General features: G+C 48.0%; 1 protein-coding gene across 1 annotated transcript; it reads left to right on the top strand.

The window, feature by feature from the left end:
* The first annotated feature begins 8,459 nt into the window (after nucleotides 1–8,459).
* On the top strand, nucleotides 8,460–47,024 carry LOC148436273 (uncharacterized). Its single transcript, XM_088465088.1, has 9 exons — nucleotides 8,460–8,644; nucleotides 9,059–9,176; nucleotides 11,449–11,590; nucleotides 16,549–16,740; nucleotides 16,814–16,993; nucleotides 28,151–28,393; nucleotides 28,500–28,691; nucleotides 28,837–28,960; nucleotides 44,541–47,024. The coding sequence occupies exons 3-9, from the start codon at nucleotides 11,498–11,500 to the stop codon at nucleotides 46,259–46,261; spliced, it is 2,745 nt and encodes a 914-aa protein (XP_088321214.1). The 5' UTR covers nucleotides 8,460–8,644; nucleotides 9,059–9,176; nucleotides 11,449–11,497; the 3' UTR covers nucleotides 46,262–47,024.
* The last annotated feature ends 25,065 nt before the right edge of the window (nucleotides 47,025–72,089 follow it).

Below are 72,089 nucleotides of genomic sequence, written 5' to 3' on the forward strand. Positions count from 1 at the left end.
AGTTGAGAACGGATCTAGTTCAGCATATTTTTCTATATTGCACATGGAGCCTTGTTCCCAGTGGGATATTTATAACACACAGTTATCGGTGAAGAAATAACAAGAGATATGGTAAGAACTTACCTTTGTTATCTCTGTTTCTACGAAGTCCATAGGGTCCACAGGGTTGACCTTGGGGTATAGGTTGGGAACCAAATCCGGGCACCACGCAGTTAAAGCTTTTAGCTCCCAGGATGCACTTGGGTCCACTCTCCCTATAACCCCACCCCCAGCCAGAGGCACCTCAGTTTGTAAGTAGCCAAAGGCCGGAGGAGGAGAAAAAAAAAAAAGAGAGAAAACTGGAACACTCGATAACCATACTCACAGAAATGGGAGACGGAAAACCGGTGACCAGTCACACAGCCCATTTGAAGCCAGGTGCGTCAGGGCGGGCGCCCTGTGGACCCTATGGACTTCGTAGAAACAGAGATAACAAAGGTAAGTTCTTACCATATCTCTTGTTTTCTACTTCAGGGTCCATAGGGGGTCCACAGGGTTGACCTTGGGGATGTCCCAAAGCAGTTCAACCAAGGGAGGGGACGCTCCTGTGCTGAGAGGAGAATCCGCCGCCAAAAAGGAAGCATCCTGAGAGGCAAAGGAAAACAATGCCTAGAACCTTAAAAAGGTGTAGACAGAAGACCAGGTGGCCACCTAGCAAGGCAAACCAGCCAAGGTGCCACCGCGAGCCACCCACGAGGGTTACATGGCCCGAGAAAAAAAAACAAGCAGCAACAACAGAAAGGCCTACCCATGGGTAGGCCCCTGAAGAAGACATACGAGGCCGTCCAGCCAACATATGGCCATAGGCCGGCCATCCTTTCCTGTTAAAACCAGAAATCTCAGACCACCAATAAGGAGTCCGATTTCCGTCAGGAACTTGAATGGATCACATAAATCCACAGAGGCCGGACCACAGTCAATGAGGCCACACCAGCCGAGAGGACTGGGGACTGAATGGCCGCACCATAAGTTCCAGAATAATATGGAACCTGAAAATCACTAAGAAGAAACACAGGGTGAGAGCAACTCACACCCTAACAAGATGCCCTCCAGAAGAGGGAGCCACATGAGAACGCTCCCAATTCCGACACTCACCTGGTTGATATAAACTCCCTGATAGAAAGAGAGAAAGCCAAAGCAATAGACCATGTAATGGCTATTACAACCAGCGGTTCCATTAACTTTCCCCGGAGTTAACGAAGAACCACTACTAACTCCCAAGGAGACCCTAGGGAGGACAAATGGAGGCATAATCCAGAGAACACTCCAAAGGATGAACTGGATATCAGAGCGGAGCAATTCCATAACCTAATCATACTGACAGTGTAGAGATCTGCACTGTCAGGAAGGCCAGGCCGAGGGAGAAACCCAAGCCAGCCGGAAGGAATGCCAGAAAATCTGGAAATCCTGGACACCAGAGGATCGTATTGATAGGTATAATACCATAAGAATTATGGCTGCCACAGATTGTGGTAGGTCCCAGCAAAAGCTGATCCATGTGCTCCAATCATTCCAACGATGACAACGCCATGGAAGCCGTAAGACCACTATAGGGACGTAGTCAAAGACAAACGACCCAGGTCCAAGGCAAACCCCAGGACCCTGAGACAACAGGTCTGGGTAGCGAAGCATCAGGAATGGAGTATCGATGGAGAGACTCCGAAAAACCAAGTACCCCTGACATCTGGGGCAATCAGGAGCCACCAGCAGGAAAGCATCTCTGTCTCTATTGAAACACTTCCCTCGAGGAAGAATGGAGACTGGAGAACACAGGTACGCAAATTGGAAGAACCCCTTCACCGACAAAGAGTCACTGAAGGTTGCTTCAGAATCCCCAGAGTTGGACTGTAACACCATAGTGTGATAGAGTCAGAAGGCCATGAGTGTCACCTCAGGAGGGCCCCCCCCCCCTGCTCACCAGGAGATGAAACCTCTCTTGGGGAAGAGACTAGTCCCCGGGATGCACGTCGTAACGGCTGAGGACTCCCGCTTCCCAATGGAGAGCACCCGAAATGAACACTGTCGAGATGGTCGGGAGGAGACCCTCAGACAATTCCCGAATGTATGACATACCTGACATTGCCACCCAACGAACAGTATTGCTAAAAAGGAAGCCACTGTTCTGACCCTGTCGGACTGAACTTTTTCAGGTTCACCTGGAAACAAGGGCTATGCCAGAGTGAAGCCCAAGACAGGCTAAAGTTCCAACAAGTTAATTGACAGGGTGGAATCGACAGACATCCAATTGCACTGAAATGGATGCGAACCAGACACTGTCCTTAGCAAAGAATACCCTGGACGAGATGGCCATAGTCACCCGAAAAGGGACCGACTTGCCTCCTGGGAGAGCATCATCGTTTGAACAGTGATCCGACAGAAAAAACTCGTTCCATCTGTAGATAAGCCAATTATGGAAAGGCCTGGAATGGAACTGAGCCCATTCCACCCTTCCAAAGGCAGACACTGAATAGTGGACCATGCATCCCAGAGTGTAAAGACATATGGCGACTGCGCAGACATCCATGTACTCCTAATGGAAGAGTGGAGATGCCGTCTTAAGCCAGAAGAATTCTCAGATTTTGAGAATCCAGCAGGGCTCCTAGGTGAAGAATACCCAGAGAGGGATGCAGGGAGGACTTTTTTCCCCTTGATTAAACGTCTGCACCCTGAAGAACCCACAGTCAACCAGACCCGGCTGTAAAGTACCCCGGTGATCCTGCTAAGAGCAGGAGGCCATCCAGGTACAGGAGCATTGGGATATACTGAACAGAAGAACTGTCAGAAAATCCCAAATGCTGGTAAACCCCTGTGGGGCTGAGATCAGTCCCAACAGGCAGAGCCCGAAAAATCGTAAGTGCTGTGATACAGCAAACCTCAGTCCATGCTGAGGTAAGGTCTCTGTAAGTACCCGTAGGCACGCGTCCTGTATATCCAGTGATACCATAAAGTCCCCGGGTTCCAAACATAGTATGATGGAGCATAGGGATTGCTTCCTGAACCCAGGTAGCTTTAGGAACTGGTTCGGGGAATTGAGACAGAGAATAGGCCAAAGAGGACCATTCAGCCACCGCACCAGAAAGAAAGCAGAACAACCAGTCCCTCGCTGAGAAAGTGGGGATGGCCCAATTAGCTCCGCTTACCGCAACAACTGTATAGCTTTCTGGATTTGTAAGGCCCTGTTCCGAATAAGGGCCTGCGTACCATCACATGGAAATAGGCCGCCTGAGCAAAGAGAGGGCGTACCCTCCTACCCACGTAGCCGCGGCAACTAGACACTAGTACCGGGCAAACTGAGAAATCGCCATCTCCCAGTGGTAGGCCTGTCTCGTCAGGCTGACGATATATCCGTTGGTTCAGAAGCAGGATCGGCTGGCAGTCCAGGCCTGCTCGGAACTGGATATGTCAGCCCTTGTAAAGGCCGACAGTCTATGAAAAAAAACAGACCTTTAGGCTGACCCAGAGGACAAAAAGACTTAATAGTCTGAGGCCCCGTAGTGAGCATAGCTGACGGCGGGAAATTTGTACTGCCACTGTCAAGGTCAGATATACCCTATAGATGGTATCTGCACCTCTGCATTCCCAGAGCGCAGCCATAGGGTATTACGGAGGATACCGTCGCAACCGGAACTCTGAAAGTTTGGAGCTGGTATCCAATATAGGCATGTCCACCTATGACAACTGCATATATTACGTGAGCGACCAAATACACTTGAACCCCAGACGTGTTGGAGGGGAAAAACATTACAAATACATCAGCTCAGTATGCAATAGTATTACCCATCCTACCATGGCTATAGCATGGTTGGTTAACAACCCCTGAAAGCGAGTATACTGATTTCAGGCAGAGTTACCACCTACGGATCAGAAGAATCCGACCACGCAGGAATGGGATGCGTAGTAACGTCTGTAATCCGACGAGTAACACGCCCATCCACCCCAGGAGGGGCTCATGATGACCCTCAGGGAATTTGGGACAGGAGACCAAACACTGTTGTAATACCTCATATCTGGCAACAGCCAGAGTCCCGCCCTGCGATCCACCCGCTAGTCAGCAACAGGGACCCAGAATGCACGTAATACTGAGGGTGTATGATACAGGTGCAGGTCAACATTCACTCTAACCAGAATGGACCTGCTACCAGCCCGAAAGCAGGGATAATAATACTTGAGATAGGCTTCCCCCCCGTGTAAGAGGGAAAGAGCCCAAAACAGTATCCAGTTCACGGTAGAGCCAAGTGGGAAGTAACCACAGGGCGTCAACCACGCCAATTTGCGTTTCATAGAAAAACGACTTCCACCCAGGGTGGCTGTTGTGGTAATCCCTGCAAGGGGCATGACAGACTATTGTGGCACCAGGGGGAATTCATATACTCGAAAAAACCCCTGTAGGGAGCGGTAGTCTGTGTCACAGGGGAAGAGTGCAAGAAACTGCGAGATACCCTGAGATGAAAAGGGCAGTATGGTGAAGTAACCCCAAGTGAGGTACAACAATGGGGCCCGCCCGGCGATCCGCAATTAAGAGGATCCCGAGAAAACAAACAGCCCAAGGGGGTCGTGAAAGGGATCGGCACCCGATGACGCCACATACAGAACCCTTTAAGAGTTAAATCCTCCGCACTAACACCTGCAGCACATGGCTTGCAGGATAGTAAAAATGGGTGCAGTATAACGCTCTATCTCCTGGTCAGACATATCTGACCAAGCCTTGTGATCAAGCAGCGCTATACTGGTCCTGACTGAAACTAAAAATTAGCTGCAGGGACCCATTTTCAGCGTATGCAACACACAGTTCCACTCAAAATATGGCAACGTGCAGCACGCAACAGTATGTGACAAACCTCACAAATATTAACAAGTATATAAATGTGAGGTCTCAGAACCACCCCAAGTACAGCTGTATTAGGGCAGATAAGGAAAGGGATAGATATACACTGACAGGTGAGAGAATAAAGTACAGTCAGCACTAGCATAAGTCACATACAATGCAGATATACACATATATACATAAACATGTCATATAATATACTGCACTATTACACTGCATGCAACTTACCCAGATTCAGTGTCTGGGAAGGCTACAGCGCTGTGTACACTGACCTAATGGTGAGGTACGCAGGGGGACTGGACTCACTGCCATCTCCAGAGATTTCTGCTGCACCACAGAGAAAATGGCCGCTGGAGACCTCAGAAGAAGCGTGGCCCGCGGAGGAAGCAGCTCAGCGACGCCAGACTATGGATACTGAAAGGCGCGCTGAGCTGAGGGGAGGAGCCGCTATAACAGGGAAGGCTGTCTCCCCTGGCCGGCTATTAACCCCCGGGACGCCGGCTCCCTGCACCGAACACTAAGTCCCTGGTGGTCTAGTGGACACACGGGGTATGGGGGGCCCGCCGCCACTGCCGGCGCCTCCGGTCTGTCCCCAGAGACCGGAGGCACAGGACTGCATTTCAAATGCGCGGATCACCGCAAGCGGTGACCCGCGCCTTACCTGCTCCCCGTGAATCCGGCAGCAGTCCTGGGCGCCCGCAGAGTCCGGCTAGTACAGACTCTGGGGTCCCGCTGAGATCCCCAGATCTGTACTGGCGTCTCAGCGCCAGCGGGGTGACGGAGCGGCAGCTTAGACGTCCTATGGACAGTCTGACGCTGCCGCTCTGAAGAATCCAAAGGAAAAATAAAAAACTCTGTCCTTTAGAAAAAAATAAAGCTTAGGGGCTGCTAATCAGCTCCCCACTGCACTAAACGGTGACCCGACTCCGGCCGGGCACAACTTAAACTGAGGTGCCTCTGGCTGGGGGTGGGGTTATAGGGAGAGTGGACCCAAGTGCATCCTGGGAGCTAAAAGCTTTAACTGCGTGGTGCCCGGATTTGGTTCCCAACCTATACCCCAAGGTCAACCCTGTGGACCCCCTATGGACCCTGAAGTAGAAATCACGTTTAGTAAAGATACACATAACCAGATTTATAAGGTTATATGAACAAAGCAGTTTATTATCAAAGTACAAAACAGAGGTAGAAATACAGTATATTGGTGCAGCAATACTCAACTTATATGTGGTCACACATGTCCTTCATATCTTCATTCATGGGAAGTCTGCTTCATATCTCGACAATGGATGGTCTGGCCACTCTTGCAGGCATCTCTGCACAGGTGGACAAAAAAGAAAAAAAAAAACACCTAAGCGCAAAAAGAGACTCTAAAAAAACCCACACAATATATGTAGTGAAAAGGTATATATACAGTCAGGTGCATAAATATTGGGACATTGACAGAATTTTCATATTTTGGCCTCTATTCACCACCACAATGGCTTTGAAATGAAACAAACAAGATGTGATTTAACTGCAGACTTTCAGATTTAATTTGAGGGTAATTACATCCAAATCAGGTGAACGGTGTAGGAATTATAATGGTTTCTATATGTGCCTCCCACTTTTTAAGGGGCCAAAAGTAATGGGACAATCTAAACAATCCTAAATCTAACTTTCACTTTTTAATACTTTGTTGCAAATCCTTTGCAGGCAATTACAGCCTGAAGTCTGGAACACATAGACATCACCAGACGCTGGGTTTCATCCCTGGTGATGCTCTGCCAGGCCTCTACTGCAAATGTCTTCAGTTCCTGCTTGTTCTTGGGGCATTTTCCCTTCAGTTTTGTCTTCATCAAGTGAAATGCATGCTCAATCGGATTCAGGTCAGCGGACTGACTTGGCCATTGCATAACATTACACTTTTTAGCCTTAAAAAACCCTTTGGTTGCTTTTGCAGTATGCTTCAGGTCATTGTCCATCTTCACTGTGAAGTGCCGTCCAATGAGTTCTGAAGCATTTGACTGAATATGAGCATATAATATTGCCCAAAACACTTCAGAATTCATTCTGCTACTTTTGTCAGCAGTCACATCATCAATAAATACAAGGGAACCAGTTCCATTGGCAGCCATACATGCCCACGCCATGACACTACCACCACCATGCTTCACTGATGAGGTGGTATGTTTTGGATCATGAGCAGTTCCTTGCCTTCTCCGTACTCTTCTCTTCCCATCACTCTGGTACAAGTTGATCTTTGTCTCATCTGTCCATAGGATGTTGTTCCAGAACTGTAATGGCTTTTTTAGATGTTGTTTGGCAAACTTGAATCTGGTCTTCCTGTTTTTGAGGCTCACCAATGGTTTACATCTTGTAGTGAACCCTCTATATTCACTCTTCTCTTGATTGTTGACTTTGACACATATTACACCTACCTCCTGGAGAGTGTACTTGATTTGGCCAACTGTTGTGAAGGGGTTTTTCTTCACCAGGGAAATAATTCTTCTGTCATCCACCACAGTTGTTTTCCGTGGTCCTCCGGGTCTTTTGGTGTTGCTGAGCTCTCCGGTGCGTTCTTTCTTTTTAAGAATGTTCCAAACAGTTGATTTGGCCACACCTAATGTTTTTGCTATCTCTCTGATGGGTTTGTTTTGATTTTTCAGCCTAATGATGGCTTGCTTCACGGATAGTGACAGCTCTTTGGATCTCATATTGAGAGTTGACAGCAACTGATTCCAAATGCAAATGTCACACCTAGAATCAACTCCAGACCTTTTACCTGCTTAATTGATAATGAAATAACGAGGGAATAGCCCACACCTGTCCATGAAATAGCTTTTGAGTTGATAGTCCTATTAATTTTGGCCCCTTAAAAAGTGGGAGGCACATATAGAAACTGTTGTAATTCCTACACCATTCACCCGATTTGGATATAATTACCCTCAAATTAAATCTGAAAGTCTGCAGTTAAAGCACATCTTGTTTGTATCATTTCAAGGCCATTGTGGTGGTGAATAGAGGCCAATATAAGAAAATTCTGTCAATATCCCAATATTTATGCACCTGACTGTATGTCCCTGTAACTGTGCCCAGTGTACTTGTCCCTGAACATACAGTATGTACTTAGTATGTATGTCCCTGTACATACAGTATGTACTAAATATGTATGTCCCTGTAAATGTGTGCCCAGTGTTCCTGGGGCAGGTAAGGAATGTGCTGGGGCAAGAAAAGGTAGATAAGGAGGTGGCTGCTGGGTGAGCAGAGGCAGGTAAGAGAAGCCGCTGGGCAGGAAGTGGCAGAAGCAGTAGGGCGGGAAGGGACAGATGAGGGGAAGAGGATGCTGGGCGGGAAGGCGCTGGTGGGGGGGATGTATGGAGGAAGCTGCCGGGTGAGAGGTGACTGTGTTAGGCTCTGTACTATACGGGCTGGCGGCTGTGACAGATGATGACGTTGCTGGTGGCAAAGTGGGGTATTGGGACCTCCTGTAAATGAAAGCAGATGTTACAATACAATTACGTGGCGTCTTCTGTGCTTGCGCCATTTTATGTGGGACAATCAGTGCGACTTTCACAGGCAACGTTGGTCTTCGGGACAATGGCCGACACCAAAGAATTTTAGTTCAGAGTCACTGCATAACTCTAGTGTTTCTGTAATAGTCTTTCCATTCCCCTCTTACAGTACTGCCGGGCACTAGGGCACGTGTCAGGTTCCCCCATGTAGGCGCCATCTGCTCCTCATTTCTCCCTCACCCCGCGCCGCTGAGGAATAGGAGCATTGAGGCTGCCGAAGAAGAAGAAGGTGGTGACGAGGGGGATGTTCCTTAAGTGTGACACGGTTGGCCGGAATACCATAGCGACGGGAGGCTGGGGTGTCAGGGTGCTTGAATGACAGGAGGCTGGGGTGTCAGGGTGTTTGAATGACAGGAGGCTGGGGTGTCAGGGTGCCTGAATGACAGGAGGCTGCGGTGTCAGGGTGCTTGAATGACAGGAGGCTGGGGTGTCAGGGTGCCTGAATGACAGGAGGCTGGGCTGTCAGGGTGCCTGAATAACAGGAGGCTGGGGTTTCAGGGTGCCTGAGTGACAGGAAGCTGGGGTGACAGGCTGGAGAGACAATGGGCAGGAGGGGACACTGGGTTGGAGGTGACACAGAGGGCACTAGACGTGTTAAACCTCTGTTGTATGATGATGACATTGGTTATATATATTTCTACAGGAATCTTCCAGACCACGTGATCTCCTACATGAAGAGTGAGTACCGACTGAAGACACTGTCTACCCAGGGAGGATCAATTTCTTCAGAGGTTCCTCGTTGCAGGGAACCCACCATATAGGTAAGGTGCATTTTTATTTAGTACACACAAAAAAAACCCAGTATTTTTTATCTTATTTTTTTTTAAGGGAAGGGGAGGGGGTCTTTTTGTTCTGGGCTCTACTTGGTCGTTTCAAGCCCCTGACATCCCTGTGACTAGAGGGCGGGAAGTGGGCATACTGTCGCAACCAAAGTATTGTAAGAGCGTGTTTTAGGGGGTATGTGTCACCAGTTAAGACAAACATAGCTGCCAAAAAGTCTCAAACTCAGCAGCCTTGAGGGATGTGACTAGCATCGGCTCTGATTCTGGTGTAAACATACCACCCCTCTTTAGTGTTCAGTCTAGGTCCGGCGGCAGGCAGGGCGCCAGAGCTAGGGCACTTCTGCGCTTAAACGCCCGAAAAGTGGGTGTGGCGAATGAAAAGGGGGCATGTCTTTATGATGCATCCCCATTTCGTCACTTTTGGGGGCGTGCCCGGCAGCCCCCAAGCGCCGCCGTCACTGTGAATGGAGGCCCGGCGTCAGCTGCTCTGCCGTTTTCCCCACCCGCAGGACACTGTGGCCCACGAGTGGAGGACAAAACCCGCAGTCTGTTCAGCAGGGTGCCGCGCTGGAGGGCAGGGCGCGGCGCCCCGCTGAAACAGCCTAGTGGGAATGCTACCTCTTATCTGGATTCCTTAGCTTCATAAAGAATCCTATCTAATCTGGAGAAAGGTTGGGTGAAATACTCACATTTGCGCTCTATCTAAACCGTGCTGGGGAGAGCCAGGAGGCAGCTCAGTAAGTGATGGAAACGGGGGGGGGGGGGGGGTGCTGCAAGGTTACACACACTTACAGTGAGGTCACGTCTATTTTTTGGGGTCCCTTTTCTGATCTCCCATATTTTGGGAGCTATGTGTAAAGATGATGGCGTCTGGTCGCATATGTGAGAAACGCAGCCATTTCTTCAGGGTCCATAGGCTCCACAGGGAGACCTTTGGGGTGTTGGTGATGGCTTGGACATCCGGGCACAAAGCAGTTAATTTTTATTTTTTTTCCTAGGATGCATCGGGTCACTCTCCCTATACCCGTCCCCAAGCCAGTTGCACCTCAGTTTCGTTTGGTGCCCGGCCTGAGGCGGGTTACTGAAGACGCAGGGGGGCTGTTTACAGCCCCAGAAGATTTCAAGTAATTTCTTTACAGAGCGGACAGCGTTAGACAGTTCAGTGGACGTCCACGCTGCCGCTCCATCACCCCGCTGACGCCGGTACTGAAGGCTGCCACGTGGTCTTCTGTCCAGACCTTTTTAAGGTTCTATGCATTTGATACCTTCGCCTCTCAGGATGCTTCCGTCGGGCATCGGATTCTCCTGTCAGATCAGAAGCATCCCCACCCTTGAAATACTGCTTTGGGACATCCCCAAGCTATCCCAGTGGAGCCTATGGACCCTGTTGAAGAAAATGAGAGAGATGGTAAAAACTTGCCTTAATCTCTTTCTTCGAAGTCCACTGGGCACCCACCCTGACGCTCTTTGCTTCAGATGGGCTTCGCTCTGGTCACCTGTTGTTCCGCCTCCTATGTGAGAATTTGATTCCTGTGTGGTCCAGACTTTCTTCTCTCTTTTTTTATTCTCCTCTGGCCTTTGGCCTATTACCAACTGAGGTGGCTCGGGGGTGGGGTATAGGGAGAGTGGTGCATCCTGGGAGAAAAAATTAACTGCGTGGTGCTCGGATGGCCATGCCATCACCAACACCCCAAGGTCTCCATGTGGACCCTGTGGACTTCGAAGAAAAAGAGATAATAAAGGTAAGTTCTTGCCATATCTCTCATTTTATTCACATGCACAAGAACAGCAGTAGCAGTGTCGCAGCTCCATGTGAGAATGCGGCTGGCTGTGAGTAGGGAGCAGAGATGGTACCTTTTTAGAAGAAAAAAAAATCCCATATTTGGATTAAGTTTCAGACTGAATAATAAATACCAATGGTAGGGCATGCGCTCTCTGCAGACTAACTACAAACTAATCAGATGTACCTCTCTTTTTATTTTCTACCATACTTTAATTGATGGACCATACAATATGTAACCAAATACCTAGTAGTGATAGATTAATAAAATAATCTGACTTTACATAGTACAATTTATTGTATAGTGTACTAAGCGTAAGATCACCTTTTATTTGTCTTCTACTATTGCCTTTCATATTGTTCAGTCTACAACTAGCAGAATTAGTTATATAGCAAATCTCTATTACTGACTTACTAACTATGGAACTTGTAAACTCCTCTCTTTATTTTAATGGTTCTATTTATTCCAAGACCATTTAGCGTGTGAGGAATCGGAGAGTCTTTCCTAGAAGTCACGTAAATGACATCACAGAGGATGAACGAGGACAGGAGTCACATGACTGAAAAAATATTAAACCTCGCTCTGGAGATTATCCAGCTGCTGATAGGAAAGGTGAGAGGTTCTGGGAAAATCACAGGGACCTGACTGGGGAGGTGAGGGAGTCTGGGAGCGTCACAGTGACATTGCTTATCTCTATTACTAACACAGGGACCTGATTGGGGAGGTGAGGGTCTGTCACAGTGGCATCACTATTATTTCTACACTGGGGAGGTGAGGGAGTCTGGGAGTGTCGCAGTGACATCACTATTACTAGCACAGGGACCTGACTGGGGAGGTGAGGGAGTCTGGCAGTGTCACAGTCTGATCACTACTGATCATTGACAACATTTTAAAACCATTTGCAGGGATACTATGATATTGGACACCTGAAGGAGTCATTGTAAATGTTGTGTGTAAGCCACTCTATACAAACAAAGGACACGTCAGCACACTATCATTTCATTTGGTAGTGATGTATATTTGCGTTAGGTTTTCACTTCTCGCTATATATTTCACAATAGATCCCATGTGCTCAGTTCTGTGTCAAACAAAGGTTGTAGACCCCATGTCGTGAGTAGCAGACAGTGTTCCCGAACAGATATCGTCTGTTTCTTCTTCAGTGTCCATAGGGCTTCACAGGGAGACCTTGGGGTGTAGGTGGGACTTGGAGGACCGGACACCACGCAGTTAAAGCTTTTGCCATCCCAGGATGCAATGGTCCTTCTCTTTTCCCCCCCACCCCCTATACCCCGCCCCTGAGCCTGAGGAAAATCTGTTTCATTGGTGTCTGGCAGGAATCGGTTCACCGCTATCACAGTGGGCTGCCTTATGCAGCCCAAAGCTTATTTTATTTTATTTAGTGTTATTACTACTACTAAGAGTGCGCAGCTTGATACTTTCAGCGGGGCTCCCAGGGACCTTGCTAGCCGGCCCCGCGGAAAACCCCAGACTGCAACTCTGAGGCAGGGGACAGGTAAGGTGGGTTTCTGCTTCTCTGTATATTCTCTCTATACTGTCGGCATATATCTTTCCCTTTTTCTCATCTTTGCCCTAACACACATTTTGCATTCAGGGTTGTCTGTACCTCACATATCTTGGATCTGTGAAGGTTGTCACATACTGCTGGTTACTGCACTGTGCTATATTTTGTGTTGTGCTCTCCGGCAGCTTTCCCAAGCATAAGACGGGATCAGTATATTGCATTCCCACTTGTATATCACATACCTAGTGGTTGCATATTACTCAGTGCCATATTCTGTGCTATACTACTCTGCAGCTATCTGCCTAGCAAAGGCAAGAGTAGCAAGCGAGCAGCTGCACCCGTACTGCTCTCATGCAAATTATGTGCTGCAGGCTTAAATGAGGAGGATTTAATACAGGATGGGCTATGTGCCAGGTGTTATACCTTACCAGGCCAATCAGACCCTCCAGCTCAGGAGCCCCCCTGGGCTTCCTTTGCTCAAGAGTTGACTACTATTGCGGACCGCTTTGCAGTCCGGCAGTAATTCCCCCTATGGGTTTGCCTCAACAGGTACAAGCAATACAGGTACCTCCTGTGCCTCCATGGGTAGACATACTCTCTACTTCAGTACAGAGTTTAGCGGCTACCTCTACAGCCTTTCAAAATATGTTGCAAGTTGAGAAGCCCCTACCCAGTAAGACTACTAAGCATTCTGTACTATCTTCACAGTTTATGCAGCTCTCAGATTCTGAGGTATCATCTGAGGATACTTATCTCTCTAACACGGAGTCCCCCTCTGGGGAGAAAGAGATTAATTCCAAACTTAATATATCGGTTTTAGTCTGGGCTGTTAGATCTATTCTTCAAATAGAGGAGGATGAGCCAGCCCCTAAAGCAAAGCATCCACTAAACGACAAAAAGTGGCTTCTGCAGTGTTTCCTCTTTCAGATCAACTAACTGAGCATATATGGCAATGGCTTGGCAGATACCTGGTAAGAGGCTTCAGCTATTGGTCGCCCGAACATGGCTATTGCCTGGGTGGCTAAAGCAATTGAGAGCTGGGCAGACGCTTTGGAAGAGTCTCTTCCCTCAGTGGCTTCTAGCGATAAAATGTCCTATATATCTGACATAAGAGATGCAGCTTCATATATTGGTGAAGCGACTTTGGATGCTAGTCTCCTAGCCTCTAGAGCAGGGGTGGGGAACCATTTTTTCTGCCGAGGGCCATTTTGATATATATAACATTATTTGCGGGCTCGGTGCAGGCCACGCCCCTCCATGTAATGTCACGTGGGTGCGGCCTCAATTGCCAGCGATTACAGCAATGCCTGAGGATATTCCGGGGAGCTTTAAGGGCAGCAGTGTAACAATCTGAAGTATCCTAAGGACGCTCCAGGCGGCACTGCTGCATAGATTCTGGCTGTAGGGTTCATTCTAGGCACCCTGATAGCCAGATGAAAATAGCTCGGAGGGCCAGACCACATCACTCCGAGGGCTTTATACGGCCCCCGGGCCTGAGGTTCCCCATACCTGCTCTAGAGCATCGGCGTCATCAGTGTCCTCCCGCTGTACTCTTTGGCTGCGGTTGTGGAAGGCGGATGCAGACTCGTAAGAAAGCCTTAATGGCATTCTGTTAAAATGGAGAAATCTTGTTTGGCCCCGACTTAGATAAGTTTGTGGCCACACTGGCAGCATCAGAAACTGCTTTTCTACCATCAGCAGCTTCTGCAAAGCCTCGGACAACGTTCTTCAGGACCTTTCGTCCTCCGGGAAAACCTAATTGTCAGTCCTTTCTTAGACAATCTGCTTCCACTAGGGCCACAAAGTGCTAGGACCAAGCAGACCTGGGTCACCAGACGTCCTGCTTCAAAATCTGAGGACCAGCCTTCAGCCTGATGGGATGGGCCTCCCCCTGGGGGATACCAGAGTAGGAGGCAGACTTCTTCAGTTTACCCAGGAATGGCGTCAGACCACCACGGACGCTTGGGTAAGAGAAGTGGTCTCTCACGGGTACGCTCTTATTTCTAAGACTGCCACCCCACCAATTTTTCTACACATGCCCTACTTCACACCAGAACAAGGCCCTGCTGAGCCAGAAATCCATTCAGTCCTTGCTACAAGCAGGGGTAATATTTCCAGTCCCGCTGTCACAATGAGGGAACTGTTATTATTCTACCCTGTTTCTGGTACAGAAGCCAAATTGATCTTATCGGCCTATACTCGACCTCAAATCCCTGAACACATTCATGAGGGTGCCCAGGTTTCGCATGGAAACCCTTCGCTCTATTGTACTGGCTGTGGAGCCTGGGGACTTTATGGTATCGCTTGATATTCAGGACGTGTAACTACATGTACCTATAGCGCCCTCTCATCAGCGATATCTCCGGTTTGCTGTACTATAGCAACATTTTCAATTTTAGGCTCTGCCCTTTGGACTTTCTACAGCTCCACAGGTCTTTACCAAAATATATGGTGGTCATGGCGGCCTACATGCATTGACGGGGAATCTGGCTGCTGCCATACCTAGATGACCTCTTGCTCTTAGCAAGCTCCCCAGAGGTTCTTCAACACCATCTTCAGGTAACCATTGCCTTCCTGCAAAGGCACGGCTGGTTAATCAACTGGAAGAAGTCCTCCCTGAATCCTTCACAGAGGATGGTCCATCTGGGAGCTCGTTTGGATTCTCAGGGTCAGAGCATCTTCCTGACAGCAGACAAGATCTCCACACTGTAAATACGTGTGCGCAGATTCCTACGCAGTTGCCGAGTGTCAGTGCACTCAGCAATGCAAGTTCTAGGATCCATGGGATCAACCTTCAACATGGTGGAGTACACTCAGTTCCACTCTAGGCCCCTGCAACAGCTAATCCTGTCCCGGTGGAACGGGCTGCCCCATCGGATCAAGGCTCAGACGATTGTTCTCTCTCCAGAGGTTCGTCTGTCCCTCTCCTGGTGGTTACAGATGTCCCATTTAACAAAAGGTCGCCCCTTTTGTGTCCCGGATTGGGAACTCCTTACAACGGATTCCAGTCTCCGGGGCTGGGGTGCAGTGACGGGTCAACACTCCTTCCAGGGACGTTGGACATCAGCCGAGTCGACCTTACCGATCAGTGTATTGGAACTCTGAGCCATCTACAAAGCCCTCACTCTCTGGCTCAGGTCATTATTCAGTCCATGCCTGTACAAGTGCAGTCAGCAGTGGCCTACATCAATCACTAGGGAGGCGCTCGAAGTTGGACAGCAATGGCGGAAGTGTTACACGTTCTCACATGGGCCGAAGGTCACCTCCCGGCCATCTCTGCAGTGTTTATTCCGGGAGTTCTAAACTGGGAAGCGGACTTCCTCTGCTGTCCCGACGGGCATGCCAGGGAATGGTCTCTCCACCCAGAAGTCTTTCAACTCCTAGCGGACAAATTCTCCTCTCAGCACAGGAGCGTCCCCACCCTTGAATAACTGCTTTGGGACGTCCCCAAGGTCTCCCTGTGGAGCCCTATGGCCCCTGAAGAAGAAAACGAGAGTTATGGTAAAACTTACCTTTTTGTTAACTTTCTTCGAAGTTCATAGGGTCCACAAGGCACCCGCCCTGACACACCTGGCTTCTGTGGGCTATGTTTCCTGGTCAATCCTGTATCAGCCCAAAAGGATTATTATGCACATGAAGTGTCTATCCTATCTGTAACCATTGGTACAGTCACTGTCTAATAGGGGATATGAAGCAGTTACCACTCCTGCCATCTGTGATTGGCCACCTATACTCTGCCTATGGCTGGACCCTACAGATGCATTGTTAGCTTTGAGCCAAGTAGCGCAAACAGCAAGGGGATGTTGCTGTGGTGGCTGTACATAGACAAATACTCCGAGCTGCTGACCCATTGGTTATAGTCAGAGAGGGAAGTGCTATATACACTGTACTAGAGAGTATATATGATATCATTACGTATAGGAATGAGTTTGTATTTATAAAATATACCATTTGTATCAGTTTTGCATGGTTACTCTCACTAAAAAAAAACTCAGACATAGGTTCAGTGTCCCACCTAGTTTTTATTTATGTCTCTCTCAATATACAGGATTACACAGTAGTGAAGAAGACATCCAGAGAGTGTGAGACATCCAGCAGCCATCCCCGCGTGTCAGGGGGACTGAGCAGGACTGATAGCCCCATCACGGTGCCTCCACCTCACTCTCTGACACATGAGAGACGCAATGGCCAGAAAATCCTGGAACTCTCCAACAAGATCATCCAGCTGCTGACTGGAGAGGTGACTGCTGGGAATGGGACATTATACAGTAACACCAGGGGATGTGTCTGATGACTATCATTGTGTGTGTCAGGTCCCTATGAGGTGTGAGGACGTCACGGTTTATTTCTCCATGGAAGAGTGGGAGTATATAGAAGGACAAAGGGGTCTGTACAAGGACGTGATGCTGGAGAATCACCAGACTGTGAAGATGGATATGACTGACGGGATATTAAATCTCTCCCTGGACATCATCCGTCTGCTGACTGGAGAGGTGAGGGATTCTGGGAATGTCACATTTTCCTTGTCTTATCCATAAGCAGCAGAGTCCTGTAGAATATAGGTACATAATAGATTCTTTATACATATGATGATTTATTTGCATTATTTCTCCTTCACCCACCACTGGAGCTTAAGATACTGGGGGAATAGACGGGTGGATGAGTGGAGCTGGCACTTTAAATTTATAAGTGTGAATGACTCCTCCCCCTCTATCCCCTAGAACACCCAGTTTTAGAATCGTGCCCGAGGGAGCCGGTCACTTAGTATATTTTATTTTATAGCTTCTCACATTGGGGACAGGCTGACAGCTGCATCTGTGAGCGTGCTACAAGGAGGCATCAGGGGACCCGCCACCACTATTATAGAGTGAGTGTCCGGGGCCCAGAAACCCTGACACTAGCTCAGGGAAGAGACATGAAACAGCCTAATATAGAGGCTGTGTCCTTGTCTCCTATGCCCACCGTAGACTTGATGTTGGCAGCTGGTAAGTATAGCCTTTTCACCTGATTAACATGGGACTAGCTGGTCACTCCCACCCATCCTCTCTTTACAGCTGATGCTGAAAGGCTCATGTGCTGCACTTGTTAATAGAGAGTGTTTAAACTGGAGAGGTGGCGTTTGCAGAACGGTTCATTCATAGTGAACGTCGCTTGGAGGCGAGCGGCTGTTACATGGGGGGGTCCCGCGATCACAGCGCTTAATGACCAGTACAGTCACGTCTTCTAGCAGGCGGGAGGCCGCCTTGAAGTAAGCCGGCGGGGGACGCTGCAATGACAGCGGGAAAGGAAGGTGGCGGAACCTCCTCAGTGCGTCTCGTCAGTGTGTCAGACACCAAAGCAACGCATCTATTGGCTCTCTTCAGCGAGAGGGAGGGCTAGGACAGCCCCTCACATCTCTTCGGCGCCATCTTACAGAAAGGCTGCACTGATTGCAGAGAGACTGCAGCCTTTTCAGCAGCATCATCAACTGTTTTAGCACTCCAACACTCTCCCTTGGAGGTCGTGAATACACTGGGGTATTTTCTGGGCTGCTAAGTGAGGCGGAATGGTGACTCCTCTCCCTCTGTACCAAGGGGGTTCCTCTCTTTAACTGTGTGTGAGGTTCCTTTATTCTATCTGTGTGTGTGCTTTCTGCCCAGAAGTTAACCGCATCATGACAGGTAAAGGGGTAGCTGCAAAAACATCCCAGAAGGTGTTTGCTTGTTCCAGATGTAATACAAAGCAATCTCAGACACGCTCTGATGGGGCGGCCCTATGTGATTCTTGTAATTTAGGACCCCATTGTTGCGGGACTCTCTTCAGATACAGTCCTTACGCCACCTTGGATATCTAACTTGGCAGGCATTATGGCTGATCTATCCACAGAATTGGCTGCAGCACGCAGAGACAGTGAATCAGCTAGGAACCAGTCCTTTGTTTCAGGTTCCATGGAGAGTGAGCCTAGTTGGGCGAGAGATCTAGCCGTTCTGTGGAGGGCTTGGCTAATCGCATAGGTTCTTCTACCCCTTCCTCTTCTAGGGTCAGTGCACAACCATCAAAAAAGAGGCCTCTGCCAGCTGTCCTCCAGTCCAACGACTAAACGCAGAGGAAGAAGATGAGTTGGAGACTACCTTCACGAACAGACCTCTGATTTGGGTGTCTAGGGAGTGGAGGTCCTTATCCTGGGGGTCCGACAAGTTTCCGGACGATGAGTCCACGATATCTCCTGATGCATCCTTATTTGGAACCAAACAAAGATCTACCATTTTCTTTCCTTTTTCACAGTAATTAAATGCACAATTGTCTACAGCTTGGTAGCATCCTGACAAGAAATTTCAGATACCCAAGCGGTTTTGATCCATTTACCCGTTTCCTAGATCAGTCACTGAAAAATAGGAAGCTCCTCCTTTAGTAGATTTATCGGTCTCACGGTTCTCCAAAAAGACCATGTTGCCTGTACCTGCAGCCACAGCCCTTAAGGACCGTCCACTGTTCACGCTCCGCCCTCAGGCTGGTCCTTCTTTTCGGGCTCCTCATTCCTTTCAGGGACATTCACTTGGTGCCTCCTCAGCATCCCGTGGAGGTAAGGCCTGTGGTCGACAGTCTGGTTCCACCCGCCGTCCTGATCCAAAGCCTGTTGACAAACCTACCGCGTGACTGGCTCCAGGCCCACCTTGGAAGATCCATGGTGGGGGCTCGCCTCTTGCGATTTAGTGATGTCTGGTTTCAAACTAGTTCATCAGTTTGGATCCACAATCTGGTGCCTCTGGGGTACAAATTAGAATTTGCAGAACACCCTCCGCATCGGTTTTTCACCACAAGTCTTCCCATCTGAGGCAAAAGGTTGTTTTGCAAGCTATCCAAATGCTCATGGCTTCCAAAGTTTTGATACCTTTTCCAGCCCATCAGCGTTGTCTGGGTTTTTTACTCCAATCTCTTTGTAGTTGAAAAACCAGACTGCTCTGTCAAGCCCATTTTGAATCTGAAATCGTTAAATCTTTATCTGGCATTTTACCAATTCAAGATGGAGTCTCTTCACTCTGTGATTGCAGGTCTGGAACAGGGAGAATTCCTAGCGTCCATGGATATCAATGATGCTTATCACCTTGTCCCAATCTGGAAGCCACATCAGGATTTTCTTCAATTTGCTATCAGAGAGGAACATTTTTCAGGTTCTGCCCTTTGGTCTGACGTCGGCACCTCCAGATCTTTACCAAGATATTGTCGGTGGTGATCGCTCATCTCAGATCGTCACTATTGTTCCGTATCTGAAAGCTCCATCTATTCAGATTCTCAATGATCATGTAGCTTTGAGACACCAGGTCCTTATCCATCACGGTTGGATAATCAACTTTCAGAAGTCCAGTCTGATTCCATCTCAACGCCTCCAATTTCTAGGAATGATCTTGGATACGGCTGCTCTACGAATCTTCCTTCCGGGGGACAAAGTTCTCAAGGCGAAGCGGGTATCAATTTAGCTATGCATTAGTCTTCTAGAAAAGATGGTGGCCGATTTAATTCTCATCCTTTCCAGTTGAATTTTGGCCCAGTGGTCCGGATCACATCTCTGTATGCACCGCCTGGCACGACTGTCACCTCAAGCACGAATTTCCCTTGTTTGGTGGATTCAGCTTGACCACCACACTGCAGGTCGCCGGTACAGCATTTGGAATTGGATCATTCTGACAACTGATGCCAGCCTCAGGGGTTAGGGACCATTACTTCCAGAGCCATTGGTCTCGACGGGAGATGAGTCTACCGATCAACGTGCTGGAACTCCAATCGATTTTTAAGGCCCTTCTGGAAGGGGTTTCTCGCTAGATGGTCAACCTGTTCGTGTCCAATCGGACAACGCGACAGCCGTCTCGTACATAAATCGTAAGGGCGAGACTCACAGTCGCAAGGCCATGTGCGAGGTAAGTCGCTTTCTTCGATGGGCAGAGATACACGTGATAGTGATCTCAGCGGTGTTCGTAGTGGACAATTGGGAGGCCGACTATTTGTCGTCACGACATCCATCCCAGAGAATGGGCTCTTCACCCGGACATGTTCCATTGACTAGTACAGAGATTGGGTATGCCAGAAATAGATCTCATGGCTTCCAGACACAAACCATCTGGTACCCAGGTATTGTTTCAGGACTCGAGACGCTCCACACAGTTCCATGGAGTTACAGGCTCATGTACCTCTTTCTCCCCCCACCCCCTTCCCCTTTTCCTCTTCCACGTGTTTTCAAGCGGATGAAGAGAAGCAACAACCGGCATTTTAGTGGCTCTGAACTGGCCTCTAAGAGCGTGGTTCTCTGATCTATAACAGCTCCTTGTAGGGGATCCCTTGACGTTGCCTCTTCGACAAAACACCTTCTGCTTCGAGGCCCTGCCTTTACCCAGATTTACAGCGGCTGCGTTTAACGGCGTGGCTGTTGCGTCTGCTATCTTTAGACGCATTGCAGTTCTAGCCTTGGTAGTCCCTACTAGACTACGTTCACTTCGGCTCAATATTACCGTATCTGGCGCGCTTATATAGCCTAGTGTGAAGACCGGAGGTTTCGTACTTCTGCCTTCCGGATATCCCGCCTGCTCCTTTGCATCCAGTCGGGTTTGAATGCAGGTTTGTGCTTTGGGTCTTTGAATGTCCAGGTTTCTGCATTATGTCTCTTTTCAGCGCCGCCTTGCCTTAATTCTGCAGGTTCAGACCGTTTGACAGGGCGTTCTCCGTATTCCGCCTCCATTTATCCCGCCTACAGATTTGTGGGATCTTAAATTTGTGCTAACCTTTATCTAATCTTCAGTGTATGAAGACGTGGATCTTTGTCTTCTCACTTGCAAGACAGTTCTCCTTTTGGTCTTAGTTTCTGCTATGAGAGTTTCTGAATTAGAAGCTCTTTCATTTTGTCCTGCTTACCTCATGTTTCACGATGATCTTGCGGAGTTCCGCAAGAAGGCATCCTTCTTACCGAAGGTGGTTTCTTCCTTTCACATCAATCAGCCGATTGTGGTTCCGGAGTTGTCAGATACTTCTCAGTCTTCGCTCACCCTGGATGCTGTTCAGGCTCTCAGGATTTATGTAGCCCGTACCGCTGCCCTACGAAAGTCCGATGCCATGTTTGTTCTTTTATGATGCGTCCAAGCAGGGTTGGCCTGCTTCTAAGCAGACATTGGCCAGATGGATCTGTCTAGTCCTTCAACAGGCCTACATTTTAGATGGCCGTCCTCCGCCGGTCTCCATTTCTTCCCAATCCACTCGCTCCATGGGTGCCTCCTGGGCTGCTCGTCGGGGTGTTTCTACTTTTTGTTTTGCTGGTTTCTCTGAGCTCTCCCACAAGGTGGAAAACTTTTGGACGTCCCCAGTGTCTTAAGCTCCAGTGTCCGATGGTGGATGATAGGGATTTTACTGGTAAGTACCAAAATCCGTTCTCCGATTCCACAGGAGACACTGGACGCCCTCCCAGTGCTTCTTTACCTGTCCTTGTGTTATGTTCTTTCTCATGTTGAATATTCGGTTGTTATGTATGTTCTGTTCGACTTTACCGTCTGTTGACTCCTCGTATTCTGTTTCCGTCTCCTCTGGCTCCAATTCTCTGACTGGGGCTTCTGGAGGATATAGGGGGAAGAGTCACTCGCTTATAAATTTAAAGTGCCTGCTCCACTCATCCACCCGTCTATACCCCAGTGTCTTAAGCTCCAGTGTCCCCTGTCGAATCGTAGAAAGGGATTTTACGTGTAAGTACCAAAATCCTATTTTTTTTTTAAATGTATTTCTTCAGTCATACTTTAGATTACTTTTTAATTTCTTAGTATTATCAGTGACCCTGAACTGACCAGAATGTGCAAAATCAATTTACTCTTCACTATCTGATACATCTGCACAATATGTAGATTGTCTTTAAAGAACTGAAACTTAATTTCTCCTTCAAACACTAAGGAGACACTGGAGGCTTCAAGACAGTGGGGTATAGACAGTGCTGAGTGGAGCTGGCACTTCCAAATAATGTAAAGTGTGACTAGATCCTCCCCCTCTATACCCCCTTACAAGCCCAGTCTTAATTTGTGCCTGAGGGGAGCTGGACGTGTTTTACACTCCTCTTCAGGGTTTAGGATATTTTCAAGATTAAAGCATTGAGGACAGACGGGCAGTAGCTGCACTGCCTGTCTGCACCGTGGAAGCTTCTTGGGGGAACCGCTCGCAAGTGCATGCACTTCGCCTGGGGTCCCCGACTTCAGAGTCCTCCATCTCCATATAGCTGCCGCATGCTGCTGCGGACCCCCAACAGTTGCTACCACCGCTGGCAGCAAGCAGTCCTGTAAGTATTACCTGTCTCCTCGACTAACGAGGTAGCCATTACATTACAGGCAGTGCAGCAATCAGCAACAGATTAGCGGGGCAGCCAGGCAGTGTAAACGGCTGTGTCAGCCATGCTGGGGACGCAAATTACAAACAGCGCATATATTTAAGGTAAGGCTCCGAGCGGAGGGGTGGAGCTTAGCTCCGGAGCCCTGCTCCTTCCTCCCAGCGCTTCTCTGAAAGCACGCTGGCGGCCATTACAGGAGGAATCAGCGTCTGCTGCACAGAAGCTGCTGCATAAAACTGAAGCCTGATCCTGGGCTTTAAGTAAACAGTGGGGTTTAGGCTGGTCAAGAGAGCATCTAAGGCAGGTTAGTAACTATTTATTAGTGGTTATTCCTCCTATGCCTAGTGTTTTCTGGCACTGCTAGGAGTGCTATTAGGGCTGGTGTGGCTCTCTCCTGCCTCTCTGTACCCCAGTTTCTTCTTCTGACCTATTTCACTACACTTCTTTGTTGTTTGTGTGAGGTCTGTATGTAGCATGACTGGCAGATCAAAAGCATCTCAAACGTTATTTACCTGCAAAATGTGTGCAGTTTTTTGTTTGTTTTTTTCCTCTGGGGCAGTCATCTACAGTAGCTCCCGATTGTGTGACAATTTTAATACTAAACAACAGTCTGCAGGGATGTCGGAACCAATGTCTTGGACGCAAGTTACATCCGTCATGTCCTCTCTCTCTGCTGAGCTGGAGGCTTCTTGAAAAGAAAGAGAGGCTCACAGGTCAGCGACTCTAGAGGAACCAGCATGGGCGAGGTCCTTAGCTATAGCCATGGAGGGGATTTCAAAAGCCATCTTTCCCGTACCACTATGGGATCCTCTCCTCAGGTCTCAAAAAAGAGACCGTTACCCTCAGTCCTCCAATCGGAGGAGGAGGATATGCCAGCTTATGAAGAAGGTGATTATGCTCCAAATTCGCCTAGCCTGAGTCTGAGCCGGTATCCAAGGGTATAGGGGTTTAATTTCTGCAATCCGACAGGTATTGCAAATACAAGAGGAGCACACAGGTCCTGCTTGACAGTCTTTCTTTCTAAAGAAACAGGCTATTGCTTTTCCAGTCTCGAAAGTGCTAGATTCTCTTCTAACGTCAGCATTGGAACATCCGGATAAAAAATTTCAGAATGTCCCGGCGGTTATTATCTTTTTATCCTTTTCCGGCAGATAACAGAAAATCTTGTGAGACCCCCCCCCCCTTCGCAGTAGATCCATCAGAATTACGGCTGTCTAAGAAGACTAGCTTTCAGTCCTTGGAGCCACATCTTTGAAAGACACATCTGACAGGAGATTGGAAAACACTCTCAAGTCCGTTTACACAGCTGCAGGGGTGACTCTGCATCCTGCGATTGTTAGCTGCTGGACTAATAAAGCGATTGAACTTTGGGCAAAACAATTGGCTGATGTAATGAGAGACCAGCTGCCGGTGGATGAACTTATTCTGTTGGCAGAACATATAGGTGGGGCTGCAGCTTACCTTGAAGAAGCGTCCAAAGACGTTTGCAATAACACCTCCAGAACTTCAGCTCTGGCGATTTCAGCACGAAGGGCGCTGTGGCTTAAACATTGGCAAGCGGACGCAGAATCAAAGAGCTGTGGAAGCACTTCCATTCACGGGAAGTGTATTATTTGGATCGGAACTAGATAAGTGGATTTCTCAGGCTGCAGGAGGTAAATCCACTTATCTTCCTTCTGCGGCTCCTCCACCTAGAAGATCTTACTCGGGACCCTCGTTTCGGTCCTTTCGCTCCCCGGGTCGTTCACGTGGTCGCTTCAGAGGAGGACCATCAACTTCCCGTGGTTCCAGAGGTCGGGGCAGAGCAATAACAACTTCTGCTCAACAGAAGGTTAAGTCCACTACCAAGTCCAGTGCATGACTGGCTTCCCTCTCACCTGGGGGACCCCAGAGTAAGAGCGCATCTTCGGGACTTCAGAGAAGTATGGAAGGAAACTTGTACGGATGCTTTGGTCCGGGATCTCATCACTTGGGGATAAAAGCTTGACTTTCAGTTTCAACCTTCACCTCCAATATTATTTTATTTATTTTTTACCATAGGTTTACCAGTTTCCAACGACAGCAGTGTCGTTCTACAAGAAGCAATAGACAAGCTCCTATCCACGAGAGTTGTGGTCCCAGTTCCAGACCGGAAAGGGTTTTTCCAGTTTCTTCGTGGTTCTGAAGCCGGACAGCTCGGTCAGACCTATTCTGAAATTGAAGGATCTCAATCCATACCTAAAGATGTTCAAGATGGAGTCTATTCAGTAGGTGATTGCGGGATTGGAGGAAGGCGAATTCATGGTATCTCTATATATCAAGGACGCCTACCTTCACATCCCTATCTGGCCACATCAGGCGTTTCTGAGATTTGCAGTTCGGAATTCACATTTCCAGTTTCAGGCCTTACCCTTCGGCTTATTATCAGCCCCCAGGGTATTCACAAAGGTCATGTGATGTGAAACACACACGGAAACAAGGGATCACTATTATCCCTTACCTGGACGATCTACTGCTGAAGGCCCATTCCAGGGACCAATTACTGCAGAACATCACAGTGACGGACAACCTTCTCATTCGTCTTGGATGGATTCTGAATTTCCCCAAGTCTCATCTGCAACCGACGCAGAGTGTACAATTTCTGGGAATGATCATGGACACATTGTCTCGGCGTGTGTTTCTTCCACAGGAAAAGGTAACTTCCATTCAGGAGATGGTGGGGACGGTCCTTAGACGTCGTCAGGTTTCGGTGCATGTGTGCATCCAACTCCTGGGGAAGATGGTGGCTGCCTTCGAGGCCATTCCTTACGGTCGTTTTCACTTCAGGACTTTTTTTTAGCTAGATCTCCTCTCACAATAGACAGGATCCCATCTTTTCCTTCACCAACGGGTAAGGTTAAGTCCCAGAACTCGGATATCCCTTCTCTGGTGGTTGAACTCGTTTCACCTAATGAAGGGAAAGAGATTCGGAGTGTGGGATTGAACTCTTCTCACCACAGACGCGTCTGAGAGGCTGGGGGCTGTGATTCAAGAACATCACTTCCAGAGCCACTGGACATCACAGGAAGCAAGTCTGCCGATAAACATATTGGAACTTAGGGCAATCTTCTACACTATCCAGACAGCAGATCACCTGTTGCCGAACCGAGCAGTTGGGTCCAGTCGGACAACTCCACGAAAGTGGCATACATAAACAGACAAGGCGGTACCAGAAGTCGAGCAGCTATGAAGGAAGTAAGCCCGATTCTAATTTGGGCGGAAAAGTTTGCAAGGGCAATTTCAGCAATTTTCATTTCGGACGTCGGACATTCGGGAGGCAGACTACCTCAGCTGGCAGGATGTGCATCCAGGGGAATGAGCACTACATCCTCAGGTTTTAGATCAGCTGGTCCAACGGTGGGGTCTTCCGCAGGGCGACCTCATGGCATCCACACACAATCCTCAACTGCCTCTTTACTGCTCTCGGATGAGAGACCCGCAGTTGGTGGCAGTGGACGCACTGTCAGCACCGTGGCAGTTACAATTTGTCTATCTGTTCCCTCCGTTCCCCCTTCTCCCTCGAATCCTACAACACATCAAAAGGGAGAAGGCCAAGGTTCTATTGGTAACTCCTGACTGGCCTAGCAGAGCTTGGTATTCCAACATTCAACTTCTGCTGATCGATGATCCGTGGACCCTACCACTGAGAGAAGATCTATTACTTTAGGGTCCTTTCGTCTATACAGACTTAAAGCGGCTAAGTTTGACGGCGTGGCTGTTGAAAGGGTCATAAGATGTAAAGGGATCCCATCCAGGGTAATCCCTACTATGCTCAGAGCCCGAAAGGAAGTTACTTCAAAGCATTACTACCGTATTTGGAAGGCTTATGTTTCATGGTGTGAACGTAGAGGATCTCCGCCTACAGAATTCAAACTAGCCAGATTTCTATTTTTCTACAAGCAGGTTTCTCAGCAGGTCTGCATTTGGGTTCACTGAAAGTCCAAATTTCAGCTCTCACGGTTTTCTTCCAAAAGAAATTGGCCTTGATACCGGATGTGCAGACTTTTCTGCAAGGTGTGATTAGGTTACAGCCACCCTTTGTTCCTCCTTCAGCTCCATGGGACTTGGATCTAGTCCTTTCCTTCTTACAGTCCTCCCTGTTCGAACCTTTGGAGTCTGTGGAGTTAAAATACCTTTCATGGAAGGTTACACTTCTTGCACTGGCATCAGCCAGGAGAGTGTTAGAACTGGGAGCTCTATCCTGTCATCCTGAAATTTCTTCATAAGGTGGTTTCGGCTTTCCACATCAACCAACCTATTGTGCTACCGGTTCTTCCACAGGATTCACCTTCGTCAAAATCCTTAGATGTTGTTAGGGCTCTTCGGATATATGTGGAGATGACTGCAGCCATACGTAAAACGGACACTCTTTGTTTTGTATGATGCTGTTCCAACCAGGACGGTTGGCCAGCTTCCAAACAGTGGCTGGCTCGCTGGATTCGCCTGACCATCAGACAGGCGTATATGGCCTTATCTAGAGAGCCTCCACTTTCTATTCCAGCACATTCCACTCGCTCAGTGGGTGCCTCGTGGGCGGCTGCTCGCAGTGTTTCCTTGGAATCTCTTTGCCGGGTGGCCACTTGGTCTGGCCCGCATACCTTTTTAGTTTCTACAGATTCAACACGTTTGCGGCCACTGCAGCGCAGTATGGCTGGTCCGTTTTGCAGGGTTCTAAGCACTCTCCCGCCCGTGGTGGGAGCTCTGGGACGTCCCCACTGTCTTGAAGCCTCCATGTACCCTAGTGGATGAAGGAGAAAGCACGATTTTGGTACTTAGCGATAAATCCCTTTCTCCAATTCCACAGGGGACACTGGACGCCCACCCTGCGCTGTTCCTACCTGCCACGCTTGTGGTTGTTTTTACATTATGAATGTTAGAGACCTGTTTGCCGTCTCTTGTTGTATTTCTGTTTTTTCCAACCTTTTCAAATATTTGGTGTACTTTCACCTCCTCCTCTTCTGTTCATCTTATTTCTCTACTTCCCTCGGACAGTTTCCTTAGACTGGGCTTGTTAGGGAGTATAGAGGGGGAGGAGCTAGTCACACTTCCAAAAAAAAGTAGTGCCAGCTCCACTCAGCACCGTCTATACCCCACTGTCTTGAAGCCTCCAGTGTCCCCTGTGGAATCAGAAAGGGATTTATCGCTAAGTAGCAAAATCCTGTTTTAAGCAGTAATTAAAGTGGGCTTTTATGATTGTTTTGCATTCTTCTGAATCAGTAGATCTCATAACTCTTAATGATATTCTACATGTATGTAAGCATGTATTGTTCACAAAGTAGAATTTAATAAATCTTATACACAGGATTACACAGTAGTGAAAACCTCCATGGAGCATGTGACATCCAGCGGCCATCCCCGTGTGTCAGGAGGACTGAGCAGGACCCAGATCCCTATCACGGTGCTGCCACCTCACTCACGGATACATGAGAGACACAATGACCAGAAGATCCTGGAACTCACCAACATCCTGGACGACTCCTGCTCCACCTATACACATCGTCTCTACCTGTGCCCCTATGGAGTTCGAAGAAAAGGCCTTAACCAGGTTAAGACATAAGTGTCTTTATCTCTATTTCTAACACAGGGACCTGACTGGGGAAATGGGTAATTCTGGGAAAGTCACAGTCTATATATTGTCTCTCAATATACAGGATTACACAGTAGTGAAGAAGACATCTGGGGAATGTGAGACACCCAGCAGCCGTCCCCGTGTGTCAGGAGGACGGAGGAGGACCCAGAGCCCCATCACGGTGCCTCCATCTCACTCACTGATACATGAGAGACACAATGACCAGAAGATCCTGGAACTCACCAACAAGATCATTCAGCTGCTGACTGGAGAGGTGACTGCTGGGAATGGGACATTATACAGTAACACCAGGGGATGTGTCTGGGTGATGACTGGAGAGGTGACTGCTGGGAATGGGACATTATACAGTAACACCAGGGGATGTGTCTGGGTGATGACTGTATCATTGTGTGTATCAGGTTCCTATAAGGTGTGAGGATGTCACTGTCTATTTCTCCATGGAGGAGTGGGAGTATATAGAAGGACACAGGGGTCTGTACAAAGACATGATGATGGAGAATCACCGGCCCCTCACATCACTGGGTAAGAGGAGACTGTCATTTATTGTAAAGGATAAACCATAGTACTGCTCACCACTAATCCAACAATACCCTGACCTTTTTGCCAAGAGGTGCCCAGGTATATTTCCCATATTACTCTCCCTACTGGCAATATAAATAAGTAGTATTAAAAATGTTTAACCATGATTTAGCTTTTAACTGTACTTATACAAATACATCATTCATAATCATTAATTATCATTCATAATGAAAATAGCCCCAGATCCCTGACACTCAGACAGACATATTATTCAGTTCTCGATTAGACATGAAATTGACTTTTGTATGATCACAATATATTTTACCTAATTGTCGCTGTAATGCATGAAGAGTCCTGTCATTATCTCCCCACTCTGCACTGGTGAAGATTCAGGGCCTGATTCAGACCCGTTCGCTAGCAAGCGATCGCTCGGAGTGCGCAATGTTTTTCAATGTGCGTGCTCAACCTAGTAAGAGCGATGGGGAAACTCTCACCAAGCATAGACAGCCCACCTGAATGAGTGACAGGAGAGGCCGTTTGTGGGAGGTAACAGGGTCAGGCCACTTGAAACGGGGGAGTGGAGGTGCGAACGCAGGCGTGCCTATGAAATTCTACGCCATTTTAGAGGCGTGCATAATGAACAGCCAACGTCATAGGACGCGTCACTTGGTTGAAATATACACTAAAGTCCTGGCAGTGCTTGAGGAAGGGTATAGCGCTGCGATCGTTTCCGAAGGTTCTCGATATACCAATGGTTTCAAGCACTTTCTGGAGATGACGTACGCAAGTGGGCATCTTAAGACCGGCTAGTGGGTGTCTACAATCACAAAGTGATGGGTCGCCAAGACATAGTAGGCGTGCTTATGACTTGTCCTGCGAGCGGATGCCTTGACGTCACTTAGCTGAATTTACATATGCTGGGAGCGAGCGATCGCATCTAGTGAACGTGTCTGAATCAGGCCCTCAATACGAATCCAACAGTCTTCCACCTATAATCATCGAGCAGCTTAATATATGTGAAGGAACGCATTTCTCCATACTCCATGGCTCCCATAGTGTCTGATTTAGTAGGTAGAGAACTAGTATCAAAAGTTCCCAAATCCACATAAGAGACTTCATCCTTCTCAATAGTACAAAATGAAAAAAGAACAACAAGTCTCAATTTCTAATCAAAACAACATAAATTTGCCCTATAGATATAATTGGGATGCGTTCGACATCCCGACCACCGACGTGACGAAGGTAAGTGGCGGGGTTGGGAGGAGGGTAAGGTTTAGGGGTTAGGCACTAGGGAGAGGGTTAGGTTTAGGGGGTGAGGATAGGGTTAGGCACCAAAGAGGTAGGGAGAGGGGGAGGGTTAGCATACCGACTAACAAGTGTCGATATGTTAGTAACCCTGTTGGGATCCTGGCGTCTGGATTCTGACCGGCGGAATCAAGACTATCGGCATTTCATACCAAACCCGATATAATTTCCCACTTAAATTTCTCAATGTGATTTGCCAGCCGGCAAACTCTATGGTATGCAGTCGGGAAGCCGGCGTACCTAATCCCGACAGCCGGCTTCCATATCCCGGCAATTGTCTAATGACAGGCATCGAAATCCCGACGCCTGTCATTAGACATACGCCGGGAGACCGACACCCGGCATCCCGATAGCAAGGACGCAGAGCGCAGGTAGCCGGGGGGGGGGGGGGGGGAGGGTTAGGTTTAGGGTTCCCGGGGGGGACTTAGGGGAAGTTAGGGTTAGGCACCCCCCCCCCCCTCGGGGGACTTAGGTTTAGGCACTGGGGGGGAAGGTTAGGGTTAAGCACCCCTAAAGGAGGGTTAGGGGGTAGAAATAGGTTAGTATATACTTACCTTGGACGATCGGGATTTCCTTCTCTGCTGGGATGCCGCTTTTGGGATTCTAACCGCCAGGCTTGGGCCCGGCGGTAAATCATACCGATTCCAACTCTACACCTTTACCCCTAATAGTTCATAATCCTATTGAATTAAAATATACATTTGCTTTAATCTACTACCACTCTCTAATAAACAGCAAATACAGGCCCTCATTCAGAGCCGCTCGTTAGCGGCAGTACGCTCGTTCCGAGCGATGTTTGCACATCTGCGCATGCGTACGCTTTTTAGTACGCATGCGCGAACCAGTCAGTGCGGCCGAAAATCGTTTGTATGCTATATAGCGAGTGCCTGCTATTTTGAGTGACAGAATGAGGCGTATGTGGGTGGTAACAGGGGAAGGTGCTTGAAAATGGGGAGTGGAGATCCGAACGCAGGCGTGCTTAAAGGTCAAAACGGGCGTTTTATGGGTGTGTATATTTAAAACAGCAGCGTCAATGACCACGTCACTGGGTTATTTTAGAGCCAGAACTGCTCGCAAATTTGTGGTAGCAAACACCAACCACAAGAATAGCGAGCAGTTCATACGCTGGTCGATGTACTCGATTAATCTAATAAATAGCGGACATGACGTATGGTGCGAGCGGCCAGGGGGCGTTTTTAACAAATAAACGAGCGTATGTTTTGCTCGTTCGTTCAGACTTAGAGGTGTGAACAGACTGCAATGTGCGTACGGATCATTTGAATAGCCACCCCTTGTTTTTAAACGAACGACCGCAAATAGCGAACGGCTCTGAATGAGGGCCACAGTCAGGTGCATAAATTTACAGAATTGTCATATTTTGGCCTCTATTCACCACCACAATTGCTTTGAAATGAAACAAACAAGATGTGCTTTAACTGCAGACTTTTCAGATTTAATTTGAGGGTAATTACATCCAAATCAGGTGAACGGTGTAGGAATTACAACGGTTTCTATATGTGCCTCCCACATTTTAAGGGGCCAAAAGTAATGGGACAAACTAAACATATTGAGAGTCAACAGCAACTGATTCCAAATGCAAATGTCACACCTAGAATCAGCTCCAGACCTTTTACCTGCTTAATTGATAATGAAATAACGAGGGAATAGCCCACACCTGTCCATGAAATAGCTTTTGAGTTGATAGTCCCGTTACTTTTGGCCCCTTAAAAAGTGGGAGGCACATATAGAAACCATTGTAATTCCTAGACCGTTCACCTGATTTGGATGTAATTACCCTCAAATTAAATCTGAAAGTCTGCAGTTAAATCACATCTTGTTTGTTTCATTTCAAAGCCATTGTGGTGGTGAATAGAGGCCAAAATATGACAATTCTGTCAATGTCCCAATATTTATGCACCTGACTGTACATCTTACTGTAACATCTAATGTATGTATATATTTGAACTTTTCTACTTCAGGGTCCATAGGGGGTCCACAGGGTTGACCTTGGGGTATAGCTGGATCTGGATCCACGGGCACCACGCAGTTAAAGCTTTGCTGCTCCCAGGATGCACTTGGGTCCGTCCTCCTCTATACCCCGCCCCGGCCACAGGCACCTCAGTTTTAGTTGGTGCCCGGCCGGAGTCGGGTCACCCTGTCGCAGTGGGGCTGCAGGAGCAGCCCCTAAGCTTTATTTTAAAAGAGAAATTTTTTATTTTTTTCTTCTTTTTTTACACTTTTAGAGCGGCAGCATCAGACTGTCCTTTAGGACGTCCACGCTGCCGCTCCTTCTCCCCGCTGGCGCCGCGACGCCAGTACAGCTCTGGGGATCGCGGCGGGACCCCAGAGCCTGTACTAGCCGGGCTCTGGGGACTCCCTTGACTGCTGCCGGACGCGACGGGGATCAGGTAAGCCGCGGGTCGCCGCGTGCGGCGGCCCGCGGATACTTCAATGCAGTCAGGAGCCTCCGGTCTCTGGGGACAGACCGGAGGCGCTAGCGGCGGCGGCGGGCTCCCCCTCAATTGAGGAATACCCCGCGTGTCCGCTAGACCACCAGGGTATCAGGCTGGTAGCGGGACCGGCAACCCGGGGGTTAATTGTTAGCCAGGGGAGGCAGCCTTCCCTGTCTAGCGGCTCCTCCCCTCAGCTCAGCGCGCCTTTCAACTAGGAGTCTGGCGTCGCTGAGCTGCTCTTATCTCTCGGCCACTCCTCCTCTGAGGTCTCCGGCGGCCATCTTTACTGGCACATCGCAGACTCCCAGGCGGTATCAAGTGGACCGGTCCCCCTGTGTACCTCTCCCCTGCTAAAGGACAGTGTACACAGCGCTATAGCCCTCCCAGACACTGAATCTGGGCGGTTGATTGTAGCGGAAGGTGCAGTGAGTATAACTTTTCTGCATTGTATGTGACTATTGCTAGTGCTGCCTGTCTGTGACTTATTCTCCTTACTGTCAGCTTATAACTATCCCTTTCCTTCTCCTACGGCCCGGCAGGTGTGTGGGGGAAGGGCGTTTTTCTGAGACCCTCACATATATAAAACACGTATTTGTGGGGTCAGTCACATACTGTTGTGTGCTACACAGTACCATATCTGGGCTGTTGTTTCGCATACTGGTGAGTGCGCGGGTGTTAAAACCGTAATTCCTCTGGTGATACCTATATCTTGTGTATTTACGGTATCATGTCGGATGAGGAGACTGAGCGCTCTGTGGCTCCTGTGCTATTTTCCTGCAGACGCTGTGCTGCTGGAGTTGATGGGGAGGACTTATCTCAGGATGGTCTGTGCGGGCGGTGCCAGCTGGTACCGGGCCCCTCCAACCCCCCTGTATCACAGGACCCTCCTTGGGCGATGTTTTCACAGGTGCTGGCGTCTATTGCGGACCGGTTATCGGTCCCATCAGCGGTCCCTTCTAGGGCGTTACCGCAGCCCACCATTCCCCGAGGGTTCCACAAATGTTGCGGTCTTCCCCCGGGGCCCAGACTGTGGGTCCTTACTCGGGACTGCCTGTGTATGTGCAGTCTTCCCCAGGGACGTGTCAGTCTGTAGTGCCTTTGCAGAGTGTTGCTCCGACGGCTCCTCCGCCTTGGGTGGATGTTCTATCCAGCTCCGTACAGAGTCTGGCGGCTTCATCCTCGGCGTTTCAGTCTATGTTGCAAGGTGATGTGCCACCAAGGGTGTCTAAACGTCCGGTTGTGAGTTCACTAGCTGCGCAGTTGTCGGACTCGGAAGTGTCCTCAGATGATGGAGAAATCCATGAGGACTCTGACTCTGATGTCATGGGGCAGGAGGTGGAAGCTAAGTCCTCCATTAATGTTCCAGCCTTAGTTAGGGCGGTGCGGGCTATCCTACATGTTGAGGATGATGCGCCGGCTCCTAGGTCGAAGTTTCCTAATTTTAAAAAGCCAAGGTGACCTCAACTGTGTTCCCCCTGTCTGATCAATTATCGGATCATATGGCGGCGGCCTGGCAATTACCTAGTAAGAGGTTCCATCCACAGAAGAGGTTGGCGGCGAACTATCCTTTTCCTGAAGCTCATTGCAGGAAATGGGAAACTCCGCCGGCGGTGGATTCCCACGTTACCCGCTTGATCAAAAGCGCGACGTTGCCATTGCCGTCTATCTCCTCTTTGAAGGATCCCACGGACAGGAAGGTGGAGACTTGTTTAAAGTCCATTTATTCTCTTTCCGGGGCGGTGGCTCGCCCGTCCATGGCTATCTCCTGGGTGGCTAAAGCCATTGAGGCATGGGCCAATGCCTTGGAGGATACCTTTCCTGATGAGGCTCCGGATATCCAGAGAGCGTTAGTGGGACAGATGCGGGATGCAGCTTCCTATATTGGGGAAGCATCTTTGGATGCCAGCCTGCTCACTTCTAGGGTGTCGGCTGCAGCGGTATCTGCTCGGCGCTCCCTGTGGCTGAGGTCCTGGAGGGCTGATGCAGATTCAAAAAAGGGTCTGGAGGCCTTGCCTTTTAATGGTGATTTACTATTTGGTCCGGATTTGGACAGAATAGTGGATACTTTGGCTAAGTCCAAGTCGGCTTTTCTCCCTTCGGCCTCTGAGCCGGCTAAAGTGAGGAGCTCTGCCTTTCGGTCCTTTCGGGTTCAGGGTAAGGCCAAGGGCCAGTCCTTCCCGAGACATTCGGCGACCAAGGCCGCACCCAAGCCCAAGAAGCAGGCATGGAGTGCTCGGCGCCCTTCTTCCAAGCAGGAGGATAAGCCTGCTGCCTGATGGGACGGGCCTCTCTCTGGGGGACCCCAGAGTGGGAGGCCGACTTCTCCAATTCGCCCAGTGTTGGCACAATACCACCACGGATGCCTGGGTTCGAGAAGTAGTCTCTCAGGGGTACGCCCTGTCTTTTCGGTTCAGGCCGCCCCACCAGTTTTTTTGTACGATCCTTCTCTGGACAAGACCAAAGCTGGTCAGATTCAGGTAGCTATAGAATCCTTGCTACAAGCAGGGGTCATTGTTCCCGTTCCGCAGTCTCAGCACGGGACGGGGTACTATTCTACTCTGTTTCTGGTACAGAAACCCAATGGTTCTCATCGCCCTATCCTGAATTTGAAGTCTCTGAACAGATACCTCAGAGTTCCCAGGTTCAGGATGGAAACGTTACGTTCCATCATTCTGGCGATGGAACCCGGGGATTATATGGTCTCCCTCGATATCCAGGACGCCTATCTCCATGTGCCCATAGCACCGGCACATCAGCGGTATCTGAGGTTTGCTATCCTGAACCATCACTACCAATTTCGGGCGTTGCCTTTTGGCCTTTCCACGGCTCCGAGGGTGTTCACCAAGGTGATGGCGGTTATGGCTGCCCACCTTCGGGGTCAGGGTCTACGTCTGTTGCCGTACCTGGACGATCTTCTGCTGCTGGCGAGCTCCCCGGAGGTGCTTCTTCGACATCTCCACCTGACCATTGCTTGTCTTCAAGCACACGGGTGGTTGATAAACTGGAAGAAGTCCTCCCTGATTCCATCACAGCGGATGGTTCATTTGGGAGCCCTGCTGGATTCTCGTCAGCAGCGGATTTTCCTGACTCCAGAGAAGGTCTCCTCCCTGCAGCTGCGGATACACAGTTGCCTGAGCAGTTGCCGCCTGTCGGTCCATTCAGCTATGAGAGTTCTGGGGTCCATGGTGTCGACATTCGACATGGTGGAATTTGCCCAGTTCCATTCCCGGCCCCTGCAGGGGCTGATTCTATCGGAATGGAACGGGTTACCTCACCGGATCCGCTCTCAGATGCTGGTGTTGTCCGCGGAGGTTCGGCAGTCTTTGGCTTGGTGGCTTCAGACGGTGCATCTGGTCGAGGGGCGCCCCTTTTGGATCCCGGACTGGGTCCTGCTCACGACGGATGCCAGTCTTCGGGGTTGGGGGGCAGTGACCGGCTCATTATCGCTTCAGGGTCGTTGGTCCGCGGAAGAAGCACTTCTCCCCATCAACATCCTGGAACTGCGGGCTGTGTACAGGGCCCTGCAGTCGTCCGGCCCCGCTCTTCACGGAAGGGCGGTTCAGGTGCAGTCCGACAACGCCACCACGGTGGCGTACATCAACCACCAAGGGGGAACTCGCAGTCGGGCAGCAATGTCGGAGGTGTCTCGCATTCTTGCTTGGGCGGAGTGTCACGTTCCAGCGATCTCGGCAGTCTTCATTCCCGGAGTCCTCAATTGGGAGGCGGACTTCCTCAGCCGTCACGATGTGCATCCCGGGGAATGGTCGCTTCACCCAGAGGTGTTTCAGCTACTCGTGGACAGGTGGGGGCTGCCGGAGCTGGACTTGATGGCCTCCCGTCACAATCACAAGTTGCCCGTTTACGGGTCAAGGACAAGAGACGCAGGCGCCTGTCTGGTAGACGCTCTGTCGGTGAAATGGACGTTTCACCTGGCGTATCTGTTTCCTCCGATATCCTTACTTCCTCGGGTTCTGCGGAAATTCAAGCAGGACGGCGGCACGCTCGTGCTGGTGGCTCCGGCGTGGCCCAGACGTCCTTGGTACTCCGATCTGAGGTGCCTCTCCATCGACGCTCCGTACCTTCTTCCTCAGCGTCGGGACCTGTTGTCTCAGGGGCCCTGTCTTTACCCGGATCTGGGTCGGCTGTCTTTGACGGCGTGGCTCTTGAGACAGCCGTCTTGAGGTCTAGGGGTTTCTCCAGTTCAGTGATTGGTACCATGCTTAGGGCACGCAAGCCTGCCTCCGCGCGGATTTACCACAGGGTGTGGCGCACTTATTTTCAATGGTGTGAATCCAGAAACTATGATCCGCAGGTGTTCCGGGTTTCCAGAATCTTGGAATTTCTTCAATCGGGTTTGGACCTCGGCTTACGCCTGGCCTCTCTGAAGGTTCATGTGTCTGCTTTGTCCGTGTGGTTTCAGCGACGGATTGCTACACTGCCAGATGTTTACACCTTTTTCCAAGGTGTTCTCAGGATCCAGCCTCCCTTCGTGCCTCCGGTGGCTCCGTGGGACTTGACGGTGGTACTGAGGGTCTTGCAGGGTCCTCCTTTTGAGCCGCTTGAGTCGGTGGAGCTCAAGTGGCTGACGTTTAAGACCATTTTTCTCCTGGCAATTGCTTCGGCCAGGAGGGTTTCAGAATTGGGGGCGCTTTCCTGTCGCCCTCCTTTTCTGATTTTTCACCAGGACAGGGCAGTGCTCCGCACGCGTCCTGAGTTTTTGCCCAAAGTGGTTTCAAAGTTCCACATTAATCAGGAACTTGTTGTGCCAGCTTTTCAGTCACCTGATCTTTCGGCTGGTGAGGCTTCCTTGGATGTGGTCCGGGCACTTAGAATCTATGTGGACCGGACTGCTTCGGTTAGGAAGTCGGATTCTTTGTTTGTCCTCTTTGGTTTTCACAAGAGGGGTTGGCCTGCCAACAAGCAAACGATAGCCCGTTGGCTTCGTTCAGTTATTTGTGAGGCTTATGCGCAGGAGGGTTTACCTGTGCCAGCCTCTGTTAAGGCTCATTCCACTCGTTCTGTGGGTCCCTCTTGGGCTGCTAGACGTGGCGCCTCCGCTGTTCAGCTGTGTAAGGTGGCTACTTGGTCTTCAATTCAGACGTTTTTGAGGTTTTATGCGTTTGACAACTTCGCCTCTCAGGATGCATCCTTTGGGCGCCGGGTACTCCTTTCAGCACAGGAGCGTCCCCGCCCTTAGTTGAACTGCTTTGGGACATCCCCAAGGTCAACCCTGTGGACCCCCTATGGACCCTGAAGTAGAAAACAAGAGATATGGTAAGAACTTACCTTTGTTATCTCTGTTTCTACGAAGTCCATAGGGTCCACAGGCCGCCCGCCCTGACGCACCTGGCTTCAAATGGGCTGTGTGGCTGGTCACCGGTTTTCCGTCTCCCATTTCTGTGAGTATGGTTTCTTGTGTGTTCCAGTCTTCCTTCTCTCTGTTTAGTCTCCTCCTCCGGCCTTAGCTGCTTACCAACTGACGTGCCTGTGGCCGGGGCGGGGTATAGAGGAGGACGGACCCAAGTGCATCCTGGGAGCAGCAAAGCTTTAACTGCGTGGTGCCCGTGGATCCAGATCCAGCTATACCCCAAGGTCAACCCTGTGGACCCTATGGACTTCGTAGAAACAGAGATAACAAAGGTAAGTTCTTACCATATCTCTTGTTTTCAATTCCGTACACAAAACACTCAGTTACACTGGCAGGTTTGTGGATGGTAAGGAATATAAATGACCTGTGCGCTCCATGTTTTCTTCTTATCCATAGAGGAACAGGGACAACGCTGGGGTATACTGCTGTACTGGAGGACTGGGTACCAAACAGTTCATCTTTAACAGATCTCAGAGCAGCCCAGTCTCCTTTTTGCATCTACCCCGCACTCAGCCCCAAGCAAGTCAGTTCAAGTTTGATGCCGGTAGGAGCCGGGTACACAGAGACGGGGCTGCCATTGCAGCCTCTAATATTTTATTTTTACTTTTATTGAGTGGCCAGCGCTGCCCACTCAATTAAAGTAAAAATATTTTCAATGGCAGTCCCCAGGGGCCAGGGAAAGAACTAATGGGGAATTGGGCAGCGCAGAGTCTGCTGTCACCGTAGACCCATGACAGGACCGAGCCGCCAGTTACAGCGCGCTTGGTGCCATGTTCACATGCTGGGCCAGGGGGGGGGCTAGCGGCGTTTCTCTAAACCAGCGGCCAATAAGATTCCTGCTGGGATTGGGGATTGTTCTTGTGAACATCCCATTGGCTCGGGCTCCTTCAGCCCCGGAGGTCCTCCCTCTTTTGTTGGCGCGCTTTATACGCTGGAGGCAGCGCCATATTCATTCTTTTTTGCAGACACAAGCCAGTTACACCAGTGAGACAGTTACTTCCCAGGGACTGTGAGTTACACTGGGGAGAGTGTGTCAGGGAGTGTGCATAGCGGCTCCGCAGTTAGGGACCTCCTCCTCTCTCTATAGCCTGTCTCTACTCGGATAACTCTGTTTATCTCTATATACTGCTAGTGGACAGGTTGTGTGTTTCTGTCTGTGTGTGAGTGTTGTGTTCCACTGCAGCAGTATGGCGGGCAATGCCACTGACAAGGGAAATACATATCAGAAGCTATTTGCTTGTTCAAATTGTAAAAATAAGTTTTCCTATCCACGTTCTGAGGGAGGAAGTTTATGTAATACTTGTGATTCTGAGGGTTTGTCTTCAGTGATTGCTCCACCACATGAAGATTCTCCTCACTCCTCATCGGCTGGGACTATGTCTGAGCTGACATAGGAGCTGTCTGCAGTGCATAAGGAGAGAGCGTTCTCTAGGGGAGAGGGTTCCAATTCCGGGGTCCCTTCCTTTGTCACAATTGTCCGATCCTGCACTAGCTCAGGTTTAGCCTGTTCTGAGGCTTTGGCTTAGGTTTCTTCCACTCTGGAAAGATTGGGAGACAGGATGTTGGAATCTTCCTCCCGGGGTGCGGAGGGTGTAGCTAAGCACCCACCCCTCCCAAAAAGTAATCTTCCGGCTGTACTCCAATGGGTGTATTCCGATGCCGACTGTTCTTCCCAGGGGGAAGAGGGAGAGATTGAGGAGGTTGAGGAGTCCTTGGTCTCAGAGTCAGACCCTGGGGCGCAGGGGTTGAGTCCTTGATTTTAGTTGTCCGGCAGGTTCCTAAGATTATGGATTCTAAGGTGGAGCAGTCTCCGGACGCCACTGTTTTCGGTAAGAAGAGGCGAATGGCAGTTACTTTTCAGTCTACTCCTCAGTTGGATTCGCAGCAAATGGAGGCCTGGAAACGGCCTGACCAGAAATTTCAGGTGTCTAGGTGTTTTCTGTCCCTCTACCCTTTTTCTTCTTCCAACAGGGTTAAGTGGGAAACTCCTCAGGTGAATTCTTCCATAACGCGTGTCCAAGAAAACAGCACTTCCGGTGTTGGGAGTTATTTCTATGAAGGACAGTTCGGACAGGAAACTAGAAAATAAGTCCATGTACGCTGCGGCAAGTATGTCCCCCAGACCAGCTTTGGTTGGTGTTTGGGTGAATAAGGCTGTGAAAAAATAAGCGGAACACATTCTGCGGACTGACCTTATTTCCCTCGCGGAACATATTAGGGAGTCAGCCATTTATCTGGGAGATGCCTCCGTGGATGTGGGGCAAGTTAGTTCCAGAATTTCAGCTTCGGCAGTGGCTGCTCGTTGTGCTCTTTGGCTTAGAACTTGGCAGGCAGATGCTGAGTCGAAAAGAGCTGTTGAATCCTTGCCGCTTGCAGGTGAGATAATGTTTGGCCTGGAGTTGGATAAATGGACTGCCCTAGCCACAGGGGGAAAGAGTCTCCCTTGGTGGCGCCAAGATGGTCCTATATAGGACCGTCATTTCGCTCTTGTCGCACCTCCTCCCAGTTTCGTGAGAGGAGCTGGATCAGCAGATCAAGGTGGTAAGTCAAAAGGACGACAATTTGTCCAGTCCCGTCGCCCAGACCTCAAGGCTGCAGAAAAGCCTACAGCATAACTGTTTTCCCTCCCACCTGGAGGTTCCCACGTTGGGTGCTTGCCTTCTGCGGTTCAAGGAGGTACAACCTCGGACTTTTGGGTCCGCAATCTGGTTTCTCTAGGTTACAAAATAGTTTGTTTTTCCTCCTTTAGTTCGGTTCTTTACCACGTGTCTGCCCGTCTCGGGGCAAAAACAAACAAATTTGCAGCAAGCAATAGACAAGCTCTTGGCTGCAGAGGTAATGATTGCGGTTCCAGTTGCCCAGCGGACGAGGGGTTTTCATGAACTTGTTTGCAGTTCCGGAGCCGGATGGTTCAGTCCAGACTCTTTTAAATCTAAAATCCTTGAATGCTTACGTGGCTTTTCACCGATTCAAGATGGAATCCCTGCATTCGGTGATAGCAGGTCTGGAAGTGGGGGAATTATTGGTGTCCTTAGACATCAAGGATGCCTACCTTCATATTCCGATCTTGGAGCCTCGTCGGGCCTTTCTTCGATTTGCCATTCTGGACTCTCATTACCAGTTACAGGCCTTGCCTTTGAGTCTCACATTGGTGCCCAGGGTGTTAACCAAGATCATGGTGGTGATGGTGGCTCACCTGCGATCAATGGGAGTGACTATTGTCACATATCTGGATGACCTTCTGATCAAGGCTCTGTCAGAGGAGTCTCTTCGAGACCATGTCCAACTGACTTACCAGGTTTTTGTCCCGCATGGCTGGGTGGTCAATTTTCAAAAGTCACACCTCAGTCCCTATCAGTGTCTTCAGTTCTTGGGCATAATCCTAGACACCTCTGTGTTTCTTTCGTTGGACAAGATTCAGGCCATCTAGACCTTGATCAGGATGTTATTAAAACCAAGGAAGGTTTCCATTCATCTCTGCATTCGCTTGCTGGGCAGGATGGTGGCCTCTTTCGAGGCCCTTCACTCCGGGAGATTCTACTCCAGGACTTTCCAACTGGATCTGCTGTCCCAGTGGTCGGGATCAAACCTCCAAATGCACATGTTAGTTCGGTTGTCTTCTTGAACTCTGGTCTCGCTGCTCTGGTGGCTCCAGACGGATCATCTCTCAGCGGTGCGCCATTTCGACATTTGGAATTGGGTTCTCCTGACCATGGATGCGAGCCTTTGGGGTGGGAGAGCAGTGGTCTCGACCTCGTGGTTTCAGGTCCGCTGGTCTCGTGAGGAAGCGCTCCTTCCTATCAATGTCCTGGAGCTCAGGGCAATTTACAATTCCCTTCTCGTGGCTTTTCCTCAGCTTGGAGACCAACTAGTTTTTGTGTGTAGTCTGACAATGCCACAGCTGTGGCGTACATAAATCATCAGGACGGGACACTCAGTCGTATGGTCATGCGAGAGTCCTGTCAGATTCTGCTTTTGGCGGAGCAACACCCAGTTGCCATTTCCACAGTGTTGACTCCTGGTGTTGAGAATTGTGAGGCAGCTGCCAGGTTCTTCATCTGGGAGAGTGGAGTTTTCATCCAGAGGTTTTTCAGTAGCTGGTCCAGCGCTAGGGCAGACTGCATATCGACCTCATGGCCTCTCGGCACAATTGCCAACTTCTCCGGTACGTTTCCAGGTCACTGGATCCGGTTGTGGAGGCAGCGGACAGGCATTCCGCTCAGTGTCGATACATTCTTCTTCAGGGTCCATAGGGATCCACAGGGATACCATGGGGTAATGTGGTTGGAGAGATCTATGCACCCCACAGTTTAAAAGCTTTCAGCTCCCAGGATGCAGTGGGTCCTACTCCATATATACCCCACCACAAGCCATATGCCTTCAGGTGTTTGTTTGGTGCGGCAGGATCAAGACGCACTGTTTTGTAACGGGACTGCTTGTGCAGTCGTTTTTGGCTTTTTATGTTTTAATTTATTTCTTATGTTTGAGTCAGCATCTGTATTAAGACTCGTACAATACAACTCCATCTACCTCCGCTGGGCCAAAACATTAGTAATTGTGCTGGTGATTTCGGCGGGTCTCGGCAGAGCTTGCTAGCAGCGACGCTGCGATCAGGACTGCAACTGGACGCATGGAGATGACAGGTAAGGCGATTCCTCGCTTACAGGGAATCGCACGCAGTAGTCCTTGCTTCTGGTGTTGGACGCACCAGAAGCCGCTAGAGTCAGGGCCCGGGATTGTCCGCGTCCTAACTAGACCACCGGGGCCTTATCGTCAGACACCGGGGATCGGCAGCAGACGCATATCTGCTGCCATGAGGCCAGTGTACCGGGCTGGTTGATGTAGCTTAGAGGAAGATAGGCGCTCCCCTGGCAGCTCCTCCCCGTCCCAGACTTCAATAAGATTTTGCGGCTCTGGGTCGCTCTGCCTACCCTCCATGTGTATATAACACACCCACAGCCCACAATCTGTGCGCTGTTTGTCTCAGAAGGGTTTGGGTCAGTCTCCATGTATACCTCTCCCGTGGTATACAGTGCTCTATATGCTACCATGCCTTGTGTTTGAGCAGTTGATTTAGAGTATATTGTGATTAGATTGCAATTATTTACATATACATTGTATGTGACTGTTTGCTCGATGCTGTATTTATACTGTCCTTTTATTTCTGACTGTCAATTATAACTGTCACTGTGTTTTCTCTCCATCCCTCTGGGTTGGGGGGGGGGGGGCGGTTTCCTCTGGGTACATCACATTTGTGAAGGCTGTTACATTGCATTTATATTTTTCCTTTACTTTGAAAATGTCAAGAGATAAAGGAGAACAGGACGCAGAGGCTCCTGTGCTGATATCATCTAAATCCTGTATGACAAGTTTGTCCTCCAATGGATGTTATTAGAGATGGTTTGTGTGTTGCCTCTTTTAAAGAGCCACATCAGCCCAATATACAAGAACCATCTTGTGTATCCTCTTTGTCTCAGGTAATGAAGCAATATGTGCATCGCATGGCTGCTCATACTATGACTTCTTGTATGGCGTGTCATGTTTGTACCTCCTATGCATCCTTCATGGGGGAATGTTTACAGTCACTCTAGTCAGTGTATGCATCCATCAAATGTTGAAAACAAGAAGGTCATTACTATGGCGCTTAAACGCAAACCATCTGCTCAGAATCCGTCCTAGATATTCAGGATGATGAACCAGACCCCAATAATCTATGCAGCAGTGCCGTCTGGAGCGTCCTTAGGACACTTCAGATGGTCACACCGCATGCCTTACAGGTCCCCGGAGCATCCTCAGGATGCATTGTGCATTGGTCTAATTACTGGCGATTGTGGCTCCGCGTGACGTCATGTGAAGGGATCGTGGCCTGCACCAGGCCCATGAATAATGTAATATATATCAAAATGGCCCTCAGCAGAAAAAAAGGTTCCTCATCCCTGTCATATAAAGTCGCAGTACAGATTCAGATGCACGCGCAAAGTATTGTATGGGGCATTCCTGGGCATTGACTAGGAGGTAACGGGTGACTAAACGGAAGCACACAGAGGTAGCGTCGTATGGGAGTGTTGCTGATAGCGGTTGTGTATAGAGGTGCTCACCTGATCACATAGGAGGCCATACTCAGACAGAGACTCTGCACCTGGCATAGGGCTGGTAAAAGTATGGTTGGTGTGACTAAAGACGCACCAGATAGATGCTGCAAGTGGTGGCAATTACATAAAGTCACTGACTTGAAAGCGGCAGAATACGCAAAGACTGTCGCAGCTGCTCATTTGCTCCCTATAAATATATTTTTCTTTCTCACTTGTTCCCAATAAAATGGAATCAGATCCTGTATATCTTCCCTGGGGGGGTTGTTATTTTTTTCCCGCTTATTGATTGAATGAAGAGTTAATGCTGTGGAGTGAATTATACGATTTACATTTTATGATACCAACCTCTGTATTTTTACCCACAGAATGTTCTAAAGATCCAACTACTTATACCAAGGAGGAATCTACCTCATGTGATGGAGGAAATCTCACTGACAATGACAGTAATACACCCACATATACATCTACTCATGTTAAAAGTAACTGCAATACAAATATGTCTTGCTTTGGAAGTGGACAATGTTTTACTCTCAATTCACAGCTTGTTGTACAGCAGAGAAGTCACACAGGAGAGAGACCATATTCTTGCTCGGAATGTAGGAAATGTTTTAAACAAAAGTCACAGCTTGTGAGACATCAGAGGAGTCACACAGGAGAATACAAATGTTCATGCTCTGAATGTGGGAAAGATTTTACATGTAAGTCAGAACTTGTTATACATCAGAGAAGTCACACAGATGAGAGACCATATTCTTGCTCTGAATGTGGGAAAAGGTTTAAACAAAAATCACACCTTATTCGGCATCAGATGATTCACACAGGAGCATCCAAATATTCCTGCTCTGAATGTGGGAAAGGTTTTACATGGAAATCAGGACTTGTTATACATCAGAGAGTTCATACAGGAGAGAAGCCGTATTCTTGCTCGGAATGTGGGCAAGGGTGTGCAAGTAATGCAGAATTTGTTATACATCAGAGAACACATACAGGAGAAAGGCCATACTCTTGCTCGGAATGTGGGAAAGGGTTTACGAGGAATTCACAACTTGTTGTACATCAGAGAAGTCACACAGGAGAGAGACCGTATTCTTGCTTGAAATGTGGGAAATGTTATAAAGAAAAGTTTCAACTAGTTACTCATCAGATGAGTCATACAGGAGAATACAAATATTCCTGCTCTGAATGTGGAAAAGGGTTTACAACTAATTCAGAACTTGTTAGACATCACAGAAGTCACACAGGAGAGAGACCGTATTCCTGTTCGGAATGTGGGAATTGTTTTAGAGAAAAGTCAAAACTTGTTAGACATCAGATGATTCACACAGGATCCAAATATGCCTGCTCTGAATGTAGGAGATATTTTACATGTAAATCACAACTTTCTCAACATCAGAAAAAACATAGAGGAGAGATGCCGTATTCTTGCTTGGAATGTGGGAAAGGGTTTACAAAGAATTCTAGACTTGTTGTACATCAGAGAAGTCACACAGGTGAGAGGCCGTTTTCCTGCTCAGAATGTGGGAAACGGTTTACGCAAAAGTGTCTACTTGCTCTGCATCAGATGAGTCACACAGGAGCATACAAATATTCCTGCTCTGAATGTGGGAAAGGTTATACATGGAAATCACAACTTTCTCAACATCAGAGAACTCATACAGGAGAAAGACCATATTCTTGCTCTGAATGTGGGAAATGTTTTGCATATAAATCAGAACTTTCTCATCATCAGAGAATACATACAGGTGTTTGGCCGTATTCTTGCTCGGAATGTGGGAAAGGGTGTACAAATAAATCGGGACTTGTTATACATCAGAGAAGTCACACAGATGCAAGGCCATATTCTTGCTCGGAATGTGGGAAAGGGTTTAAAATAAAGTCCCAACTTGATAAACATCAAATGATTCACACAGGAGACTACAAATATTCATGCTCTGAATGTGGGAAAGGATTTCCATGTAAATCACAACTTTCCCGACATCAGAAAATACACACAGGAGAGAAGCCGTATTCTTGCTCAGAATGTGGGAAATGTTTTACATGGAAATCAGAATTTTCTAAACATCAGAGAATACATACAGGTGTTTAGCCGTATTCTTGCTCGGAATGTGGGAAAGGGTTTACGAATAATTCAGTTCTTGTTAAACATCAGAGAAGTCACACAGGAGAGAGGCCATATTCTTGCTCGTGGGAAAGGGTTTAAAAAAAAGTCAACTTGATAATCAGATCATTCACACAGGATCATAACATGCTCTGAATGTGGGAAAGGTGTTACATCTAATGCAGAACTTTCTCAACATTCGAGAACAAACACAGGAGAGAGACAATATTTTTTCTCGGAATATGGGAAAGGGTATGGAAGTAATCTAAAAGCTTATACATCAGAATACATACAGATGAGAGGCCATTTTCTTGCTCGGAATGTGGGAAAGGGGTTTAAAAGTAATTCACAGCTTGTTGTACATCAGAGAAGCCATACAGGTGAAATGCTGCATTGTTTAGAATGTGGGAAAGGGTATGTAAGTAATTCAGAACTTTTTAGACATCAAAGAAGTCACACAGGAGAGAGTCTGTATCTTGCTCTGAATGTGGGAAAAGATTTAAACAAAATGAGTCAGTGTAGCTATGATCTTGCTCTAAATGTGAGGTTAGGACGTTATAGTAATCCAGAACTTGCTGCATATAAGAGACGTCACACAGGAAATGTGGGAAATGTTTTAAAACAATTCAAAAACTTGTTACACATCAGAGAAATCACACACAAGCATACCCATATTCATGTAGGTGTTTATGTTCCATGCTGCAGAATGTGTGTGATATTAATAACTGATAAATAAACTGCATCAAACCTGGAGTGTGGTTATCTGACTTAGAACTTACGCCTTTGACTCAAATCTAAAAGTAAGGTGCTAGTTTTATGCTATCAGCTTCTTTACAGTTTCCCCATGTTTGTGGGGTATCCCTTCTGAAACCTCGTGTGGATAATTGCTTTTCTCCTTCATCCACTGGACACTGGAGCTTGAAGACATTGGGGTATAGTTGGTGGTAGAGTAGAGCCTGGCACTTTAAATAATTTAGAAGTGTGACTGGCTTCTCCCCCTCTATGCCCCAGTTTAGAAATTGTGCCCAAGAAAGCCCGTGCACAGTGGGGCTGTCTCCAGCCCTTTAGGATTTTTTCTTCAGGGTCCACAGGGTTGACCTTTGGGTATAGCTGGATCTGGATCCACGGGCACCACACAGTTAAAGCTTTAGCTCACAGGATGCACTGGGTCCATCCTCTATACCACGCAGCTGAGCCACAGGCACCTCAGTTTAAGTTGGTGCCTGGCCAGATTTGGGTCACTGTTAGTGCAGGGGAGCTGATTAGCAGTCCCTAAGCCTTTTTTTTTTTTTAGTTTTTTTATTTTACATTAAAGACTCCAGAGCGGCAGCGTCAGACTGTCCAAGCTGCCACTCCTCCACCCCGCCGGCGCCGCCAGTACAGATCTGGGGATCGCGGCGGGACCCCAAAGTCTGTGCTAGCCGGACTCTGCGGGCGCCCAAGATTGCTGCCGGATCGACGGGGACAGGTAAGTCGCGGATCTAGCTCGGTCATCAGCACGATGCTGCAGTCGCGCAAACCTGCCTCTGCCAGGATTTACCACAGTGTGGCATACCTATTTTCAGTGGTGTGAGAGGAGAAACTACGATCCTCAAGTGTTTCGTGTTTCTAGTATTTTGGTGTTCCTTCAGTCTGGTTTGGACCTAGGCTTATGGCTAGCTTCTTTGAAAGTTCATGTGTCTGCACTATCTGTGTGGTTCCAGCGAAGGATAGCTTCACTACCAGATATCTGCACCTCTTTCCAGAGTGTTCTCAGGATTCAGCCTCCCTTTGTTCCCCCAGTTTTTACCTGGGATTTGGCGGTAGTGCCCCTCCAGGTTCCTCCATTCGAACTGCTAGAGTCGGAACTCAAGTGGTTGACCGTTAAGACTATTTTTCTCCTGGCGATTGCTTCGGCCAGGAGAGTGTCAGAATTGGGGGCGCTTTCCTGTCCTCCCTTTCTGATATTTCACCAGGTCAGGGCGGTGCTTCGCACTCATCCGGGTTTTCTTCCTAAGGTGGTTTCTAAATTCCACATTAATCAGGAATTTGTTGTGCCGGCCTTTCAGTCACCTGACCTCGGCTGGTGAGGCCTCCTTGAATGTTTTGCGAGCTCTCCAAATTTATGTGGACCGGACTAGCTCCATTCGGAAGTCGGATTCTTTAGTCATCCTTTGTTGGCAGGTTAACCCCTCTTGTGAAATCCAAACAAACTTTGGCTAGATGGCTTCGTTTGACTTTTTCTGAGGCTTATACACAGGAGGGCTTGCCTGTTCCAGCCTCTGTTAAGGCTCATTCTACTCGGTCTGAGGGGCTCTCGTGGGCAGCTAGCCGTGGTGCCTCAGCTGTGTAAGGTGGCCATGTGGTCTTCCATCCAGACCTTTCTGAAGTTCTATGCTTTGACACCTTTGTCTCAGGATGCTTCCTTTGGGCTGCAGATTCTCCTCTCTGCACAGGAGCGTCCCCACCCATAAAGGGACGGCTTTGGGACATCCCCAAGGTAACCCTAGGGATCCCGAAGAAGAAAATGAGAGGGTAAGAACTTACCCTTGTTATCTCCTTCTTCGAAGTCCATAGGGTCCACAGGGCCCCACCCTGATGCACCTGGCTTCATATGGGTTGTATTGCTGGTCACCGGTTTTCCGTCTGTCTTTCTGTGAGTATGTGTGTTCCAGTCTTCCTTCTCTCTGTTGTTCCTCCTCCGGCCTTGGCTACTCATCAACTGAGGTGCCTGTGGCTCGGGGGTGGGGTATAGAGGAGGATGGACCCAGTGCATCCTGGGAGCTAAAGCTTTAACTGCGTGGTGCCCGTGGATCTAGATCTAGCTATACCCCAAGGTCCACGCTGTGGACCCTATGGACTTTGAAGAAAGAGAGATAACAAAGGTAAGTTCTTACCATATCTCTCATTTATTTTAACATTTTTTATTATATTTCCTGTGAGGACAGGCAGATTGTGGCAGTCTTCCTGCTACGTGGGAGCTGCAGGGAATAGTCCACCATGGCTGCTGCTGCCTGCATCTGGTGCCCTGAAAGGGGGGGGGTCCTGCATTTAGACACCAGCCTTTATGAGGCCCACTACAGCTGGAAACGGCTTGTGTCCGGGTTCCTCACTGCGCCCTGAGCCCAGCATCCCAGCCAGCAGATGTATTACCAGCGCTCCTGATTAGCAGAAGTGGTGGAGAAAGACTGGGTTTAGTGGCATTCCTTCAGTGTACAATGATTATTGGGGCAGTGTTGGAGTGTCCGCAGCCTTTAGCAGTTAACGTCTGGGTCTTGGGATGATTGTTCCTCCCTTGCTAGATTTCCCCTCCTAATTATTGAGGGGATGGACAACGCTATAGCCACTGCGCTCTCTCCTTCCACCCGATACTAGTGGGTGGGGGAGAGTTGGTTTAACTCTCGGCTGAGACTATCCTCCTTGCCTAAACAACTCCCCGCTGCCTAAGAGCGCCTCAGTTACATCATACTGTGCTAATAGCGGTAAGTCCCTGTTCCCCCTGTTAGCAGGAGGGAGGGTGGTCTTCACAGTGTGGACCCCCTGAAGATTGATCTGACACCAATGCGGGTACCAGAGCTGGAGGCGGACCTTAGCGGCGGCTTGGGCATATCCCGCTCGTAGCTTCCCAAGATGCTTAGAATGGAAATTTGCATCTGTGATTGGTCAGAGGGATACATTTCCTTGTTATCTTTGTAGCTTGATCTGATATATACTGTCCTGATGCTGCTTGCTGGCCGCGCTGACTGACCAATAACCATTACTCCCAGAGCAATAATGAATGGGGCTCATGTTGTAACAACTGTTGGTCTGTGGCCATCTCCAGCTACATGGATGGCACACAGCTTGACAGGTAGCCCAGCTATCTATGAACTCAGGAAGGAGGCTTCCAGCTCCCTCTCTGGTTGACACGCACTCCATGCCCCGACGCCTGCCATTTCCTGTTAATGGCGTGCTTTAGCAGCGCTGCATTCAAGGGGCCTGATTTACCATGGATCGCGGCTGCAAATTCACATGCACCCGGTCGATTGTTTCACACTGCGTATGTGCAAACTGTTTGCTGCGATCTTGCAGTCTCATCACACATTGACAGAAAGTGACCGTTTGGGGGTGGTGACGGTAGATTGGTCAGTGAAACGCAGGCGTGCCAGTGTGTTTGGACCCCGTTACAGAGGTGTGCACAATTAAGCCCCTGCGACGGAAGATGCTGCCTAACGTCTAGTTACACACAAAGGTTAGCAATGACTGCAAGAGGGTCAGGTCAACCACAGCTGCGTACGGGTCCGATGGTTCTCGATGTTACCAATGTTTTTGCTTTCTTGCGAGGTATAGAGGACGTATGAAAAGGGAAGTAGGCAGAATCATGTAGTGATGGGTGTCTACTTATTGTGCTGCGGTTACATTGTGTATGGGTTCATTAGCATATTTCACAGCGGACGGATGCGTGTGTACGGAGCCTTGGGATACGTGCTGAATCTGGCCCAAGGTCTTTCCATGTCACAATCTGGTTGGGACAAGCTGGGGGAGCTTCCCCTCATCTAAGCATCAGGGACAGTACTCCTTTTGTGTGTGTGTGTATGTGCACACTTTGACAGTATGTATACTAATATTAAAACTTTAAATTTTGCATAGCATTACTGTTTCACAGCTGAGGTCATGGGTACATTTCCCGTTACAACCCTACCTGTGTGGAGTTTGTCTATTATCCCTGTGCTTGTGCAGGGAGCCTACTATGCACGATAACCCAAGTTCTAGCCTCACATCAGACATTTCCCCTGGGGCTTCGGTTTACTCCCGCACTCTGAAAATTATACTAGTAGGTTAATTGGCTCACAACAAAAAAATTAACCATAATGTGTAAGAAGAGCAAGGCTTCAGACTTGACAGGAGAGGCAGCATGCATTTGAGGAGCAGGCAGGTGTGTGAAGGAAGATGAGGTCAGATGTAAATGGGAGAGGATTGAGTGAGGGTTTTGAAAGAAGCTTGAATTTGGTTCTGAAGGGGAGGGGGAGCCAGTGTAGGGCGTTCAGGAGAAGGGAGAAAGTTGTAGTACATTTGAAAAGAAAGATGAGCCGGGAAGCAGCATTGAGGACAGATTGGTTACAGTAGTCCAATCTGGAGATGACCAGTGAGTAGAAGAGAATCTTAGTAGTATCCCGGGTGAGAGAAGGTCTGATCCTGGAAATATGAGATGGAAATGGCAGAACTACGAAAGGTAGTGAATGTGTGGTTTGAAGGAGAGGGAGGAGTCAAGGATAACTCCAAGACAGTGCTTTCGGGGGCTGAATAATTAAATTGTTGGTGTGATTATGCGGGACGGTGGGTAGATGATCACCTCAGTTAGAAACATATTAAGAAAGCACTAGGACATCCAGGATGAGACAGCAGATAGACCTTAAGAGATGAGTGAAAAGAGGGGGAGACTTCAAAGGAGGAAAGGTAGATCTGAGTATCATAAGCATAAAGATGATATTGAAGGCCAAAAGCTTGATAGTTTATTGTTACTGGAAATATTGTTTTTTGTGCAGACTTCATTCACTGTGGGTTGACTCTTTTGCTGTACAGCTCTGCTCTCTCAGTACTTTGTCTCATTCCCATAGTTTTCCAAAACTTGTTTCCACATTCATTTTCACCATGTTACCTAACAGCACTTGTCTCCCAACAGTCCATGAGTCTTGACATCTATTCCTTGCTCCAGCATTTTACATTGCCTTTCCCACTCACCGCTGTAGCATAATAGTGGTAATTCCATAAAATACTAAGATCATTGATCTTTGTGAATCCTCTCATCTCATTTTTAAATACTAATGTTAAATGTCTAGCCAAACACTTGTCATACAGGATTCACTGTCACCTTGAAGACGTGATCCCTCCAGACCATTCAGAATTGTATAACTCAACTTCCAAAGATCACAGCCACAGCTAAGGCCTCTGACACTGTGGAGTGGACTTATCTATAGTAAGTGATACACTGGTGGAACCTTGGCCCACTTTATTGTATACAATTACTATATGTTATACCATGGTAACTGCCCATACTGTCACTTTTATATTCAACCTTATATTCACGGCTGACTCAGACATTGTGGGCCCATCTGAAACTATATGCAAATGTCGCTACAAAGTCCTTCCCTGGTGTACATCCATCTGTGACTGTGCAAGGACTGAGGTGCCCACTTTCAGCATCTGTATACACACTGTAATACTCCCTGGTGCATCTTTAGATCCTACCATCGGTCTCACCATCGAAACTTGCCCAAGTACTATGACAGGTGCAGATTTTCCATCTTAATATGGTTTCCAATGTGAGCGATTGAGCATCTACGGATGCAAACATTTCAGCAACACACCCGCCGTACTCCCATAAGACGAACCATCTCTGTGCATCTGTTTAGTCATCTCATTTCCAAGACGTTTCTAAAACTGCACATCTCGATCACAACTGCGCCTTAGTGCATACACTATAACGTATGGACATGTGGCTATGAATCAGGCCATGTGTGTGTTTGAGAGAAGGGGGGGACATATTAATATGTGATGACATGTTCCTATATAAATAGTAGGGGTGAAATTCTGGCACTTTGATCCTTTTTTTATCATTTTATTTTGACTTGAAACGGCGCCATCAATGGGCCAATCTCTGCCTGTACCAAAAGGGAAAAATAGAAACTGTGTCCAGTATATAGTTTTCTTATTTCTGTAATGTGTGTTTTAATTTGCACTCACAATAGTCACACATTGAACAATATCTCACCACAGTCTGGTGGTTGACAATGCAACAATGTGATGATATCATAGATATTTGGTCTGTCAGGTATCATTGATTGATGTGGTCCTCAGATTTCCAGGTACACACATTACTTGTACTGAGCTAGGACAGTCCTGTTAGAGACCGGGATTGGCGTACACAACTTCCTGGGTACTATGGCTGGATCTCTAAAGCTCTTGCAGGTCTTAATATAAGTTTGCAAACATGGTTAAAAAAAAAGCTTATGCATTGCCTCTGTTAAAGGATGAGGTTGTATTATAGTGAAGCAAATATTTTAATGACCATTTAATGAAAATGTATACCTAATATTAATAAACCACAAAAAAATAGTTTTCTATAATTAAATTTCTAAGAGTCATGATATTCATATTAATAAAGACGTATGTATTGTTTGCATGTCGATTTGTCTTCATTTAAGATACCTTTTCATTATTGTTAACATATGGTAAATAAAATAACACAGTAACACAGATCAACACAGAATCACATTGCATTTTTCATAACTATGTATAGCTACTATGTTGTATGTATGTGTATGTACATGTAGCGGATGTAATGGTTCCAGTGTTTGGGGTTATGGCAAGGGAGATTTATTAAGTGTGGGAAGGGGATGTGTTTTGTGTGTGGACAAAAGAGGATAAGCACCATGTACTCAACATATAATCAGTCCTAGATTCATACACAATCCTTACTCCATTAGACCTACAGTATGAACAGATAAACTAAATAACACAAAACACAATCCAGCATTAAAACCAAATAACAGTGATAGTATAATTCACACATAACTAGACTACAAAACACCAGTTAACACATGGTCGTCCTGAGTACAAACAATACAGTGGTGCTTGAAAGTTTGTGAACCCTTCAGAATTTTCTATATTTCTGCTCAATTTGGCCTAAAACTACCTCAGTTTTTCACACAAGTCTTAAAAGTAGATAACGAGAACCACATCAAGCAAAAGAGACAAAAAATTAGACATGCTTATGTTTTTTATTTCAGGAAAATAATCCAATATCACATATCTGAGTGACAAAAGTGTGTGAACCTTTAGGCTTAGCAGATATTTTGAAGGTGAAATTAGAGTCAGGTATTTTCAATCTATGGGATGACAATCAGGTGTGAGTGGACAAACTCTCTTTTTAAAATAAGAGTGATATTTCAAGTCTGATGTTCACAACACATGTTTGTGAAAGTATATCATGTCATGAACAAATGAGATTTCTGAGGACCTCAGAAGAAAAGTTGTTAATGCTCATTAGGTTGGAAAAGATTACAAAACCATATCTAAAGAGTTTGTACTCCACCAATCAACAGTCAGACAGATTGTGTACAAATGATGGAAATTCCAGACCATTAACACCCTCCCGAGGAGTGGTCAATCGTCAAAGATCACGCCAAGAGCAAGGCACCTAATAGTTTGCAAGGTCACAAAGGAACCCAAGGTAACCTATAAGCAACTGAAGGCCTTTCTCACATTAGCTAATGTTCATGAGTGTACTATCAGGAGGACACTGAACAACAATGGTGTGCATGGCAGGATTGCAAGGAGAAAACCGCTACTCTCCAAATAGAACATTGCTGTCCGTCTGCAGTTTGCTAAGGTTCACCTGGACAAGCCAGAAGACTATTGGAGCAGTGTTTTGTGAACAGATGAGTCCAAAATAGAGCTTTTTGGTTTAAATAAGCGTTATGTTTGGAGAAAGAAGAACACTGCATTCTAGCATAAAAACCTCATACAATCTTTGAAACAAGGTGGTGGTGGTGGTATCATGGTTTGGGCCTGTTTTGCTGCATCTGGCCCATGATGACTTGCCCTCTTTGATGGAACAAAGAATTCTGAATTATACCAGAATATTCTAAAGGAAAATGTCAGGACATCTGTCCATGAGCTGCATCTCAAGAGAATGTGGGTCATGCAGTAAGACAATGACCCAAAGCACACAAGTCTATCAACCAAAGAATAGTTAAAGAAGAATAAATGTAAAGTTTTGGAATATCCACGTCCTGACCTTAATCCAATTAAAATGTTGTGGAAAGACCTGAAGCGAGCAGTTCATGGGAGGAAATCCACCAACATTACAGAGTTCAAGCTGTTTTATATGGAGGAATGGGGTAAAATTCCTCCAAGCCGATGTTCAGGGCTAAACAACAATTACAGGAAACATTTAGAAGTCGTTACTGCTGCACAAGGGGGTCATACCAGATACTGAAAGCAAAGGTTCACATACTTTTGACATTCAGGAATATGTGATATTGGATCATTTTCCTCAATAAAAAAATTACTAATTTTTTTGTTTCATTTGTTTGATTTGGTTCTTTATATACTTTAAGGATTTGTGCGAAAAATCTGAGGTAGTTTTAGGCCAAATTTCAGCAGAAATCTAGAAAATTTTGAAAGGTTCACAAACTTTTAAGCACCACTGTGCATGCTCCTCCTCTTACCCTGTCCTTAGATACTTGGCTATATCTGTATGCCTCTGAATGCCATTATCCTTTGTACAGTGTCGGACTGTGACAGGAAGGGCCCAATGGGCAATAAAAAGGTAGGGGCTCACTTCCTGCTGTCGTGCCATTGAATGGGCCAACCAATATGATATTTGTTCCTTTCCTACTTGTTATAAATGACTAGCTCTGATTGATAGTGGATTCTTAAATTAAACATCTACTGTTTGAGTTGAGAATGGATCTAGTTCAGCATATTTTTCTATTTTGCACATGGGGCCCTCTTCCCAGTGGGATGTTTATAAAGCACGGTTATCGGTGAAAAAATATCAGACATAACCAGAATTATAAGGTTATATTAACAAACAGCAGTTTATTATCAAAGTACAAAACAGAGGTAGAAATACAGTATATTGGTGCAGCAATACTCAACTTATATGTGGTCACACATGTCCTTCATATCTTCATTCATGGGAAGTCTGCTTCATATCTCAACAATATATGGTCTGGTCACTCTTGCAGGCATCTCCGCACAGGTGCATGTTAGTCACACTACCGTACAGGAATCCCCCATCCTTCCTGATGTATTTTCTCCTTCCCCCCTATAGGGCACCACTGTTTATATGCCCTGGTTCTTGCTGATCACATTCTTCTGCATGTGGTTCACTCACATCATATAAGGTACTTCTATTACCAACTGTTTCAAAATGAGCTCAATATTGTACCTAGGTCCTTAATGACTTTTGCCCTAACAGTTGGCCAAAGCTATTAAAGATAATGTTTATTTTATCCTGTAGCCTCTCATAATTTTGTTTTTCTCTCATTTGTACCCTCAATAAATCTTGAATTTCCATGTTATGAGTGTGATAAATGTTTTTTCAGATAAACATGGCCTTATTATCCATCAGAGAACTCACACAGGGTAGATGTGAGTTCCATGTCCTGAGAGTGAGAAACATTTTACACAGAGAGGACATCTCAATAGACATCTGACAACTCACACAATAGAGAAGTAATTTCCTTGTTCTGAGTCTGGGAAATAATTTACACAGAAACAGCATCTTCAAAAACATCAGCTCATTCACACAAGAAAGAAGCCATTTCCATGTCTGGAGTGTGGGAAATGTTTTTTTTTTTTTCATGCATTTACAACTTGTGGCACATAATCTTCACATTGTGGAGAACACATTTCAGTGTTCGGAGTGTGGGAAAAATTTCTCTGTAAAATCAAATCTTGTTTCTTATCAGAGAAATCGGGCATGTTCGGTTCAGAGAGAAGACAGAATGGCTGGCTAAAGAGGCCAGTACACTGTTTCGGCAACCAAACAGCTGGCTAAGGTGGTCAGAGCACCATTTCGGCACTGGAACGGCTGCTGTACGTTGTCAGAGCACCATTTCGGCACTGGAACGGCTGCTGTACGTTGTCAGAGCACCATTTCGGCACTGGAACAGCTGCTGTACGTTGTCAGAGCACCATTCAGACAGAAAAAGGAGCATGTATGGAACAGAAGAGGGGGGGATAAACAGAAGAGGCAATCAGACCACTACTCTACCAGAAAGGCTGGTGAAGGTGGTCAGAGCACTGTTCCAGCGCTGGAACGGCTGGCCAAGGTTGTCAGAACACTGTTGTGGTGCAGGAAAGACTGGCTAGTACTGCTTCAGCACAGGAATGACTGGATAATGTGTTCAGAGCACCATTCCAGCACCGTAATGGCTGGCCAGTGTTGTCAGAGCACTGTTCTGGTACAGGAATGGCTGGCTAGCACTGTTCCGCAGCAGCTGGTAAAGGAAGTCAGAGCACTGTTCCGGTGCCAGAATGACTGGTCAGTGTGTTCATAGCACCGTTCCGATGACAGAAAGGCTGCTAAGGTGGTCAGAGCACTGTTTCAGCAATGGAATGCCTGGCTAAGATGGTCAGAACACTATTCTAGTGCCATAAGCTGGCTAAGATGGTCAGAGCACCGTTCTGACACCCAAAACGTCTGGCTAAGGTGGTCAAAGAATCATTTGAGCACCAAAACAGCTATATAAGATGTTGAGTGAATCATTTCTGTACTTAGAATGACTCGCTAACATATTCAGTGAACTATTCCAGTACCCGGAATGGCTGGTTAAGGTGGTCAGAGCAATGTTCCAGAACTGGCTAGATAAGGTAGTTCGTAAATAATTTCTGCACCCGTAATGGCTTGCTCAGTTGCTCACTGAACCATTCTGGCCCCCGGACCGGCAGGCTAAGGTAGTCTGAATACAGTTAAGGCATGGTCAGAGAACCGTTCTAAAGGTGGTAAATAAACTATTATGGCACCCAAAATTACCAGCTCACATATTCAGTGAACCATTCCGGCATTTGGAATGGCTGTTTAAGGTGGTCAGTACACCGACTAAAAAGGCTGGCTAAGGTGGTCAGAGCACCTTTTCTGGCACCAGAATGGATGGCTAAGGTGGTAGGAGCACTGTTAATGCGCTGGAACAGGTAGCTAAGGTGGTCAGATCACCATTCCGGCACTCGGAATGGCTGGCTATCGAATTTATTGAGTCATTCCAGCACCCGATATTGCTGGCTAAGGTGATTAGAACACTGCTTTGGCGCCCGAAATGACTGGCTAAGGTGGTCAGAGCACCGTTCTGGTACCGGAGGTCAGAACACTGTTCTATTGCTGAAAGAGCTGGCTAAGTTGGTCAGCATTCTGGCACTGGGTGGCTAAGGTGGTTAGTAAATCATTCCGGCATCCTTTGCGGCTTGCTAAGTTGGTCACTGAACAGCTGGCTAAGGTGTCAGAGAATAGTTGTGGAACCAAGACGCCCTGCTAATGTGGTCAGAGTACGGTTACAGCACCAAAACGGCTAAGGTGGTCATAGCACCATTCTGGCACTGGAACAGCTGATTATTTGTGGTCAGGGCATCGTTCTGAAAGAAGAGGAGGGGCTTGTGAGAAACAGATATAAGAGGAGGGGGCAAGTTGGACACAGATAGAAGTAATCAGATCACTGCTCTGGTGCCAGAATGACTGGTTGAAGTGGTCAGCAATCCAGTGCCACAACGGCTGGCCAAGGTGGTAAGAGCAATGTTTCGGCACCAGAACGGCGGGATAGCACTGTTCCTGTGCTGGAATGACTGGTTAATGTGTTCTTCAGAGTACCGTTCCAGCACCAGAACGGCTGGCCAAGGTTGTCAGAACACTGTCCCGATGCAGGAACGGCTGACTAGCACTGTTCTTAGCTAGCCAAAATGGCTAGCTAAGATTGTCAGAGCACCATTCTGATCCCTGGAATGCCTGGTTAAGGTTATTAGCACAGCATTCCAGCGCCGGAACGTGTAACTAAGTTGGTCAGATCACAGTTCCTGAATCAGAATGGATGTCTAGCACTATTCAAGTGCTGGCATACCTGGTTAAAGATCTCAGCATGGAACGCACTTTTGCAATCGCAACGCAATCCTTATAATGCAAATTAATGCGATCACGAGCAATTGCAATGCCACTAGAGCACAGCACATCCGTCCTACTTGTGCAAGACTGCGAAAACATCAGACCCATACGCACAGTTAAGGTTTATCTGACCTTACTCAGAACTTGCTAAACTTCCTGCACACAGGCTGCATATGCCATCGCAGTGGCTAATTTATGCATGCCCATGCAATGGCGTCCCAACGCACTGACCATCCCCATCACACTCACAAATGGTCACTTCCTGTCACTCACTGTCTGATGGGACTACATGCTCACTGCGATCAGTGACCAGTTTGCGCAACCACACTGTGATGCATATGCATGTGCAGATCGCAACAATCGGCCAAGTGCGTGCAAATTCGCATCTGCGTTCCTTGCTGAATCAGGCCCTCAAATCACTGTTCCTCCACTAGAATGTCTTCCTAAGGTGATCACAGCACTCTTCCAGTGTCGGAATGGCTGGCATGGGTGGTCAGAGCACTTTTCTGGCACCAGAAGCGCTGGCTAGCACTGTTCCTGTGCTGGAATGACTGGTTAATGTGTTCAGAGTACTGTTCCAGCACCAGAACGGCTGGCCAAGGTTTTCAGAGCACTGCCCCGATGCAGGAACAGCTGACTAGCACTGATTCTTCCCTTGAAATTATCTACGATTGGTGCAAATGGAACAATTGTACAAACGAGCATACGATCAGATGTGTTGTAGAGCGATTGCAAATCCTTTACGATATATCATATGCAGCAAACAACCTCACGATGCATCTGCTGGAATCTCAATGGGGAGGGCTTATCTGGGGGGTATAAAAGGCAGCATCCATTTTTGATCTGGGCACACTCTGGTCTGTGACTAGTGAGGCTTGGTTTTATACCCTGCTGAATGTTGTACTTTGCTAGTGTGCTCTACATTGTATTGCCTGGCTTTACAAAGTGGTTTTCAGATGGATTCGTATCGCTATAAGCTTCTGCTAGCCTATCACTATCTGAGGCTGAAAGCTGATGCAGCTGAAGAGAGGAGGAGGATGAGGTCCTGCTGGACCAAGGAGTGGTCGTGGAGGGAGGCTCGCTCCCATATGGCCCTTATGAAGATTAGGGAAAACAACCCGGACAATTACCGCAACTACCTGCATATGGATAATGCCACATTCCAGGAGTTGCCGCATTTGGGGTGACCCCCTGTATCCCTATGCAATCTGCCCAGGCTTTGGGGCGCATCATACCGGACACCTGTCAAGCCATTGTGAATGTCCTGAAGTTCCACTATTTGAAGTGAGTAAAAACACTACACATTTTTTATTCTGGTGAAAGAAAATGTTTTGCTTTATATTTTTTTCCACAATGAGGTAAAAAAATCAACCAACATGGCTGTAAATGTATGTATAAAAGCACCACCAGCAAGGCTGCTTCTTAATGTTTCCATAACCAACATGGTTTGAAATGTATAAGAACTGGTATATCAACAAGTTTTATCTCTCCCGATAGCTAGACAGCTGCATGGTATAGGGTGTGTCAGATGACGGATTGAACAGTCCAAGAAGCACATGGCGCAAGTGCAGATTGAGGCCCCGGCAAACAATCTGCCCTTGTGGCATGCGTTTAGTGACTCTGGCCCTGATTCAGAGCCGGACGCTCTGACAGCGCTCGCTCTGAATCAGGGCCGTCCCTCTTAGTTTTTAGAGCGGCCTCCTGGCCGCTCGCATAGCTGTGGGTGACCACCCACAGCTTATGCGAGCGGCCAAAAACATGGTCGCGATGGTCAAGACCATCGCGACCATCAGGCTTGCGACGAGACCCTTGCGGTAGGGTCTCGTTGCCGCAAGTCCTGGAGTGCTTTTGGCTCTATCGGAGCCAAAAGCACTCCCACTGACATCACAAGTGATGTCAGTGGGGCCGGCTCCAGACGGTAGGCGTTCCCATGGGAACGCCTCCGTCTGGGCAGCAACGCCCCCGGCGCGCCCACCAAAGGGGCGTGCTGTCACTCACCATCGACAGCACGCCCCCTTTGGTGCGAGACCCATAGCGACGGCTTGGCCGTCGTTATTCGGGTCTCGCGCATGCGCATGACGGAGCCGCCTCCATCGTGTGCATGCGCACTTGGCCAACATCTGAATTAGGCCCTCTATCCAATCCGCATCATCCACAACGTATACCATGCAAAATCTATTGGGAGAGATAAAACTTGATGATATTTTAAAATCACAATACTTTTAAAAATTAACAAATTCAGGTAACTCCTCATCCTCCGTCAACATGGCTCTGTAAACAACCTCAGAGGAGGATGTGGAGGGGTTGGTGGGTTCGAGAGTCAGATAAGTGAGATGGGGTGTAGGGTGAGATGAGGTGGCCCCAGTTGTGTGGCCTGTTAGGTTGGTGGTGAGTAGGATTGGGATGAGGAACACCCATTGCGTGGCTGGAGTGTTGTCAGGGGCAGAGGCTCATCTGTCAGCCTTGTTGTGCTGCCCAGCTGTTTGAATTTCCCCCGGACAACAATATCACAAATCAGCCTTTCTGCATGGAGATACTGTTGTTCCTCCATAGCCCTTAAACTACTGGAAAGGTGTGTGCTGGGCATGTCAAACATGTCAGGCGGTTTGGCGAGGGCATTCTCAACTTGTTGCAACAGGGGATCATGCTGCCGTTGGGTTTTGCGCTGGTATCTTCTGCGCTTTGCAGCAGGTTGACTCACTTTGGCCTTGCTCTCGCTTCGCTGTGGTATTTGCGGGTTAAAACTCCGGTCCAAATCAGGCATAGCTGACTATAGGATTAGAGAGAGAAAAGATTAATGGTTATATACTGTAAAGTCTAATTTTGTTTTTTCTTTTTATTCCAGTTCCCATCAACAGTGGAGGAGTGGCAGACCATTGCTGAGGAATTTGAACGTTGGTGGAATTACCCCAACTGCAGAGGAGCTATTGATAGCAAGCAAATCCGCATTACCCCACCTGCCCACAGCGGCTGCTGTTATTATATATTTTAGGTTTTTTAGTATAGTGCTGATGGCGGTGGTAAATGCAAATTATGAATTTATTTTTGTTGATGTGGGCAAAAATGGCTGTGCTTCAAATGGTGGGAAATTCAAGAAAACTTTATTTTATAACAGACTTACCACCAACCGTCTGAATTTGCCATCAACAGTAGCCTCTTCTCCAATGTCGTCTGTCACAAAATGGGGTGAGGGAGTGGCCAGGAATTTTTCAAGACATCGTACCTTTCATCAAGCAAAACAGCATATGATGTGTGTCACATCGTACACGATTGGTTGAAATCTCACTGCAGGTTCATCTGATCTACTATGCCAATTCATGACGCCGGGATTGTGCATCGGCATCGAATAGAAAACGACATTGTTTACACGATTGGTCGAAATCGTCCATATCATGTAAAAAATTGCACCGTGTATGGGCCCCTTTAGTGTCGAAGTGTCACCTCTCACTCCCAAGATAGAACTAAACAAATATCACCAAGTAAGTCCTGCGGTGCTAAATAGTTCACAAAGGCTTAGGGATCATCTTTATCCGAATGCTGTATGGAGGAAGTCAAAGGGGACTAATATTTATTTTCCCACTGTGCTGCTTTCCATGGAACATACAGTCAGGTCCATAAATATTGGGACATTGACAGAATTTTCATATTTTGGCCTCTATTCACCACCACAATGGCTTTGAAATGAAACAAACAAGATGTGCTTTAACTGCAGACTTTCAGATTTAATTTGAGGGTAATTACATCCAAATCAGGTGAACGGTGTAGGAATTACAACGGTTTCTATATGTGCCTCCCACTTTTTAAGGGGCCAAAAGTAATGGGACAAACTAAACAATCCTAAATCTAACTTTCACTTTTTAATACTTTGTTGCAAAACCTTTGCAGGCAATTACAGCCTGAAGTCTGGAACGCATAGACATCACCAGACGCTGGGTTTCATCCCTGGTGATGCTCTGCCAGGCCTCTACTGCAAATGTCTTCAGTTCCTGCTTGTTCTTGGGGCATTTTCCCTTCAGTTTTGTCTTCATCAAGCGAAATCCATGCTCAATCGGATTCAGGTCAGAGGATTGACTTGGCCATTGCATAACAGTCCACTTTTTAGCCTTAAAAAACTCTTTGGTTGCTTTTGCAGTATGCTTCGGGTCATTGTCCATCTGCACTGTGTTGCGCCGTCCAATGAGTTCTGAAGCATTTGACTGAATATGAGCATATAATATTGCCTGAAACACTTCGGAATTAATTCTGCTGCTTTTGTCAGCAGTCACATCATCAATAAATACAAGGGAACCAGTTCCATTGGCAGCCATACATGCTCACGCCATGACACTACCACCACCATGCTTCACTGATGAGGTGGTATGTTTTGGATCATGAGCAGTTCCTTTCCTTCTCCATACTCTTCTCTTCCCATCACTCTAGTACAACTTGATCTTTGTCTCATCTGTCCATAGGATGTTGTTCCAGAACTGTAATGGCTTTTTTAGATGTTGTTTGGCAAACTCTATGGTTTACATCTTGTGGTGAACCCTCTATATTCACTCTTGTGAAGTCTTCTCTTGAGTGTTAACTTTGACACATATACATCTACCTCCTGGAGAGTGTTCTTGATTTGGCCAACTGTTGTGAAGGGGTTTTTCTTCACCAGGGAAATAATTCTTCTGTCATCCACCACAGTTGTTTTCCGTGGTCTTCCGGGTCTTTTGGTGTTGCTGAGCTCTCGGTGCGTTCTTTCTTTTTAAGAATGTTCCAAACAGTTGATTTGGTCACACTTAATGTTTTTGTTATCTCTCTGATGGTTTTTTTTTTATTTTTCAGCCTAATGATGGCTTGCTTCACTGATAGTGACAGCTCTTTGGATCTCATATTGAGAGTCGATAGCAACTGATTCCAAATGCAAATGTCACACCTAGAATCAACTCCAGACCTTTTACCTGCTTAATTGATAATGAAATAATGAGGGAATAGCCCACACCTGTCCATGAAATAGCTTTTGAGTTGATAGTCCCATTACTTTTGGCTCCTTAAAAAGTGGGAGGCACATATAGAAACCGTTGTAATTCCTACACCGTTCACCTCATTTGGATGTAATTACCCTTAAATTAAAACTGAAAGTCTGCAGTTAAAGCACATCTTGTTTGTTTCATTTCAAAGCCATTGTGGTGGTGAATAGAGGCCAAAATATGAAAATTCTGTCAATGTCCCAATATTTATGGACCTGACTGTATGTAAAAGTACGCTGCTGTAATGTTCCATTTTCAGATAAATGTCCCAAGGCGCCATTTTGGGGTAGTTCATATACTTCTCCCATCAGCCATTTTGGAGTGGCTAATGCCAGTCCCTTATATATCAAAGGTTCAAATAAAATAGTCTAAAAAGCAGAAAAACATCATTACTACAATATCAAAGACCTAGTAAATGTATATGTAAAAGGTTTGTAAATCGTTTATAAAAAACATTTTACCTCAAAATCCTTATTCAAACCAGATGAAACAGGGGGTTTAAATTTATGAATAAAATATATTTATTTCTGAGCTAATTTTTTTGTGACATTATTCATCCTACTACTCGTGGTAACTCTTTTCAAACCATAAAAATGTATCATAGGTAATGAGCATGGTAACGACTGGCTATGGTGGTCATAGCACCGGAATGGCTGCCTAAGGTTTTTCAGAGCACTTATTCAATTTACCATGCTCGCACCTAGAATGGCTGGCTAAGGTGATCAGTACATCGTTTCGGCACAAAAAAGGTGTACAGAGCACTGTTCTGGCACCCAGAAAAGATAGATAACATATTCACCCAGAACGGTTTGCTAAGATGGTCAGAGCACCATTCAGATAACGAGAACGGCTGGTTAAGGTGGTCAGAGCACAATTCTGGCACCAGAAATGGCTTACTATGGTGAACACTCCCGGACAGGAATGGCTGTCTAGGACTGTTCAAGTGCCGAAACGGCTGGTTAAGGAGCTCAGATCACTGTTCCGCCACCAGAACAGCTCTCAAACGTTATCAGAGCATTGTTCCAGTATCAGAGTTGCTGGCTAAGGTTGTTGAAGCACCGTTCTGGCACCCAGAATGGCTGGATAACATATTCAGTTTAGAATGCTAGCACCTAGCACGGCTGGCTAAGGTGTTCAGTACATCATTCCAGAAAAAAACAAAATGGCTGACTAAAGTGGTCAGAGCATCGTTCCAGTGCCAGAATGGATACTGGAACGACTGTCTAAGGTTTTCAGAGCACCATTCCTAGAATGGCTGTATAATGTATTCATTGAACCATTTTGGAATCCAATACAGCTGGCTAAGGTGGTCAGAACACCATTCTGGCACCTAAAATGGCTAAGATGGTTAGAGCACTCTTCCAGCACCAGAATGGCTTGTAAGAAGGCCAGTGCACTGTTCTGGTGCCAGAAAAGCTGGCTAAGATGGTCGGACACCATTCCGGCATCCAGAACTGAAGGATTAAAGAGGTTAATAAAAAGTCCAGCACCTGTAACGGCTTGCTAAGGTGGTCACAACCATTCCGGTAACCGGATTGGCTGCCTAAGGTGGTCAGAATACTGTTCAGGCACCCAAAGTGGCTGGCTAAGATGACCAAAGAACTGTTCGTATGCCAGAACGGCTGGCTAAGGTGAACTTTTATAACACCCAGAATGGCTAACGTATTCAGTGAACCATTTCGGAAGCTGGAACGGCTGGCTAAGGTAATCAGTACACCATTTTAGCACTGGCTATGGTGGTCAGCACTACTGCAGCACCTGAGTTGCTGGCCAATGTAGTCAAAGAAGCGTTTCGCCACGGAACGGCTGGTTTTGGTGGTCAGAGCACTGTTACGGCACTGGAACAGCTGATTGTGACGGAGACTAGACAGATCTCTGGGCTGGTAACACACAGTGACATAATGTGAGGGGGAGAGCATAAATCTAATAGGGACTGATGGCTCCTGGTGTAAAAGATACACCAGAGAGAGTATGGGGGAGACTGGTCAAATCTCCAGGCTGGTAACACACAGTGACATGATGTGAGGAGAGCAGGAGTATAATAGGTGCTGAGGGCTCCTGATGCATGAGATACACCAGAGAGTGTGGGGAGGAGACTGGTCAGATCTCTGGGCTGGAAACATGCAGTGTCATGTGATCATGAGTCTAATAGGGGCTGAAAGCTCCTAATGTACGAGATACATCATGTCGATATTCTCAGAATGTTGCCGGTTAAGATTAGGCTGCGAGGGGAGGTTACACACTAGGGGATGGGTTAGGGATAAAATACTAACCGTAACTCTGCTCTGACACGCATATCGACTAGAACTGCTGGTCACATGGCCACTAGGACACGGACGATGATGTTGGAGACGCCACTGCAGCTGGGAACAGGTGACAGCTGAGCCACCAGGTACTTTATGTTGCCATTCTATTATGTTAATATGTCTTACATGTAGGAATGATAAATATTGACATGCTACATTTCTACCTTGATGCTTGTCGATATGAGAACTGTCAACCTAACATACCACACCCCTTATAGCATGAGACAACATTGCTCTGGAGACTTTGTAACTTCTATGCTTATCCCCATCATATATGCTTCTCTGCACAACATACACTAAAGTTTCTCTATATGAGATTCTTCTTATAATATACAAGAGTTAGCTGTGAATATATTTCTTTCCTATTATGAAAACTGTATCTTCTTAGGTTTTACTGGCTTTCAATATTGTAATCATTATTTTTATCAGACACTCTGGGCCGTAGTGGCACGTGGCTGGGTCTATTGGCAGTGTCCATCTGCGAGTTCATGCAAATGGCTACAATCTCCATCCCTGTATACATCCGTGCGGCAGAATGTGCAAGAACTAAGACGGACACTTTTAGCGCCGATGCACGATGTAATACTACCTTATACACTGCTATCAAAACTAATGCTGGCCATACACGGGACGATTGATCACACGATTTGGGCAGTTTTTACAGGTTAGACAGACCAATCTTATGAAAATAATATGAGATATGGTAAGAACTTACCTTTGTTATCATCTATTTCTACGAAGTCCATAGGGTTCCACAGGATACTTTGGGGTATAGGTGATGACATCAGGCATCGGGCACCATAGAGTTAAGTTTTCAGCCTCCCAGGATGCATCAGGGTCCCCCTCCTATGCCCCGCCCCCGAGCCAAGGCATCTCAGTTACTTACCAAGCCATAGGCCGGAGGAGGAGAAGGAAGAGAGAGAAGAAAGATCTGGACACACACAAGAATCACATGCTCACCAGAGGGAGACATAAAAACCGGTGACCAGAGTAAAGCAACATCTGCAGCACAGGTGCGACAGGGCGGGAGTCCTGTGGAACCCTATGGACTTCGTAGAAATAGAGATAACAAAGGTAAGTTCTTACCATATCTCATATTTTCTACATCAGGGTCCATAGGGTATCCACAGGATACCTTGGGGATGTCCCAAAGCAGTATCCTTTAAGGGTGGGGACGCTCCTGTGCTAAAAGGAGAATCCGCCGCCCGAAGGAAGCATCCTGAGAGGCGAAGGTGTCAAAAGCGTAATACCTCACAAAGGTATGGACAGAGGACCACATGGCAGCCTTGCAGATCTGGACTGCAGAGGCACCACGTCGAGCTGCCCACGAAGGACCCACAGACCTAGTGGAATGAGCCCTTACAGAGGATGGAACCGGAAGGCCTTCATGAAGATAAGCTTCTGAAATTGCCATACGAATCCAACCTGCCAAAGTTTGCTTTGAAGCAGGCCAACCCTTTTTATGGAAGCCATAGAGGACAAACAAGGCGTCCGACTTCCTAAACGAAGAAGTGTGGTCAACATAAATCCTTAAGGCCAGCACAACATCCAAAGTGGCCTCACCCACTGAAAGATCAGGTGAATTAAAAACCGGCACAACGATTTCCTCGTTGATGTGGAAACTTGAAACCACTTTAGGAAGGAAACCAGGACGAGTGCGAAGCACCGCCCTGTTCCTATGAAAAATCAGAAAAGGGGGGCTACAGGAGAGAGCCCCTAAGTCAGAAACACGTCTGCCTGAATAAATGGCCAGAAGGAATATCGTTTTAGCTGTAAGCCATTTAAGGTCCACTGAGCCCAGTGGTTCAAACGACGGTCCCCGGAGAGCTCTCAGGACCACAGCCAAATCCCAAGGAGCCACCGGTGGAACAAAAGGTGGCTGAATGCGAAGAACACCTTGCATAAAGGTGCGCACATCAGGAAGCGCAGCAATCCTACGATGGAACCAGACTGACAGGGCAGACACCTGCACCTTCAGGGAAGCAAGGCGAAGCCCATGGTCTAGGCCAGCCTGTAGGAAAGCCAACACTCTAGGAGAAGAAGGGAAAACGGAGGAAAGAGGTAGGCAAACTGGAATGTCCACTGGACGGACAGAGCATCTACCAGAGACGCCTTTTCGTCTCTTGTTCGAGACCCGTACACTGGCAACTTGTTGTTGAGCCGCGACGCCATGAGGTCTATCTCTGGAAGACCCCACCTGTCCACCAGAAGTTGAAAGATGTCCTGGTGCAAAGACCATTCTCCCGCATGAACGTCCTGCTGGCTGAGAAAATCCGCTTCCCAGTTGAGGACTCCTGGGATGAACACCGCTGATATAGCCGGGAGATTGCACTCCGCCCAGACCAGGATGCGGGACACTTCTGCGAGTGCCACTCAACTTCGGGTTCCTCCTTGTCGATTTATGTAGGCCACGGTGGTGGCGTTGTCCGACTGGACCTGCACGGGGTGACCTAGGAGAACCCGATGTGCCTGCTGGAGAGCATTGAACACCGCGCAGAGTTCCAAGATGTTTATTGGAAGCTCCTTTTCTGCCTGAGTCCACCTGCCCTGGAACAAGTGTGGACTCGTGACCGCTCCCCAGCCCCGGAGACTGGCGTCCATTGTTAACAGGACCCAGTTCGCCACCCAAAATGGGCGACCCTTGTTGAGGTGGGTCATCTGCAATCACCAGGCTAGAGACAGGCGAACCTCCGGAGTGAGCACCATCGTCTGGGACTTTAGACTCTGAGGCAGTCCATTCCATTTGGACAGGATCAATTGCTACAGAGGTCTGGAGTGAAACTAGGCATATTCCACCATGTCGAACACTGACATCATGGAGCCCAGCAACCGCATCGCCGAGTGCACAGACACTCTGCGACACTGCAGACAACTGCGCACCCTCAACTGCAAAGTAGAGATCTTTTCCTCCGTCACAAAGATCCGCTGCTGCCCGGAGTCCAACAAGGCCCCGAGGTGCAGGATCCTCTGAGACGGGGTCAGGGTGGACTTTTAACAGTTTATCAACCAGCTGTGATGCTTCAGCACTGCAATCATCAGGTCCAGATGGCGTAGAAACCTTCTAAGCCCTTTTTGGAATCAGCGTCCGCTTTCCAAGATCGCAACCATAAGGTGCGACGAGCAGCAACAGCTGCAGAAGAAATCCTAGAGGTGAGGACACTGATATCCAAGGCCGCTTCATTGATGTAAGTGGCCGAGTCCCGGAGATTGCCCACCAACTCGGCTTGTTCAGCCGAACAGTCAGAGTCCAAAGACGCCTCCAAACTATCAGCCCAGCGCTCCATAGCTCTGGCTACCCAACACACGGCCATAGCCAGTCTGGACGCCCCCCCCCCCGCAAGGGAATAAATGGACTTCAGGCAGATTTCCACCTTGCGGTCCGTAGCATCCTTCAAGGACATGGAAGGCATGGGCAAAGTGGCACTTCTGACTAGGCGTGTCACATGAGAATCCACCTGCGGAGGGGATTCCCACTTAGAAAAATAATTGTCTGCAAACGGATAAGCCACGGCTAAGCGCCTGAGGCTGATACCGTTTTGCGGGATGTTTCCATGCCTCCTCTAAATGATCTACTAACTGACCAGAAAGAGTAAACACTGTGGCGTCACCCTTAATATCTTTGAAAAAGGCATTTGGACACCGGAGGATCATCATCCTCAATAACTAAAGCCGTGCGGACTGCCCGAATAAGGCCAGGAATATATACCTTTGACTTAGCGTCCGACTCTTTAGTACGGAGAGGTTCCTGGTCAGATAGATGCAGAATCTCCCCATCATCGGACGTCACGTCGTCATCCTCATAAGGAGCCGACAGAGATGCCACAGGCCGCTTATGCGGCCGCAACACAGACTCCCCTTCTAAAACATCCGACAAATGCTGTACTGAAGTTGTCAGAGAATTAACCCACGCAGGCTCCTGTGAAACCTGGGAAGGGGAAATAGGGAGACTGTGGGGTACCATCAGTTGTCTCGGGAAACCCTACATGGGTGACGACACCACTGACTGCTGGGACAATCCCATCTGGGAAAACGCAGGTGGCGGAGCTACCTGGCCCACTAGGGTTGTAAGCGCCTTAGCGAAACAAGCCCAGGGAGGTTCCTGTACCGGAGCCGTGACAGTAATTGGCCGCGTCAATAAATAACACTGCCGACATAGCCCCTCCGCGTTACCCTCTCCCTCCGCTATTGGTACATATAAGCTGGAGAGGAGATTCACTCAGACATGATGGGAAGTATGTGACCCCTCTCATTCATACTAGTTAGTATGGTGGGAGAAACACCTTGCAATCACCGCACCGCAAGGGCTTTAGCAGAGTAAGAGCAGGGACAGTAAAATGGCTGACAGTAGAAAGTGAAAGTACAGGCAGCAGACGCTAGCAGAAGTCACATACAATGCAGAAGAATTTAATCCCTGCACTATCAGCACTGTTTCTCAACTACACAGACCCAGAGTCTGGTAGGACACAGCGCTGCATACACTGACCTTAACCAACGGAGGAGAGGTATGCCGGGGGACCCAGACTGCGATACCACCGATCAGCAGCTTCCAGCAGCGTTCACCATGCTTTAGCAAAGATGGCCACCGAGGAGCAGAGAGGAGGCCGGCCTGGGGGAGGAGCGCTGCCACAGGACCAATCGGCAGCGCAGAGAGGGCTGTGTGCAGCGGGGGAGACGCCGGCTCTATACAGGGAAGGCGCGCTCCCCTGGCATGCAATTAACCCCTGGGACGCCGCAGCGCTTGCCGCTCAGCTGCGGCCCACTGTCCCAGGGGGATAGTGGAAGCGCAGGTTAGGACCTGGCTCCATGCTGCAGCCAGTCCCCAGGGAGCCCCCTGCCTGGGGACTGTGGACCATGTTCTCAGCAGGGACCCCCGCTGCTTACCTGCTCCCCTTAGATCCGGCCATGGTCCGAAGCATCTGGCCATGACCCCAGACACTTACCAGCATTCCCGGATCAGTACCGGCGTGGTGTAGGGAAGACCGCATGGACGTCAGCATTGACTGTCCATGCTGTACTCCAAGATGTGCAGCCACAGCTGCCTTGAAAGAACAGGGGCTATTCTTAGCCCCCCTCTAAACAGGTGCTCCGACTCCGAGCCGGGCACCAACGAAACTGAGATGCCTTGGCTCGGCGGCGGGGTATAGGAGGGGGACCCTGATGCATCCTGGGAGGCTGAAAACTAAACTCTATGGTGCCCGATGCCTGACGTCATCACCTATACCCCAAGGTATCCTGTGGAACCCTATGGACCCTGATGTAGAAAATATGAGATATGGTAAGAACTTACCCTTGTTATCTCTATTTCTACGAAGTCCATAGGGTTCCACAGGATACCTTGGGGTATAGGTGTGACGTCAGTCGCTGGGCACCATAGAGTTAAGCTTTTCAGCCTCCCAGGATGCACTAGGGTCCCCCTCCTATACCTCGCCCCCGAGCCAAGGCACCTCAGTTAGTTATCAAGCCATAGGCCGGAGGAGGAGAAGGAAGAGAGAGAAAAAAGATCTGGACACATACAAGAATCACATTCTCACCAGAGGGAGACGGAAAACCGGTGACCAGAGCAAAGCCCATCTGCAGCACAGGTGCGACAGGGCTGGAGTCCTGTGGAACCCTATGGACTTCGTAGAAATAGAGATAACAAGGGTAAGTTCTTACCATATCTCATATTTTCTACTTCAGGGTCCATAGGGTATCCACAGGATACCTTGGGGATGTCCCAAAGCAGTATCCTTTAAGGGTGGGGACGCTCCTGTGCAGAAAGGAGAATCCGCCGCCCGAAGGAAGCATCCTGAGAGGCGAAGGTGTCAAACCTGTAATACCTCACGAAGGTATGGACAGAGGACCACGTAGCAGCCTTGCAGATCTGAACTGCCGAGGCACCACGTCGAGCT

This window comes from Taudactylus pleione, unplaced genomic scaffold, assembly GCF_031769625.1.
Source record: "Taudactylus pleione unplaced genomic scaffold, aTauple2 ptg001845l, whole genome shotgun sequence".
NCBI lineage: Eukaryota > Metazoa > Chordata > Amphibia > Anura > Myobatrachidae > Taudactylus > Taudactylus pleione.

Bases quoted from the DNA above. Each gene is read 5' to 3' on its own strand.
- LOC148436273 (XM_088465088.1), top strand. From the start codon at position 11,498: ATGACATCACAGAGGATGAACGAGGACAGGAGTCACATGACTGAAAAA. The intron at 16,741-16,813 runs GTGACTGCTGGG...TGTGTGTGTCAG, and splicing joins TCCAGCTGCTGACTGGAGAG to GTCCCTATGAGGTGTGAGGA. The intron at 28,692-28,836 runs GTGACTGCTGGG...TGTGTGTATCAG, and splicing joins TTCAGCTGCTGACTGGAGAG to GTTCCTATAAGGTGTGAGGA.